This window comes from Schistocerca gregaria, chromosome 5 (assembly GCF_023897955.1).
Source record: "Schistocerca gregaria isolate iqSchGreg1 chromosome 5, iqSchGreg1.2, whole genome shotgun sequence".
NCBI lineage: Eukaryota > Metazoa > Arthropoda > Insecta > Orthoptera > Acrididae > Schistocerca > Schistocerca gregaria.
In genome coordinates this window covers 380232189-380304277 of record NC_064924.1, presented here as the reverse complement: position 1 = coordinate 380304277, position 72089 = coordinate 380232189, and positions in this window count along the sequence as shown.

Here is a 72089-nt window from a genome sequence, read left to right as displayed (position 1 = left end):
GGCCCACATCAAACATAGATACACAAACACACTGAGCCTCGACTTTGTGTCTGGGATGAAACAAATTTTTTAACATTTCTGGGTACCAGGTTCCAGCAAAGGTTTCTGTAAGATTTTCTTTTCGTAATGCATAGGCTGGAGCTGGGAATCAATTCGTAAATATTCCAAGTTCGATGGGATCTAGCTGAAAAGATTGAGCTTTATAACGGTTTGTAACTCAAACAGACTGGCTTGGCCGTTAGAGTAAGAAACGAAAAAAATAATAATAATAAAAAAAAACAACACCCTCCAGCCAATGAATCCTTACTATGTAATCGGAAGAAATCCTTGAAAGTTCGAGTTTGTATCTAAATGTGACGTATCTTGAACAACGAGAAAATTTTGTACAGTACCTCTACATGCGTAGGTAACTGAAATAGTACAATGTTCTTCACGATATGCCAAGCTCTAGGTTTCAATATGCCTGCGATACACTTTTATCATTTATCAGGAAGATTCATTTCGGCTTATATTCTGCTGTAGATTAAAACTAGATGGTGATTAGATACACGTACCATATGTACTTGAGAAAACAGATGCAGAACTGCAAAGCTTTAGTGTAAATGAAAATGTACCTTCGGCGTACAACTTAGTCTTATTGCTTAGGAATTTACACATTGTTGCGGGCACATTGAAAAAACCAAGTTACTTAAAACTAGCAGTTCTTTACAGCTACAAGTAACAGGAATGTAATATGGGCGAACGATGCTAGAACTAAACACGTTACTGCAGTGCCTGTTTTGTTAAGACGTACTGTGCAGCATTCCTTCGGACATGAATGCATGCCCGAAGAAACAGGCGCTGCGACGAGTACACCCATCATGAAATGTATCCGCAGTTGCGAACTATCAGCTGTATAATAAAATGAGCACAATGAAACTTTGGGGACTGGAACTCGCAGCCGGATTTCCCACATTACGCAAGCGATCGCCTTAACGGCTTTGGCTGTCTCTGCACTGCTCATCGCCGGACCCAAGCTTCCAGACGATGTCCTTCAAGGGTCACAACATGCACCCGTACACTTTATGTAATTCTCGTACATGTGGAGCACATTTCAAATGACAGTTGCTGCATGTCCGAAGGAACATAGCAAGCACAAGCTGTGCAATATCATGTTTCTCAATAGTGCCTCGCGAAAAGAAAGTCGTCTTCCCTCCAGGTATTTCCGTTTCAGTTCGCGAAGCATCTCCGTAACACTTACGTGCTGGCTGCATCCCTTTGAATTGCTTCGATGTCTTCCGTTAATTTGACCCGGTGGGAATAGCACAAGCTCGAGCAGTACTCAAGAATAGGTCGCATTAGCGTTCCGCATGCTGTCTCCTTCCAGTGGTTGTCTGTATTCGCACTGCGAATACATTTCATGTATTTCATGACGGCTGTAGTCGCCACAGTGTTTTTTCCTCCGGACATGCATGTATATCCGTTATAATATTGCATAGGACTTCTTAAGAGCACAGATAATGCAACATCGCATTTATCCGCCGGTATCTGGCAGCGACTTTCGATAAGATTATCCTCCCACTGAAAGGGGCTACACAATATCTACACTACTGGCCATGAAAATTGCTGCACCAAGAAGGAATGCAGATGATAAACGGGTATTCATTGGTCAAATATATTATAATAGAACTGACATGTGATTACATTTTCACGCGATTTGGGTGCATAGACCCTGAGAAATCAGTACCCAGAACAACCACCTCTGGCCGTAATAACGGCCTTGATACGCCTGGGCATTGAGTCACACAAAGTTTGGACGGCGTGTACAGGTGCAGCTGCCCATGCAGCTTCAACACGATACTACAGTTCACAAGAGTAGTGACTGTCGTAATCCAGTTGCTCGGCTACCATTGACCAGCCGTTTTCAATTGGTGAGAGATCTGGAGAATGTGCTGGCCAGGGCAGCAGTCGAACATTTTCCGCATCCAGAAAGGCCTGTACAGGACCTGCAACAAGCGGTCGCGCATTATCCGGCTGAAATGTAGAGTTTCGCAGGGATCGAATGAAGGGTAGAGCCACGGGTAGTAACACATCTGAAATATAACGTCCACTGTTCAAAGTGCCGTCGATCCGAACATGGCCGAGAGGTGTAACCAATGGCACCCCATACCATCACGCCGGGTGATACGCCAGTATGGCGATGACGAATACACGCTTCCAATGTGCGTTCACCGCCATGTCGCCAAACACGGATGCTACCATCACGATGCTGTAAACAGAACCTGGATTCATCCGAAAAAATGACATTTTGCCATTCGTCCACCCAGGCTCGTCGTTGAGTACACCATCGCAGGCGCTCCTGTCTGTGATGAAGCGTCAAGGGTAACCGCAGCCATAGTCCATGCTGCTGCAAACGTCGTCGAACTGTTCGTTCAGATGGTTGTTGTCTTGCAAACGTCCCCATCTGTTGACTAAGGGATCGAGACGTGGCTGCACGATCCGTTACAGCCATGCGGATAAGATGCCTGTCATCTTGACTGCTAGTGATACGAGGCCGTTGGGATCCAGCACGGCGGTCCGTGTTACCCTCCTGAACCCACAGATTCCATATTCCGCTAACGGTCATTCGATCTCGACCAACGCGAGCAGCAGTGTCGCGATACGATAAACCGCAATCGCGATAGGCTACAATCCGACCCTTATCAAAGTCGGATACGTGATGATACCCATTTCTCCTCCTTACACGAGGCATCACAACAACGTTTCACCAGGCAATGCCGTTGAACTGCAGTTTGTGTATGAGAAATCGGTTGGAAACTTTCCTTATGTCAGCACGCTGTAGGTGTTGCCACCGGTGCCAACCTTGTGTGAATGCTCTGAATAGCTAATCATTTGCTTATCACAGAATCTTCTTCCTGTCGGTTAAATTTCGCGTCTGTAGGACGCCACCTTCGTGGTGTAGCAATGTTAATGGCCAGTAGTGCACGAGTGCAGGTTGTGAGGCACGAAGAACGATAAATGGAAAGTTGAGTCTGACCTTGAGTCATGGAGCGAAAGGTGTTAAAGCGACAACTTGCGTAAAGCGCAGATCCGGGTGCGACTCCCGATCTGGCACACATTTTCACTGTCGTCATTCCATTATACAGCTGATTGTTGTCCGTATTAGCAGCTATGAATACATTTCATATAGATGAATACATTTCATGTACAGAATGAGATAGTTACAGATAGAAACTAATTCGAAGGTGCTAAAGGAAATCCATCAGGACAGTACCTCCAGAAGAAAATATGAAGAAGGTAGAAGTAAAACTAAAATGAGGCACAAAAAAACAAAAAAAGGTGAAATGGACACATGTAGTTGTTTAAAGCAATTCTTGGAAAACCTGAAAAAGCTCTGGAATTGAAAAACTGCGATATGAAAATCGTACAGTGTACAAAAAAAGTTTTATCAGCAACACAGCTAAACTTGTCGAGTATGTTGATGATTAGATGTAATAGTGTTGTTAATTGAACTACTTTCAATTCATATTCCTGGGATTGTATAAAGTGAGGGTTAAATTCTGATGGTGTTTCAATAAAAAATTACGCAGTCTTTTCTAAACTGAAATGTGATGTTTCTTTCATTTGTATGGATTCACAGATTCAGTTGTTCACTTTGCACCCGAATGTGCACTGGTACAAAACTTCCTGGAAAATTAGACAAGTGCGCCAGATCGAGACTCGAACTTGGAATTTGTGCCTCTCCTTTGTGTGGATGCTGTTTTATACATCTGTATATGAAATTTATTTGAATAAAATAAAGAGCAAGTTTTCAGAAGAAAGTATCGGTGGTTTTTAAAGACGTCTAAGAAAGAATAGAAAAAAATTTCTATCACAACTGTATGAACTTGTATGCCTCTCAGCAGATTAACGCATGTTGTTTCATGAGATGAAGTACTCAGTGATTTAAACGATATCTTTATTTGCAGTCTCACACTTAACAGAAGATATCTTAAAAACCTGAAATATACAAGTACAGTGTATGTCGTTATATTGCTTCCAACGGACTTAAGAAATGTCACCTCACAGGTCACACACTTTACCATCAAGAAAATAATTTATTTCATTATTCTCTGAAAATTATCTAAATGTTTGTCACTGTTGTATATTGGACGCACTACTCTGAGTCCCTTCACAGATTTAAATCAGAACATTGTCAACTCATAATTTATGTACCTTTAACATTGGCCTAAAGGCAACCAGTCGGACATACGTTGGCCAAGATAAAATAACTGTCACCAATGGATTTCGGATCCGAGTTCTCTCATACGCATGAATGTGGATTTAATATTGGTATCTTTTGGCTGGAGATTTTCTATGGCAGCAGCTGTACGACTGAATTTTCATCTGTTTGTCAGCTTAGGCCTCTGGATGGCTTCATAGGAAATAACGCTCTCCACTTGCACTGGAAGAAAAGGGTCTGTGAGCCATGGCGGCTCTAATCTTGACGGCAACGTATTCCGTTGGCGCCACTAACTACTTGGGTTGTCGATATCGATTTGATTGTATGTCGCAAGCTAAGGTCTTTGGTTAAAAGTGTGTGACTGGGTTGATGGAGGGGCGAGGGGGGGGGGGGGGGGGGAGCTGGAGATTCAGTGGGCTGGAGGGTACATTGCAGACAGGTTGTTGCTTTGGGAGACTCCGGCTGTCAGAGAAGTCGCAAATGGGGGTTATATCGGTCGGGAGCAATCCCTGCCGCCTCCCTTAAGGATTGGCAGCGGCGGTGAGACCTACGGACGTCAGGTGTAACCTAGTCGCAAGTTCTTCAAGCTTATATTTTACGGCACGTCGATGACCGCCTGTACAGATTAGAGGCAACAACACCCTAACTGGAATCCTGCAAGTCACTGCTTCTTCCTCCACACCTGAGATAAGTGTTGTTTTATTATTTCTGAGAGCTTCATACTGTAAGGGCATGTTGTGTTATGTGCAGTTCGACTTGTTATATTAACACGCCTAGGAGTGCTTGAGTGTATGATCATCGGTCAGTGTTACTGATCGCAATTTGTGTTCCAGGCCATATGTTGTGGCATTCGGGAGGACGACGGTTCAATCCCATCTCCGGCCATCCTGATTTAGGTTTTCCGTGATTTCCCTAAATCGTTTCAAGCAAATGCCGGGATGGTTCCTTTGAAAGGGCATGGCCGACTTCCTTCCCAATCCTTCCCTAACCCGAGCTTGCGCTCTGTCTCTAATGACCTCGTTGTCGACGGGACGTTAAACACTACCCACCACCATATGTTGTGCAAGTGTAGGAGCATTCCCTGTTATAAGTTCCGTGGAGGGAATTAAACAGTAAGGTAATCTGTGTGTGAGGCAAAGGACCTTTGCAGATGAGTATCAGCAGGCGCTGATATTTTCTCTTCAGAATACTATTAACTTTAAAGAGTGTTAAACCTGTAACTTATATCGGTAGTCGTTTGTGCGATTAGTTCAGATTTTCTACCCCGTAGGCATTCTTGTGTGCAACCTTATTTGCTCAAATTAAGCGAGAACAAGTAATCTTCACTATTTGGTGAATTTAATAAGCTCAAGGGGTTTAAGGCATCTTTGGGAAGCCCAAATTTTCTCCTCACTGTACCTCTTTAACTGCTCGTTTAAACCTCTCGTACTTATTCCTACACCTCAGTGCGTTAAGTTTAAGGCCTGTTACTTATCAATAAAAGCTGTTGAACCTTACCTCGATTCACAGTCATTAGCTAACTCCACTCATTGTGAAACTTGGCTGCTTGTTCCTTGTTGGCAGTGATAGTCGTTTGCTGGAGATCTCAGCTTACCTTGAATTTTGGACAATTGCATATTTATTAAAGGTTATTGTCAAAGTTTCTGCTGGTCTGTAGCAGTTAGGGTGCACATTTAAACTGCATGTCCTCCTAGCTTGTCTTAAATTGTGCTGGTCTGTACCAGTTGAGAGTTACATTTAAATTCTATGTGCTCACATCTTACCTTGTATTTTGAGCCACAGTATTTTTATTTAAGGATCATTTTCAGTGTTTTATTGGGGTGTACCGTTGGGGATTTATATTTACATTTTATAAATTTCCAGTTTGTATGTCATGAGAGATTGTGTATTTCATTGCATAAGACATTTTAATTAAGGCTTCTATATTGTTAAGCAGCCTTCCAACAGCCACAGTCAGTGGCGTGACTTGTGATCATTTCTCTATTTGGAGGGGTGTTATCCAGTTGTGTAATAGTTACCTAAGCTTGGAAACTGTTAGTACATTTAATGGCTGACATTGTAATTTATTTTGTTGATAAAATTTTTTGTTGAACCTTCTCGCAGCCACGCTCTGTTGGTGTGATCTGTTCTTTGGGAACTGTATACACTACTGGCCATTAAAATTGCAACACCAAGAAAAAATGCAGATGATAAACGGGTATTCATTGGACAAATATATTGTCCAAGAACTGACACGTGATTATATTTTCACGAAATTTAGGTGCATAGATCCTGAATAAATCAGTACTCAGAACAACCACCTTTGGCCGTAATAACAGCCTTGATACAACTGGCCATTCATTCAAACACAGCTTGGATGGCGTGTGCAGTGTAATGATACATTCCGACGCAGAGACATACAATACCTTAAAGGCTTCGCAAAAGATTAAATTGAGAGGCATGTAGATTATAATCTTTGTAATGTTCACATTGGATTCTCTTTTGTCTCATACCTCAAGAAGGAGCTAAGGGACACTTTCGATTGTTGCCTAGTGGAGGATGGACGTAATTTTTGGAGTGTGCGGAAAGGCAGCCATATAGTTAGTAATTATGGTTTGTGCGACGAGCACAGCAAGTCTTATTGTGTTGTGAATAAAATATAGTGAGAACTACCATAAGTTTTACGAGAATTATTTAAAGTGATTTAGCATTGTATTTCCTTGGTTTCCACCGTCTTCGTGAAGTGAACCGATGCTGACTCAGGAAGATACACACGGTCAACAAAGAGAAGAACACCGATGGCGACTAATGAATTAATACTGTGGCAGAAGGACTAATTCTACGTCTAAGATGAGAACTCTGATTAAATCAACAATGACGTAGATTAATTAATCGGAATGGTAAATTATATTACAGGCATATTTCACGCAGCACTGAATTTGTCCGCATTCAAGCCGGTCAATACAGTCCCCCCCCCCCCCACACACACACACACAAAAAAGCCATTCAAAAATTCTAAAGTTACAGTTCCATGTCCATAATTTTTCCTCTGCACAAAAATCCAATAAATTTAATTTTTTTTATTTATTTCGCCACAACAGGTACAGCTGCCCATGCAGCTTCAACATGATACTACAGTTCATCAAGAGTAGCGATTGGCGTATTGTGACGAGCCAGTTGCTCGGCACCATTGACCAGACGTTCTCAACTGGTGAGAGGTCTGGAGATTATGCTGGCCAGGGCGGAAGTCGTACATTTTCTGTACCCATAAGGGCCCGTACAGCACCCGCAACATGCGGTCGTTCATTATCCTGCTGAAATGTAGGGTTTCGCAGGGATCGAATAAAGGGTGGAGCCACGGGTCATAACACATCTGAAATGTAACGTCCACTGTTCCACGTCCCATCAGTGCGAACAGGAGGCGACCGAGACGTGTAACCAAAGGCACCCCATACCATCACGCTGGGTGATACGCCAGTATAGCGAAGACGAATACACGCTTCCAATGTGCGTTCACCGCGATGTCGCCAAACACGGATGCGACCATCATGATGCTGTAAACAGAACCTGGATTCATCCGAAAAAATGACGTTTTGCCATTAGTGCACCCAGGTTCGTCGTTGAGTTCACTATCGCAGGCTCTCCTGTCTGTGATGCAGCGTCAAGGTTAACCGCAGCCATGGTCTCCGAACCGATAGTCCATGCTGCCGCAAACGTCGTAGAACTGTTCGTGCAGATGGTTATTGTCTTGCTAACGTCCCCATCTGTTGACTCAGGGATCGAGACGTGGCTGCACGATCCGTCACAGTCATGCGGATAAGATGCCTGTCATCTCGACTGCTAGTGATACGAGGCCGTTGGAATCAAGCACGGCGGTCCGTATTACCCTCCTGAACCCACCGATTCCATATTCTGCTAACAGTCATTCGATCTCGACCAACGCGAGCAGCAATGTCGCGATACGATAAACCGCAATCGCGATAGGCTATAATATGAACTTCATCAAAATCGGAAACGTGTTGGTACGCATTTCTCCTCCGTATACGAGGCATCACAACAACATTTCACGAGGCAACGCCGGTCAACTGATGTTTGTGTATGAGAAATCGGTTGGAAACTTTCTTCATGTCAGCACGCTGTAGGTGTCACACCGGCGCCAACCTTGTGTGAATGCACTGAAAAGCTAATCATTTGCATATCACAGCATCTTCTTCCTGTCGGTTAAACTTCTCGTCTGTAGCACGTCATCTTCGTGGTGTAGCAATTTTAATGGCCAGTAGTGTACTTCCGGTTTCAAGCCCTGCTCTTAATGCAACAAATTGTTAAAAGTTGTTTCTTTAATTGAGCCCGTTCAAGTTTCTAACCGCGTGACAGTTGTGATTCTTTTGACTAGTTTTTTAAAGTGTAATAATCACATTGTTGTTAAGTAATAAATCGTATTCCAGGAAACAACACATGACAAGAGATGTAGGACCACCTTCCATGTGATTTCCTTAAAGCTACCCCAAACATAGTTGTGAGGTATCAATCGGAAAATATAATTTTGAACTGGAAAAATAATGTTCAAATGTGTGTGAAATCTTATGGGACTTAAACTGCTAAGGTCATCAGTCCCTAAGCTTACACACAACTTAACCTAAATTATCCTAAGGACAAACACACACACCCACGCCCGAGGGAGGACTCGAACCTCCGCCGTGACCAGCCGCACAGTCCATGACTGCAGCGCCTGAGACCGCTCGGCTAATCCCGCGCGGCAATAATGCAAATATAAATGAAACCCTTATTAAGTTTTGTAGACGACATGGTTCTCTCCCCTAAAAGGGATGGAAGACAGAAGAACTGTTGAAACGGCACTGACAGACTACTCCACACAGAATTTGGGTTATGTTTAGACAAACCAACCACAAAAGAGTTGACTTGCAGTAGATAGAGAAGGTATTTGATGGCACGGAACGTGTGATTCGGTATGTAAATAAAGATGAAAATCTAATAATCATACGTTATTGGAGCACTACAGTTTGGGGAGGAAAAGAGACAGAGTTATCGGAGAATATGATAAGAGGAAATGCTTCATTCAGTTGACAAGAACCCATCGACGAGTACTCGTACCACTGCACGTGACTTGTATGTGTGTCACTCGTTTGTCTGGAGTGTTCTGCATGGACAGTCACTCCACCCATATCACCGTCAGAAGGTTAACGCCATGGTCCCGGAAGATTTTGTTCCAAGTGGCAGTTTCACCGTTGTGTGGACTTTCCTCACTTTCCAAAGCGAATTTTGTTCATCGACATAGCTCAAGCCAACACGAAAGACGTTCTGATCGCTCGAAATAGCCGCATTTGGGAACAAGAAAACCCGAGTCGCTTGTACACGAAGATTTTAGCACACCTTCGTTATCAGTGTCTGGGTAGAAAAGACCGATGGTTGTGTGATTGGACTGTACATCCGTCATCCCCACTGCGTGATGCCAGGTATTTGATATTCATTCAGCAAGTGCTGGCCGATTTCTTGGAAGATCGGCATTAGCATTCGGGACGAATGGTGGTTCCAACATGCAGCGACAGTACATTTTCCAGTTCTCGTTTGAAATCATTTTAACGTAGTCTACGGGGACAGGTGTATCAGTCGACGTTTATTACACGTCTAGATTTAACCCCTTTGGCCTTTTTTTTGTGGGGCCACATGAAGAGTCTTGTTCACGAGATTCCTGTCCAGTCACAGGAAGATCTGGTTACGCGAATCACGGCTGCGGCAGAAGTGATTAACGATACACCACGCATGTTGGACAAGTTCCTGCGAACCTACTGAGCAGGTACACTGTGTGCAACAAACCTGGTGGTCGGCGTATCGAACAGCTGTCGTACTATCGCAGTAAAGAGGAGTGAAATCAGTACATACTGTTTTCCTTGCCACATGGAAACGAACAGTTTCCAGGCATGGGTTCCTATGTAAAACTTGATCTAGTAAATCCCCTCTACAACCGCTATAAGCGCGTAACAAACTTTGAAACACAGTACACATAATTCCTCTTGTGTGACCTATACATGTGAGCGTTTGACTGTACATATACATCGCTGGGACTCATTCGTTGGTGACCTGACTGATTATGGTAGTACCATCTGTAAGTGTCAGTCTGAGATATAATGTTTTCAGCATTTTCACTTAGATAAGTAAATAAATGGCCTTGTAACGCTCTCTGGAGAATAGGTCTTACTTCAGTTAATTAATCTGTGAAGAATTCAGGTGAACATAAAACTCCATTATAAGGTGGATTCAGGCATCTTCTGTGACTTTTTGGAGCACGATATTAGAATAGAACAGCAAAATCATATTGCTGAGCATTAACTGAATGTTAAATATTTTTCAAAACACTTTAAAATAGTAGAACAGATTATACGTCCAATTGCATATGTAAAGCTAAGGGATGCAGTCAGCGTTGCCATGGATGTAAGTATAAATCCTAGAGTGTGTTGTTCAGTGACATGCGATAACGAAATCTGTGGGTACTGACAACGTGGACTTCAGTGATACTGGATGTGGATCATGAGTTTTAATGTGGTTGAAACAAAACTTTTGGTTGTTAACGTACTTAAGTCAGATTTCGACTACTGATCGAAATCTGAGCTCAGTTTCGTGAACAAAAGTGTTTAATATCAGTTATGTAACTTAAAAATCCTCACCTCTCGGCTCATGTTTTTGCACGTAGAGCACTCGAGACAAGCTCAACAAGCCAGTGTTTACAGCAGACCCGTGGGAACGAAAGACGAAGTTATAGGAAGCGTACTAAAGGTCTTATTGTTCGATCAGTGAAATACAGCCCTGTATTGAAGCAGACGCAGATCATACAGAAATTTGTTGAAAATAATATTCAGTCAAAACAAGGTATGTGGAGCCGGATGTCAACCAGTTTGACTTCGGTTCAGGCACTGCAATACTGAGCTCATCATTACCGGCACGCAGTTCTTCCTTTCCCCCTACGCAGTATGCAGTCTACGGCGCAGTAAGTCAAAGATAAGGTGAGGTACTGATTGGCGTCGTACATAGGTTGCCAGTACAATTCCAGCGCTGGCAAGCACGATAACAAGAATCAGAAGACGCTTCCATCTGCCAAGCCTCAGTAGTATAATTATCGATGACACACAGGGTGGTTAAAAAAAATGTAATCTATTTCGCATGTACATGAATGAAGATAGATACATGGACTAGGTAAGGAAGCTAAAACTTAAGTGGTGTGATACGAGGGACAATAGGTTTCAGAGGGTACAGGAAATCCCTACATGAAAGACACATAACGTGTACCCATAGGACCTGTCATTGAAAAAGTATCATGACGATCTCTCTACTGGCAAAAAATTTGAGATTACACCTCAATTTTGATCTCCTGTAGAGTACTACCAAGGAGGAGATCGCAATAAAAAGAATATTGAATAACCAACGAAAGAGTGACATTCGCCGTGTTCTCTCTAAGCAGAGAAATGCAAATACACAGTCTCGGTGTAATGGTGGTCAGTGAAGTGAAATGAAAAAAGATTATTTCTCGCCAGGTTAACATAGAATAATGTATAACGGGCGTAGGATTCGTTACAAATACGGAGATATTGCAGACACTGAGCAACTATCAACAGGTCTGTGACATGGCTGTTCTCATCAGACTCAATAGAAAACCAATGCTAACGGTACTTCAGACATACACTGCAGAGCCAAAGAAACTGGTACACCTGCCTCATATCGTGTAGGGCCCCCAAGAGCACGCAGAAGTGCTGCAACACGACATAGCATGAACTCGACTAATGACTGAAGTATGTGAAGATGGTATCTGTTCTTTCGGGCATTGGTGATCTTGCAGCTCTCGGAGAATGAAATCACAATGAAATCCAGACCTTTAGTTGCTTCCAGGGATTGATAAATATCAACAGGGACAGATGAAAATGTGTGCCCCGACCGGGACTCGAAACCAGGATCTTCTGCTCACATGGCAGACTCTCTATCTGACTGAGCCATCGAGGGCACAGGGGAGAATGCGACTGTAGGGAATTATCTCTGGCACGCTCCCCATGAGACCCACACTTCCAACTTACTCGATACACTACATTTGTAGTGCCCCTACGCACCTTGCTCATTACTCGCGGCAGTCAATCTCCAGATTCCCGTAAGAGTTCGGGCAATGTGAGTGCATCCGCACTGGAGAAGTTCATTGGCCTGCAAGCCTTATCTATATGAAGATGGTATCTGGTCTTTCGGACATGTCCGGGGGCTGTCTCCAGACATGATTAGCTAGTTGCAGTTCAGTGGTGTATTGCTGCTGCGTCCCCAGTTGCTCATACTTTCCTGTGACATCTTCTGTCGGTAGTCAAGAAGCTCTCCGTCCACCGCCAAGAACCAGACTGACTCCCTCTGGTACCGCTCGCCAGCAGCAAAACTTTGGAAAACGACGTGCGCCCCTTTGTGTGAGTGACGGCTGAAGGTTCATAGTCATAGAGATTACACATGTGGTCTATCGAGATGAGCCGTGAAGGCTCACTAGCTATGTGCCGAACGTATTTGCAGCACATTGTTAGTAGTATTCCATATAACAGTCACGATCTCCAACCATGTTTTATTTGGTAAAATGGATTGATATATCATGATGCACAGTTAGTTAGAATAAATAACTTGGCGCCTTGCAGTATCGATACTCCCTAGTGAAAATCAGTTAGAATAATTAACTGCTCCAAGCCAAACGTTTTTAAGAATAGTTTACAGGAGGTGACACTGGAAGTAGATGATGATGAATAAGATCCTAACATAAAATTTAATCTACTCCATGATAAATTCAATCTCATCGTTTCAAAATAGCTTTCCATATAAACCATTAAAAAAACATGGATCGCTTTAGGGATTACGTATCTTATGAAAGGAAAAAGGGAGGCTAGCGTGTCTCAGCGATACAGATAGCCAAATTGTAGGTGCAACCACAACGGATGGGTATCTGTTAAGAAGCCAGACAAACATGTGGTTCCGGAAGAGGGGCAGCAGCCTTTTCAGAAGTTGCAGGGGCAACAGTCTGGATGACTGACTAATTTGTAATATTAACCAAAATGGCCTTGCTGTGCTGGTACTGCGAACAGCTCAAAGCAAGGGGAAAAATGCAGCCATAATTTTTCCCGAGAGGATACAGCTGTTCTGCATGGTTAACAGAATATGGCGTCCTCTTGGGTAAAATATTCTGGGGGTAAAATAGCCCCCATTCGGATCTCTGGGCGGTGACTACCCTGGAGGACGTCGGTATCAGGAGAAACTAAACTGGAATTCTACGGATTGGAGCGTGGCTGTCAGATCTCTTAATCGGGCAGGTAGGTTAGAAAATTTAAAAAGAGAAATGGATAGATTAAATTTAGATATAGTGGGAATTAGCGAAGTTCGGTGCCAAGAGGAAGAAGACTTCTGGTCAGCTGAATACAAGGGTATAAATACAAAATCAAATAGGGGTAATGAATGAGTAGGTTTAATAATGAATAAAAAATAGGAGCACAGGTGAGCTACTACGAACAACATAGTGAACATATTACTCTAAGGTAGACATGAAGTTCAGACCTACCACAATAGTACAAGTTTATAACCCCACTAGCTCCGCAGATGACGAAGAGATTGAAGAAATGTATGATGAGATAACAGAAGTTATTCAGACAGTGAGGGGAAACGAAAACTTAATAGTCATGGGGGAATGGAATTCGATAGTAGCAAAAGGAAGAGAAGGAAAAGTAGTAGGTGAATATGTAATGGGGCTAAGGAATGACAGAGGAAGCCACCTGGCAAAACTTTCACAGAGAATAACTTAATCACAGCTAATACGTGGTTTAGGAATTGTGAAAGAAGGTTGTATATGCGGAAGAGGCCTCCAAACACTGGAAGGTTTCAGACAGATTATATGATGGTAAGGCAGAGATTTAGGAACAAGATTTTAAATTTTAAGACACTTCCAGGGGCACATGTAGATTCTGACCACAATCAACTGTAGATTAAAACGGAAGAAACTGCAAGATTTGAAGTTTAAGGAGATGGGTCCCGGATAAACTGAAAGAATCAGAGGTTTCAGAGAGTTTCAGAGAGAGCATTAGAGAATGATTCGCAAGAACAGGGGAAAGAAATACACTAGAAGAAGAATGGGTAGCTTTGCGAGATGAAATAGTAAAGGCAGCATAGGATCAAGTAGATAAAAAGATGAGGGCTAGTAGAAATCCTTGGGTAACAGAAGAGATATTTAAGTTAAGTGATGAAAGGATAACACATATAAATGCAGTAAAGGTAGGAGGCAGGATGAGGATGTAGGTGAAGATGAAATGGGAAATATATTACCGCGTGAAGAATTTGACAGAAGACTAGAAGACGTAAATCGAAACAAGGCTCTGGGAATAGACCACATTCCATTAGAACTACTGATAGCCTTGGGAGAGACAGCCCTGAAAAAACTCTACCATATGGTAAGCAATATGTATGAGACAGGCGAAATACCCTCAGACTTCAAGAAGAATATAATAGTTCCAATCCCAAAGAAAACAGGCGTTGACAGATGTGAATAAAACCGAATTATCAGTTTAATAAGTCACAGCTGCAAAATACTGACACCAATTTTCTACAGACGAATGGAAATACTTGTAAATGCCGACCTTGGGGAAGGTCACTTTGGAATCTGTAGAAATGTTGGAACACGTGAGGCAACACTGACCCTACGACTTATCTAAGATGATAGATTTTGGAAAGGCAACCCTGCGTTTCTAGCCTTTATAGACTTAGAGAATGATTTTGACAATGTTGACTGGAATACTCTCTTTCAAATTCTGAAGGTGGCAGGGGTCAAATGCAGGAAGCGAAAGACTAATTACAATTTGTACAGAAACCAGATGGCAGTTATAAGAGTCAAGGGGCATGAAAGGGAAACAGTGGTTGGGTAGAGTGTGAGACAGGGTTGTAACCTCTCCCCTATGTTATTCAATCTGTACATTGACCAAGCAGTGAAGGAAACAAAAGAAAAATTCGGCGTAGGTATTAAAATCCATGGAGAAGAAATAAAAATGTTGAGGTTTGCCAGTGACATTGTAATTCTGTCAGAGACAGATAAGGACTTGGAAGAGCATTTGAACGGAATGGACAGTTTCTTGAAAGGAGGATATAAGATGAACATCGACAAAAGCAAAATGAGGATAATAGAATGTAGTCGAATCAAGTCGGGTGATGCTGAGGGAATTACACTCCTGGAAATGGAAAAAAGAACACATTGACACCGGTGTGTCAGACCCACCATACTTGCTCTGGACACTGCGAGAGGGCTCTACAAGCAATGATCACACGCATGGCACAGCGGACACACCAGGAACCGCGGTGTTGGCCGTCGAATGGGGCTAGCTGCGCAGCATTTGTGCACCGCCGCCGTCAGTGTCAGCCAGTTTGCCGTGGCATACGGAGCTCCACCGCAGTCTTTAACACTGGTAGCATGCCGCTACAGCATGGACGTGAACCGTATGTGCAGTTGACGGACTTTAAGCGAGGGCATATAGTGGGCATGTGGGAGGCCAGGTGGACGTACCGCCGAATTGCTTAACACGTGGGGCGTGAGGTCTCCACAGTACATCGATGTTGTCGCCAGTGGTCGGCGGAAGGTGCACGTGCCCGTCGACCTGGGACCGGACCGCAGCGACACACGGATGCACGCCAAGACCGTAGGATCCTACGCAGTGCCGTAGGGGACCGCACCGCCACTTCCCAGCAAATTAGGGACACTGTTGCTCCTGGGGTATCGGCGAGGACCATTCCCAACCGTCTCTATGAAGCTGGGCTACAGTCTCGCACACCGTTAGGCTGTCTTCCGCTCACGCCCCAACATTGTGCAGCCCGCCTCCAGTGGTGTCGCGACAGGCGTGAATGGAGGGACGAATGGAGACGTGTCGTCTTCAGCGATGAGAGTCCCTTCTGCCTTGGTGCCAATGATGGTCGTATGCGTGTTTGGCGCCGTGCAGGTGAGCGCCACAATCAGGACTGCATACGACCGAGGCACACACGGCCAACACCCGGCATCATGGTGTGGGGAGCGATCTCCTACACTGGCCATACACCTCTGGTGATCGTCGAGGGGACACTGAATAGTGCACAGTACATCCAAACCGTCATCGAACCCATCGTTCTACCACTCCTAGACCGGCAAGGGAACTTGCTGTTCCAGCAGGACAAAGCACGTCCGCATGTATCCTGTGCCACCCAACGTGCTCTAGAAGGTGTAAGTCAACTACCCTGGCCAGCAAGATCTCCGGATCTGTCCCCCATTGAGCATGTTTGGGACTGGATGAAGCGTCGTCTCACGCGGTCTGCACGTCCAGCACGAACGCTGAACCAACTGAGGAGTCAGGTGGAAATGGCATGGCAAGCCGTTCTACAGGACTACATCCAGCATCTCTACAATCGTCTCCATGGGAGAATAGCAGCCTGCATTGCTGCGAAAGGTGGATATACACTGTACTAGTGCCGACATTGTGCATGCTCTGTTGCCTGTGTCTATGTGCCTGTTGTTCTGTCAGTGTGATCATGTGATGTATCTGACCCCAGGAATGTATCAATAAAGTTTCCCCTTCCTGGGACAATGAATTCACGGTGTTCTTATTTCAATTTCCAGGAGTGTAGATTAGGAAATGAGACACTTAAAGCAGTAAAGGAGTTTTGCTATTTGGGGAGCAAAACAACTGATGATGATCGAGATTAATATGCTAAGTAGATTCAGAAGGATGTAGGATGCAGGAGCTGTTAGAAACGTAGGCTTGCCTTTTCTTAACCTATCGTCTAAGATACGTCGTAGGGTCAGAATAGCCTCTCGAGTTCCAACATTTTTAAGGAATTCAAACTGACCTTCCCTGCGTCGGCTTCTACCAGCTTTTCCATTGGTCTGTAAGGAATCCGTGTTAGCATTTTGCAACAGTGAGTTATACAACTGATAGTTCGTTAATTTTCACACCTGTCAACACCTGCTTTCCTTGGGATTGGAATTATTATTCTTGAGATCTAAGGTTATTTTGCTTGTCTCATGCATCTTGCCCACCAGATGGAATAGTTTTGTCGTGGCTTTCCCTCCCAAGGCTATCAATAGTTCTAACGGAATGTTGTCTACTCCTGGGGCCTTATTTCAACTTAGGTCTTTCACTTCTCTATCAAATTCTACATGCAGTATCACATCTCCCATTTCATCTTCTTCTATGTCCTCTCCCATTTCCATAATATTGCCCTTAAGTACATGTCCCTTGTATAGACCCTCTGTATTCTCCTCCCACCTTTCTGCTCTCCCTTCTTTGCTTAGGACAGGTATTCCATCTGAGCACTTGATATTCACACAGGTGGTTCTCTTTTCTCCAAAGGTCTCTTTAATTTTCCTGTAAGCAGTATCTTACACCTACTGAGCTATGCCTCTACATCTGAAAATTTGTCCTCTTGCCATGCCTGCTTAGCCATTTTGCACTTCCTGTCGATCTCATTTTTGAGCCGTTTGTCTTCATTTTGCCTGCTTCCTTTACTGCATTTTTATATTTTCTCCTTTCCTCAATTAAATTCAATCTCTTTTGTTACACAAGGATTTCTATTAGCCCTCGTCGTTTTACCTACATGATTCTCTGCTGCCTTCACACTTCCATCTCTCAAAGGTAACCATTCATCTTCTGCTGTATTTCTTTCTCTTCTTCTGGTCAATTGTTCCATAATACTCGATCTGAAATTCTCTATAATCTCTGATTCTTTCAGTTTATGTGCCCCATCTTCTTAAAATCCAATTCTTTTGCAGTTTCTTCTGGTTTAACTACAGTTCATAATCAATAAATTGTGGTTGGAGTCCACATCTCCCTTAGGAAATGTCTTAAAACTTAAGGCCTGATTCCTAAATCTGTGTTTTACCACTATATAACATATCTGAAACCTTCCAGTGTCTGCGGGTGTCTTTCATGTATACAGCCTTCCTTTATGATTTTTAAACCAAGTGTTAGCTATGATTAAGTTATGTTCTGTGCAAAAAGTTATGTTCTGTGCAAAATTCTATCAGGGAACTTCCTCTTTCATTCCTTACCCTCATTCCATATTCACCTACTACTTTTCCTTCTCCACCTTTTCCTACAATTGCTTTCTGGTCCCCCAGCACTAATAAATTTTCGTCGCCCTTAACTATATGAATACTTTCTTTTATTACTTCATACATTTCTTTAATTGCTTCATCATCTGTGGAGCTAATTACCACATGAACTTGAACTACTGTGGTAGGGATGGGCTTATTGGCCACAATAATGCGTTCACTATGCTGTTCGTAGTAGCTTATCCATGTTCCTACTTTTTTATTCGTCATTAAACCTACTACTGCATTACCGATATTTGATTTCATATTTATAACCCTGACCAGAGGTCTTGTTCCTCTAACCATCTAACTTCACTGATTCCTACTATATATAACTTTAACCTATCCATTTTTCTTTTTAAATTTCCAAACCTATCTGCTGGATAAAGGGATCTGACATTCCACACTCCGATCCATAGAACACCAGTTTTGTTTCTCCTGATGACGACGTCCTCTTGAGTGGTTCCTGCTTGAAGATCCGAATGGGGGACTATTTCACCTCCGGAATATTTCACCAAACAGGACGATATCATCATTTAACCATCTAGTAAAGCTGCATGCCCTCAAGAAAAATGAGAGCTGTAGTTTCCCATTGCTTTCAGCCATTTGCAGTACCAGCACAGCAAGCACATTTTGGTTGATGTTACTAGGCCAGATAAGTAAATCATGCAGACTGTTGCCCCAGCGACCACTGAAAAGGCTACTGCCACTCTTCAGGAACCATACATTTGCCTGGCAACAGATACTGGTCCTTTGTGGTTGCACCTATGGTACAGCTATCTGTATCGCTGAGTCACGCAAGCCTCCCCACCAAGGGAAGGTCCATGGCTCATGGGGGTGGGAAAAGGAACAAATGCATTTCTGGAGAACAAATTTACATTCACAGAAGTCGTATCGTGATTGGTACAGGTTAATGAAAAGACATGGTGTCATTCTCCGATGGGACTTTTTGAAAGTTTCTCAGGCAATTATACAGTAGATTGTGGTCGCTCGAAGATTATACTAGACGAGATGAGATGAGATATGCGGACAGGATGACGCGAATCCCAGTGTATGGAGACTATGTGAGCTGGATGAAGTGATCATCCCTGCAGTCACCGCTAGTAAGGTAACTGTCAGTTGTCATGCCATGCGTCAACCCATGGATCTTGTAGTGAAATGTAAGAGAAGCATAACATTGAAGAATAACTTGGTCATCACAGCCTCTGTTGTCTCATTTACGAACGGATTCAGTGAATTGTGGATAGTTAACTGTCATCGAGAACCGCACATTCTTCCACGACGCTTGTGCATAGCAAACGCTGAGCCGTTATTGAGGAACAGCTGAGCGTCATAGAAACCTCCCAGCCGAGTCTGTCGACGAAATTAGCGCTACCACTACAAGACAAGATCTTCTAGCTCGACTATCACCAGATCTCACTAAGGAACAACAGAAGAAGCTACTTGCCATTCTTCAAGAGTTCTCTGAATGCTTCAGTCCACAGGTGAAGAGCGAATTGTACAAATCGACTGTGAAGCACCGGATTAGCACTGGAGACTATCAACCACTAAGCCAGAGAGCATACAGTGTGTCAACAACGGAACGTCGAATAATTCACGACTAGGTAGAGAAAATGATGAATGACATCATTCAGCCTTCGCAGAGCCCATGGTCGTCACCAGTGGTCCTCGTCAGGAAGAAGGATGGTAGTTGGAGCTTTTGTGTTGATTACAGGAAGCTTAACAACTAAAAAGGACGTTTACCCTCTTACACGAATTGACGATACACTAGATTGTCTGAAGGGGCTAAGTTTTTCTCAACCATGGACATGTACTAGGGATACTGGCAAATCGAAGTAGATGAGCCTAATCGTGAGAAAACTTCATTCATCACTCTTGAGGGCCTGTATGAGTTTAAGGTAGTGCCGTTTGGTTTGTGTAATGCACCAGCAACTTTAGAAAGGATGATCGATAATCTTCTACGTCACCTGAAGTGGACGATGTGTCTTTGTTATTTAGATGACATTATACTGTTCTCAGAGACATTTGATGGTCATATAAAAAGATTGAGGGCCGTGCTTAAGTGTCTCCAACAAGGCAGACTGAAACTTAATCCAAGATAGTGTCTGTTTGGAGCAAAAGAAATCAAAATACTTGGACACCTTGTGTCAAACGAAGGTGTGCAGCCAGCCAGACCCAGAAAAGGTGAGATCTATAACGGAATTTCCTATTCTTAAAAGTATTAGAGATGTGAGAAGCTTCCGCGGATTATGTTCTTATTACAGTCGTTTTATGAACGACTTTTGTATCAAAGCCAGGCCGTTCCAAGAGTTGTTCAAAGCTGATGGTAAAGTTATTTGGAGTGGTGCTCAAAAAGATTCTTTCGATGTGCCGCGAAAAGCTCTGAAGACTGACCCTGTACTTGGTCTGTATGATGAGAGAGCACCTACAGAAGTACACATAGATGCCAGCGGGTATGGGATCGGTGCTGTTCTGGTGCAAATTTCGGATGTAAAAGAGAAGGTTACAGCCTATGCTTCTAGGACACTTACAAAAGCCGAGGGAAACTGCTCATCTACAGAAAGAGAATGTCTTGCTGCGATCTGGGCCATATACAAATTTCGGCGCACTCACTACCTATCCAACAGATGAAAGCGTCGTTGCAGTAAATTTGAACTTTTATGTTCTCGACATTGTAGGATACGTAATCTTCCCCATCCCAATGTGGTTCACATTGAAACTTAACGAACGAGAAAATCACGAAGCAATCATCACATTAGCAACGCCAAGCACTTTGTAGAGTAACTTTTGCTTTGGTTTATATCACGTAGATAGATAGAATTTTGATGATTATGTACCACAATTATTTATTTTTTCGCCTTTAGGTTTGCAAAAATCTTTTTTCCTATTTTCCAAGAACTATGCTGACTGCCAAATTTTTTACAGATGTGCGTATTTATATTGCCAGCTTTCATATATGTTTATTCTGATTTACATAAGCATGTACATAATATGACAAAACACAGATCTTTTTGCCTGATGCATTTTCCATGCTTATACAAGTTCTATTGGTACCTTGTTTTCACGATTACTTCAAATGGTTCAAATGGCTCTGAGCACTATGGGACTCGACTTCTGAGGCCGTAAGTCCCCTAGAACTTAAACCTAACTAACTTAAGGACATCACACACATCCATGCCCGAGGTAGGATTCGAACCTGCGACTGTAGCGGTCGCGCGGTTCCAGACTGTAGCGCCTAGAACCGGTCGGCCACTCCAGCCGGCCACGATTCCTTAAGTATTCAGCATTTTATTGGGTGGCGACGTGCCCGTTAGGGAGAATCTTGCAGGTCGCTTCCTTTACCGTAAGTTTAGGCCTTCCACATTTTTCTGTTTTCATACGCATGTACATGAAAACAACAACAGAAAGAGACAACATTTATTTTGACTTATGTCCAGCGAATAACATCCCTTTGGTGGCAGGACCGCTGTAAACGGCAACTCAGATATTTTTCATATATAATAAAAATTTGTGTCATTTTTGTATATAGCCTCTATATACGAGGTAAGACAATTATTATCCGCAAAGTAGTTACAAAATTTTATTATAATCAAATAGGAAACGTCAAAGAACATCATTTTTCGACATAGTCTCCTTGTGTTTCAACGCACTCGGTCCATCGTTGTAGAGGCTCCCTGATGTCCACATAAAAGAAGATCCTTGGTTGAGCTGCGAGCCAGGACTGCACCGCGTTTTCACTGCTTCGTCCGAGGCAAATCGACGGCCCCTTAAATGCCTGTTTGAGTGGACCAAACAAGTGATAGTCAGAAGGGGCAAGATCAGGACTATATGGAGGATGATCTAGTACTTCAAATTTGAGTTTCTCGAGCGTTTCCGCAGTGTGGGCAGCAGTATGCAGATGCGCATTGCCGTGCAACAACACAACACCTTTTGACAGCTATCCTCGGTATTTGTTTCGAATTGCAGGCATTTGCCTGGCAGTAAGCATCTCACTATAACGTATACTGCTTATTGTTGTGCTCCTTTCCCCATAATGTTCCAGTACTGCACCTCGTGAGTCCCAAAATACCGTAAGCATCAGTTTACCTGCGGACGGTTGTGTCTTGAACTTTTTCTTGAACAGTGAATTTGGGTGTTTCCATTCCATATTCTACCGTTTACTCTCAGGCTCGTAATGATGAATCCATGTGTCGTCACCATTAATGATCATGTCTGTGAAGTTGTCTCCTTCGTTACCATAGTGATCCAGATGTTTTTCGCAGATGTCCAAACGCGTTTGTTTATGCAACTGTGTGTGTTGTCTTGGGACCCATCTTGCACAAAATTTATGATACCCAAGTCTATTGTGCATTATTTCGTAGGCAGAACAGTGATTAATTTGCAGACGATGTGCCACTTTCGTCAACAGTAAATCGTCTGTCTAAGAGAATCATTTCAGGTGAACGCTCAATGGTTTCTTCATTTGTGGCGGTAAACGGTAGTCCTGCACCTTGTGCGATCATTTCTGTTGTGGCAAAACACTGTTCCCGTACTGTACCGAAAGTCTTCGATGAATTTCGGCCTATGATACGCCTTCCGACCACAAAAAGCGGATCACTGAACGTCGCTCTTCTTTGGTGCGAATAGACAGCGGAGCAGTCATGATTAACAGCACGGCCGCGATAATGAAACTAACCTAGCTGCTTGAAAATTGCAAAGATATAACAACAAATAAACAAAACATACGTGATCAACGTAAAACGACAGTACTACCAAAATAAACAAAAATATAACTAAATTGCGGATAATAATTAACTTACCTCGTATCTTATCTATTTTGTCTTTACTGATACCATGTAATGTGCTATTTTTTATGGTACTACGCTGAAATTTACGGTATTGTCTAATGAATTATCACTACATTTGTTAGGTTACTTACTCTTTGCACTTTATAATGTTGCCATGTTACATTTATGCCCAGTCTTGTGCAATATTCTGCATCTCTTGAAGTTGATGATGTCACTAGTTTACATGCTTTCACCAATGTAGATTTAAGAAACCAATGTACTTTGTAACACAAGTCCATTACACGTTCTCATCCATTTTGTATATTTTGCAGAACCAGTGTACCAAAGTCTCATGGTATCCAAACGAGACATATGCTCATAAATAGAAACTCAAGAAAGTGGAGGAAATGCAGTACATAGGAAACACGACATAAACAACTTATATGGAATTCTAAACATCGTTGACACTTCTCACATTGTTTCCTGGCACGTCTTTTATAAACATATTTTTCTTGGTCTACAAGGTAAACGAGGCAGATTGCCTATAAAGGTTTAGGATTAAGGATATTCTTTTTCATTCTGTGTTAGGTGGAGGAGTATTGTTCGCTGAGTGTTCATGGTCTGAGCTACTTAAATTTTATGAAATAATGATGGAATATGGATGTTTAACAAGTGCTCATGCCATAGCCAACAATGAGGATTATATTGACATATTCCTTTCTAGGAAAAGCTGTCTTGCCTTGTCCCACATGATTGGAGGTGTTTGTGGGAGACTATTACAGAAGCTTTACACCTAAAAACTTTTTTTTCACCATTCCTTATGAGATTGGTTATGATACTGCCTTCTTACGTTAGCGTGCATGACTGCCTTTTTTTATTTCCTGGTTAATAACTAAATTTACAGGTTCCACTATTTCGGCAGTTCACCCTCATCTTTGCATATTTATCTCTTTATTTACTGTGATATGTTAAATGTACCTAGTAACTAAGGTATATGGGTCTTAGTACTCCTCGCTTTCTGCTTGCATTTACTATAATCAAATTTTTTCTTTGCAATTCTTGACTCAAGGCGAATGACGATTGACTTTTAATCAATTTCTTTACAGATGAAGTGCACTGACGTTATCAATCATTCCCATATCCTTCCTGCATCTACATCTACATCCATACTCCGCACGCCACCTGACGGTGTGTGGCGGAGGGTACCTTGAGTACCTCTATTGGTTCTCCCTTCTATTCCAGTATCGTATTGTTCGTGGAAAGAGAAATTGTCGGTATGCTTCTGTGTGGGCTCTAATCTCTGATTTTATCCTCATGGTCTCTTCGCGAGACATACGTAGGAGGTAGCAATATACTGCTCGACACTTCAGTGAAGGTATGTTCTCGAAACTTCAACAAAAGCCCGTATCGAGCTACTGAGCTTCTCTCCTGCAGAGTCTACCTCTGGAGTATATCTATCATCTCAGTAACGCTTTCGCGATTACTAAATGATCCTGTAACGAAGCGCGCTGCTCTCTGTTGGATCTTCTCTATCTCTTCTATCAACCCTGTCTGGTACGGATCCCACACTGCTGAGCAGTATTCAAGCAGTGGGCAAACAAGCGTACTGTAACCTACTTCCTTTTGTTTTCGGATTGCATTTCCTTAGGATTCTTCCAATGAATCTCAGTCTGACATCTGCTTTACCGACGATCAACTTTATATGATCCTTCCATTTTAAATCACTCCTGATGCGTACTATCAGATAAATTACGGAATTAACTGCTTCCAGTTGCTGACCTGCTATTTTGTAGCTAAATGATAAGGGATCTATCTTTCTATGTATTCGCAGCACATTACACTTGTCTACATTGAGATTCAATTGCCTTTCCCTGCACCATGCGTCAATTCGCTGCAGGTCCTCCTGCATTTCAGTACAATTTTCCATTGTTACAATCTCTCGGAATACCACAGCATCATCCGCAAAAAGACTCAGTAAACTTCCTATGTTATTCACAAGGTGATTTATGTATATTGTGAATAGCAACGCTCCTATAACACTCCCCTGCGGCACAACTGAAATCACTCTTACTTTGGAAGACTTCTCTCCATTGAAAATGACATGCTGCGTTCTGTTATCTAGGATCTCTTCAATCCAATCACACAGTTGGTTTGATAGTCCATACGCTCTTACTCTGTTCATTAAACGACTGTAGGGAACTGTATCGAACGCCTTGCGGAAGTCGAGAAACACGGCATCCACCTGGGAACCCGTGTCTAAGGCCCTCTGAGTCTCGTGGACGAATAGCGCGAACTGGGTTTCATACAACCGTCTTTTTCGAAATCCATGCTGATTCCTACAGAGTAGATTTCTAGTCTCCTGAAAAGTCATTATACTCGAACATAATACGTGTTCCAAAATTCTGCAACTTATCGACGTTAGAGATATAGGTCTACAGTTATGCACATCTGTTCGACGTCCCTTCTTGAAAACGGGGATGACCTGTGCCCTTTTCCAATCCTTTGGAAAGCTACGCTCTTCTAGACATCTACGGTACTCCCCTGCAAGAAGGGGGGAAAGTTCCTTCGCGTACTCTGTGTAAAATCGAACTAGTATCCCATCAGGTCCAGCGGCCTTTCCTCTTTTGAGCGATTTTAATTGTTTCTCTATCCCTCTGTCGTCTATTTCCCTGTAGATATGCGCATTTTTAGAGATATAGGTCATTTAATAGACAGTTTTATGAACCCTTAGGGTACTACACAACCTATACCTATTGTGTCTTTATGAGTCTATTTGTATAATATGTACTCGTACAGGCCATACAGAGCCATACTTTTAAGTAATATTGCTATTTGTGTACTTTGTTCTTGTAGAAAGGCATGTCGAGTTAGGTTTCATGTTTATGCTACCTAAAACTTGGCCACCTTGAGCCAGAATGATGTTTTGTGTCTCATTAGCAATTAAGATCAGCATTTGTTTCATGTAAAGCCAGGCCACTGTGAGCTTCAATGAACATTTTGGTCTCCTTTCCGTTATCAAAGTCACTAATTATTTATTTGTAAAACTTGGCCACTTTGAGACACAAATATGATGTCTGTAACTTTCATATAGCTACTAAGATCAACATTTATGTAAGTAGAAAAGCAACTTGGCACCTCTGGGGAATATTTTCTATTCAACTATTTTAGGTATTAAGATCTGCGTACATTTCGTGTACTAGGCCACTTGGAGTCGCAATCATTTTAAAGCTTTTAAGACCAGCATTTATGTGTGTAGAAAGGCTACTTAGAGTCTCTGGTGATATTTTCTCTACAGTTGTTTTACTTAATAAGACGTGCATATATAATCCAAGTAGAAAGCCAACTCGATCCATTCTGTCCTTGTTTTTAGTGTTAGGTTTACTTAAGTAATTACGTCACAGTATTGCATAAGCAATATTCTAATTTTCATGACATTTTATGAGGAGTCTGTGTAAGCATTTATGTCAAATGGCCATTGGGAGCCAGGAACTTTAAATTTAGGCTACAATTTTAGGTAACTATGTACTCATGCATAACGTATAACAGCCACTTCTAGCCAACCTGCGACCTTGCAATAATATGTATGCTTTATATAATGGCCACATGCAGCCATACCATGAGTATTACTTTCTTAAATATTTTGTCAGGATGTTACCTATGTAAAATGAGCTTGTAGCCATCTCACTATTTTTCTTATATGTCTAACCACTGCTATATGCCTTGTGATAGGTATATAGAGCACTATAGGTCATTATGAAGGATTATCCATTACCAATAATATTGTCTTGCCTTGTTTGCTTAAATCTTTATGTTTTGTTTATTTAGTATGTATGCTAGTACTGATGTAATCAGAGACAGACTGATGCCACATTTCTTGAGAATTATTATACTTACAGGCAGACTGTTGCCACACTTCTCATTATACTATACAGAACTGACATCTCATAATGAGCAGCACTATGGCCTAGTCCAGTTCATGGTTTTATTAGGATATTGCATCTTTACTGTTCACTGTTCTCACATTTATTAGAAGTTGTCATGTTGCAACACTTAGTATAGACGGATTTAGAACCTATGTAGGCACTGTGCTACATTTATTACGATATGTTAGACTACCTTACCTGTTTTACAGTTTCCCACCTTCCATCATCCACTTCCCTACATCAACTCACGTCATTGGAGCTTTTGCATATCAGCTTTCATACTTTAGTGTCGCTATGCACAATATGGATCGTTGAAGAATCTTCGATTTCAAATGTAGTGACGATGATGCTCATCACAATATTGATGTACTAAGAACAAGCAACATCGGGTGTTGGTAAATATGGTGGCAGGTACCAATTTTACCTTTGTACTGGAATGAGACTAAGTTGACTTGTTTAGCTGTTCTTGGACGCTGGACCAACCTACTACAGCTAATTCACAGATGTAAGACGGCAAAGAATTGGACTTTATAAAGCAGCCATGTCTACATTGTTATAAGCTTTAGCCAAACACCAACCTTTCCTCATCCATTTACCCAGGATTTTCTTGGCAACTAGGGATATGCTTTACTCTTAGTTTGCATCAGCAACGAGACATACCAGTGTTGAGTTTGTGTCTGTTCTGAGATGCCATAATCGACCTCATTTAAACTCTTCTGTTGGGAGAGTTAATTGGGAGTTGGAACGGCTTCTTGGGTCATGTGTGGGATCACATATTGGTTTGGTTCCTGTTCATTCTCTTGGTAGGTAGGATTATACTAGATATGGCCTACACCTTAACAGGAAAGGGAAGGGTAAACTGGCTGGGCTAATAGCAGGAAATGTAACAGGGAGGGGGGGAGGCACTGCCATGTGATCATAGGTGTTGGAGCAGCACCTTTTTTAGGATAGGTAGGACAGAACGAAGTCAGTTTCTGAGCAAAGTAAAGATTGAAACAAACCTTCAGTTTGATAAAGAAATCAAACAGCATAATAATGTCACATTGGATAAGTGAACACAGCTGTTGGTTAAAAATTAATAGCAATCAGCAGAAATTTTATTTCCACCAAATTTCGTCTTGGTAAATATGAAATGCCAACTATCTTTAGTGCATCAAAATATTCGAGGGCTTAGAACTAAAATTAATGAAATATTTATGTGCATTGATGAGTTACAGTCATTGAACCCAGTTGATATAACCTGCCTCTCTGAACATCACATGACCACTGGTATAGATAAGTTAAACCTTACAGAATTTAAGTTAGCCTCCTACTTCTGTAGACAAAAGACGGAGAAAGGAGGATTTGCCACATTTGTTAAAAACAGTTTAAAATTTAAGAATATTTACATTAATAAATTTTGCTTAGAGCAGCACTTAGAAGCATGTGCAATAGATATAGAATTTTATAATAGGTCCTTTATAATAGTAGCCATATACAGACTTCCTTCAGGAAATTTCAACCTGTTTACAAACGGTCTTGAGGATTTACTATCTCATCTAAAATTAAAAAACAATGAACTAGTGGTTGCTCGTGATTTTAATATATATGTCCTGTAAAACACTGTCAGTGAACAGTTACTGAAATCAGTTAGATTGTCATTCAATTTAAATTCTACTGTAAATTTCCCCACTAGAGCATACAAATCTTTTAAGACTGCCACTGATAATATATTTATAGACAACTCTAGAAACTAAGCCACATTACAAAACCAGTAGTAAATGGGCTATCTGACCATGACATCCAACACCTAACATTAATGTTTGAAAATTGTCAGGGTAAAACATCTATCAGAACTGAGTACAGAAGGCCAATAAAACAGTCAAAAACTGAGAAATTTAGGAGATTGCTACAACAAATATTGGTTGGATGTTTACAGCATCCAAGACACAAACGGAAAATACAAAACATTCATTAATAAAGTTAGCCCTTATTTGAATATTGTTTTCCCCTGAAGGTAACTCAAATTAAGCAGAAGTCTAATAAGAAACCATGGAACACACAAGGGATAAAGTTATCATGTGAGACAAACAGGAAACTTTGTCATACATAGGGACATCTTGAATACTAGCATTATAGCTCATTACAAAAATTACTGCAAAATATTGAAGACAGTTACCCAGAAATCTAAACATCTGCATTATGAGAAGAAGATAAATACATCCAGCAATAAAATAAAAGCAATATGGGATATAGTCAAGTCAGAGACAGGTAGGGCTAGAAATGAGAAAGAACAAATAGCTCTAAAAATAAATGAAACTCTGGTAACCAACACATGTTATGTTGCAAACCATTTAAACAAGTATTTTGTCTCTTTTACTGGTAGCATTGGGTAGTCATGTTCAGTAAACAGTGCAATGGAATGTCTGAGACCATTGTACACAAGCAATCACAGTAAAATGGAATTCACACTTACTTCATCCAAAGAAATACAATCCATCATAAAGTCATTGAAATCAAAGCATTCTAGTGGTTATGATAACACATCAACAAAGTTAATAAAAGAGTGTTTATGTGAGCTTAGTCATATCTTAAATTATTTGTGTAATCAACCACTTGTCACAAGAACATTTCGGGACTGGCTTAAATATGCTGAAGTTGTATCTCTCCACAAGAAAGAGGACAAAGAAATGCCATCAAATTACCGACCAATCTCACTTTTGCCAGCTTTTTCAATAATCTTTGAAGAGGTTATGTTCAATCGTCTACTGAAGCACCTTAGTGAAAATAACATACTGTCAAAGTCACAGTTTGGGTTTCTTAAGGGTTCTGATATTTAGAAAGCTATTTACACTTACAGCGAAAATGTCCTTAATTCATTGGACAACAAATTAGAGGCAAATGGCATATTCTGTGACCTGTCAAAGGTGTGTGACCATGTGAATCACAGTATTCTTTTAAGTAAATTAAAATATTATGGCATCACTGGTAGTTCTTTAAAGTGGTTTCAGTCATATCTTACTAATAGAAAACAAAGGGTATCATTACATAACACTTCAGCAGCAGGCGATCAGACATCATCTGACTGGGAAGAAATTGCATGTGGTGTTCACCAAGGTTCCATACTAGGTCCACTGCTATTTCTTGTGTATACTAATGACCTATCATCTGTTACATCACCAGATGCCAAGTCTGTCTGATATGCAGATGATACAAACATTGCAATAAATAGTAAATGAAATATAAATTTAGAAAGGGCAGCTAATCAAATTATTACTGACATTAATAAGTGGTTCATAGTCAATTCATTGTCATTAAACTTTGGAAAGACTCACTATATGCATTTCAGATTTCCTTCTGGTGTGTGTATAAAATATGACATGGAAAAAGGAGAAGTTTAGAGTGTAAAATTCTTGGGATTACAACTTGATAATAAATTCAGTTGGGAGAAACACGCTAACGAACTGCTAAAGCACCTAAACAAGTCTGTGTTTGCAATGCAAATGATGCCAGACATAAGATATATAAACATAAAAAACTGGAATATTTTGCTTTTTTTACTCCATAATGTCATATGGTAACGTATTTTGGGGTAACTCCACAAACAGAGAAAAATTTTTTAGAGTATAGAAGCGAGTAACAAGAGTAATAACTAGTGTAAATCCAAGAACGTCATTTCGAAACCTATTCAAAGAATTTGGTATATTAACCACAGCTTCTCAGTATATTCATTCCTTAATGAAATGTGTTGTAAATAATACATCTCTTTTTCCAACTAACTGCTTAGTACACAGTATCAATACTAGGAATATGAACAGTAAACATAAAGATTTAAAATCACTTACTCTTGCCGAGAAAGGAATCCTGTATTCAGCAATGCATATTTTCAATAAGATACCAGCAAACATTAAGAGTTTAGCTTCAGACAAGGCTCAATTTAAACATAATTTAAAAGAATTTTTGATGGCCAACTCCTTGTATTCCACCCATGAGTTTCTCAATAAGTGCAGTAGAACATTTTAATGAAAATTTATTATACTTTAATTTTTGACAATACTTGGTTGTAACAGCCAAGTAACTACCTACTGTGTGAATGATGGATGGCCGGCAAGCAGATGTAAGTCTTAAGTCTGTAAATAGTGGAAGTTCAATTTTAAATTTTGTACATAATCTGACTTTTTAACTGAGGATCACTGAAATGAATAATTCACTTTAATTTTCGAAAATACTTGGTTGTAATAGCCAAGAAAGTAGCAAATGTTTGAATGATGTATTTAATGAAAGTGATGTAAGAATTAAACCTGTAAATATAAGAAGTTAAAATTTAATTCACGTACATAATTTTACTGTTTGTAAAGTCTGTGAAGGAGAAACTTTATTTTGAATACAATTTTCGAAATGAAGAGTACGGTCTTAACATATCCTGTTTTCAGTACCTCATCTTCTACCATGTCTTGTGACATTCTTTGTATGAAGGTATTTTATGACCAGCATTGCACTTCGCTCAGCCGAGATCGAATTTTTGTATGCCTACTGTGGAGAGAAACCAGATGGCAGTTATAAGAGTCGAGAGGCATGAAAGGGAAGCAGTGGTTGGGAAGGGAGTGAGACAGGGTTGTAGCCTCTCCCCGATGTTATTCAATCTGTATATTGAGCACGCAGTAAAGTAAACAAAAGAAAAATTCGGAGTAGGTATTAAAATCCACGGAGAAGAAATAAAAAATTTAAGGTTCGCCGATGACATTGTAATTCTGTCAGAGACAGCAAAGGACTTGGAAGAGCAGTTGAACAGAATGGACAGTGTCTTGAAGGGAGGATATAAGTTGAACATGAACAAAAGCAAAACGAGAATAATGGAATGTAGTCGAATTAAGTTGGGCGATGCTGAGGGAATTAGATTAGGAAATGACACTTAAAGTAGTAAATGAGTTTTGCTATTTGGGGAGCAAAGTAACTGATGATGGTCGAAGTAGAGAGGATATAAAATGTAGACTGGCCATGGCAAGGAAAGCGTTTCTGAAGAAGAGAAATTTGTTAACATCGAGTATACACTCCTGGAAATGGAAAAAAGAACACATTGACACCGGTGTGTCAGACCCACCATACTTGCTCCGGACACTGCGAGAGGGCTGTACAAGCAATGATCACATACACGGCACAGTGGACACACCAGGAACTGCGGTGTTGGCCGTCGAATGGCGCTAGCTGCGCAGCATTTGTGCACCGCCGCCGTCAGTGTCAGGCAGTTTGCCGTGGCATACGGAGCTCCATCGAAGTCTTTAACACTGGTAGCATGCGTCGACAGCGTGGACGTGAACCCTATGTGCAGTTGACGGACTTTGAGCGAGGGCGTATAGTGGGCATGCGGGAGGCCAGGTGGACGTACCGCCGAATTGCTCAATATGTGGGGCGTGAGGTCTCCACAGTACATCGATGTTGTCGCCAGTGGTCGGCGGAAGGTGCACGTGCCCGTCGACCGGGGACCGGACAGCAGCGACGCACGGATGCACGCCAAGACCGTAGGATCCTACGCAGTGCCGTAGGGGACCGCACCGCCACTTCCCAGCAAATTAGGGACACTGTTGCTCCTGGGGTATCGGCGAGGACCATTCGCAACCGTCTCCATGAAGCTGGGCTACGGTCCCGCACACCGTTAGGCCGTCTTCCGCTCACGCCCCAACATCGTGCAGCCCGCCTCCAGGAGCGTCGCGACAGGCGTGAATGGAGGGACGAATGGAGACGTGTCGTCTTCAGCGATGAGAGTCGCTTCTGCCTTGGTGCCAATGATGGTCGTATGCGTGTTTGGCGCCGTGCAGGTGAGCGCCACAATCAGGACTGCATATGACCGAGGCACACAGGGCCAACACCCGGCATCATGGTGTGGGGAGCAATCTCCTATATTGGCCGTACACTTCTGGTGATCGTCGAGAGGACACTGAATAGTGCACGGTACATCCAAACCATCGTTCTACCACTCCTAGACCGGCAAGGGAATTTGCTGTTCCAACAGGACAATGCACGTCCGCATGTATCCCGTGCCACCCAACGTGCTCTAGAAGGTGTAAGTCAACTACCCTGGCCAGCAAGATCTCCGGATCTGTCCCCCAACTGAGCATGTTTGGGACTGGATGAAGTGTCGTCTCACGCGGTCTGCACGTCCAGCACGAACGCTGGTCCAACTGAGGCGCCAGGTGGAAATGGCATGGCAAGCCGTTCCACAGGACTACATCCAGCATCTCTACGATCGTCTCCATGGGAGAATAGCAGCCTGCATTGCTGCGAAAGGTGGATATACACTGTACTAGTGCCGACATTGTGCATGCTCTGTTGCCTGTGTCTATGTGCCTGTGGTTCTGTCAGTGTGATCATGTGATGTCTCTGACCCCAGGAATGTGTCAATAAAGTTTCCCCTTCCTGGGACAATGGATTCACGGTGTTCTTATTTCAATTTCAAGGAGTGTAGATTTAAGTGTCAGGAAGTCGTTTCTGGAAGTATTTGTGTGGAGTGTACCTATGTATGGAAGTGAAACATGGACGATAAATAGTTTGGACAAGAAGAGAATAGAAGGTTTCGAAATGTGGTGCCACAGAAGAATGCTGATAATTATTTGGGTAGATCACATAACTAATGAGGAGGCATTGAATAGAATTGGGGAGAAGAGGTGTTTGTGGCACAACTTGACTAGAAGAAGGGATCAGTTTGTAGGACATGTTCTGAGTCATCAAGGGATCACCAATTTGGGACTGGAGGGTAGTGTGGAGGCTAAAAATCGAAGAGGGAGGCCAAGAGATGAATACATTAAACAGATTCAGAAGGACGTAGGTGGCAGTAAGTACTTGGAGTTGAAGAAGCTTGCACAGGATAGAGTAGCATGGAGACCTGCATCAAACCAGTCTCAGGACTGAAGACCACAACAACAACAATTGACCGAAAACGACTCAGCGAGGCATTAAAGATCAGCTAATCAAATGTTCAAATGGCTCTGAGCAATATGGGACTTAACATCTATGGTCATCAGTCCCCTAGAAATTAGGAATACTGGAACCTAACTAACCTACGAACATCACACAACACCCAGTCAGCTAATCAGTTTAAGCAATTTTGAACACTCCAGTTTTCCAACTGTCACCCAGTTTTTTGAATATATGGTTCAACCAACCCAGTACCTGTCCCAACCGTATAGCCAATCTGCACTCATACAATTATGCATCTCAAAACTTCCGCACTCATTACGAATTTCCCTTCTCAGCGGACAGCAAAAGGAAAGCATTTCAGCTTTCAGGAACGTATTACAATTATTAGAAATTCAGCAATAGGACTATTCATTTGTCAATAAAAACTTTAATAAGAGCAATCAAGGTAACAACTCATACAGTGACAACGTGCAATCGCGCCCATTCCATAGCTAGAGAAATAAAAGATTTGGTTCCGATAACGATATTCATGAAAATTTCAATAGGAGACAACATTTTGACAATCAGTAAATTCAGCAGCAGCAACTATATCAGAATTTCGACGCCAACAATCACAGTTTCCAGCCGCTATTCTTGCCGCAGCCGCCTCGAAATATCCAACAACAATACGATTGACAAACCTAACGGAAGGTCATTGTGCGACCGCCCAACTTTGCCAGTACAGCCCAGTCCAGTAATTTTACGCAACCGCAAGGGGATAACTTCTCCCACAAAAATCAATGGTCACAGTCACGTCGAAACGATCAACAGCAAAGAAATTTTCACTACAAGCACGAAGGGAATAATCAACAATTTAAACGTAATTTTGGCAACAGCACCTTTTATCACAATCAGCCACAGCAATCTCAGTTCATTCTTAATGAACCTAATGATCGTTTCCATCCACCACGGCTTTCTGCAGACCAAAACAACCGTATGGTACATGTAATTGAACTATTACAGCAATCTTCTGCCACCAATCAGCCCGCTAGTAATGCAAGACTAGAAACTACCGACGCTGTTCAATCGAAAAACATGCAATGCACTTCTACTCATAATACCGTTCAGCAAAACGTCGTAACCTTCGACGGCGTTAAGGACACATAGTTACAAGAGAGACACCAAACTCAAAACGATATTTCTCATCCAGTTGTTGAAATTGAAATTGGTTTGTACTTATTTTCTGCAGTCATCGACACTGGTTCACCAATAAAATAACAGTGATCAATGAAACAGCATTCCAAAAATGTAAGGCTGACAATACCTGTGCTACTTTTCCACTTAGTAAGACGGAAGTTCGAGGCGCAATCTCTAAGAAGGAATGAGAAGTGAAACTGCAAACCCATCAATAATCTCTAAGAAGGAATGAGAAGTGAAACTGCAAACCCATCAATCTTTTATACTTGCTGATCACACATCTCATGTTAATTTCTGGATCGTTTCTCTCTTGAATTGGATTTCCTTGTCGAATATGACGCTGTTATTAACTTTAAGAAGTCATTGCTTATACTGAAATACATTTTTTTCGCCGTTCTATACACCATTTGCACTAGCTACCGCAAGCTTGTGTCACCTTACTGGTAAAAATATTCTCCTTTCGGTGGACGACAAAGCACAGACGAGTTTATCAATTTAAAAAAACGCATTACTTAACGCTCCCCTTCTATTACATCCTGACCCGACAAAGAATTTTTCGATTGCTACAGACAGTTCCAAGACTGCTCTGGGTGGTCATGTATTTCAGGAAATAGAGGAAAATGGTATAAATGTTAAGAAGAACATCGCTTTTGCTAGTCGCATCCTCACATCGGCTGAAAGAAATTATTCTATCACCGAAATCAAAACATTATCTGTTGTTTGGGCTTTCACTATACGGTGTCACTTTCTGTATGGCAGACACACAACAGTGCACACAGATCAAAGGGCAATTCAGTTTCTTTTATCAGATAAATTCACCCTTGACAGACTCAGTCGTAGGAAACAGTAATTTGATTTTACGATTGTTCACATGGCAGGAACCCAGAATACTGCAGCAGATGCGCTTTCTCTCTCACTGTGCAGTAACCAGCAAGAAATCGGCGTTAAATTTTGTCAAACAAATTTCACTCTTCTCCATATTAAACAAGTAGATTTTGAAAACTTTGTTTCAGAATCGTTAAAAGACATCGCCAGAGAGCAGAGCAAAGACGACGTCTAAAAGAGGTCAAACGCCTGTGGCGTGACATGAGCCAGATAACAATCATAAATTACTACACGGTGCACAAGAATATTCTCTTTTTCCGTGCTTGCCCTGACAGCGATAATTGGACTCTCTGCATACCTGAAGAACTTGTCACTAAGTTAACCTGGTATACACTCTTGAGTTACGCCGATTATGCTGCTCGCAAATGCTTTTTGATGCTGTGACAGAATTGTTATTTCACGAACATGGAAAAGCGTATTCGACGAGTCTTGGTGACTTGCAAAATTTGTCAAAAGGCTAAATATTCCACAATATCTCACATTGCCCCTCTGTACACCATTGTACCCATGAAATTAAAACATATGGAAGTTGTTGATCTATTTGGACCCATTCCAAGAACTACTAGAAGTTTGTGTTACATATTGCTTGCTGTAAAACTAACTTCGAAATTTGTATCTTTTACTCCATTACGAAAAGCCACTACTACAACTGTTTCTAATGCTTTTACTAAACAATTTTGACTCATGCTGGACATGTTCGGAAAGTAATAGCCGAAATGGATCGCTATTTCGATCAGTAATATGGAAACGCACACTGCAAGCTAGAAATATTACACCCATTTTTGTCTCCAGATACCATAGTTCTTCCAATCCCAACCCATCAAAGCACATCATGGAACACATTGAAAAACTTTGTCGTATCTACTGTCACAAAAAACATATTGATTGGGACAAGCACATTTCAGATTTTAAGGACGTCATCAATTCAATACCAAATGACTCCACCATGCATTCGCCGCATCTTGTGTTGAAAAATATTGTCGCAGAAGAAGCTGAGCAGCTTCGTAGTGTAGTGGTTATGATACTAAACTAGTCTGCTTTCGGCCGGTGAGCGGCGAGGACGTCTTTTTTACGCCCCATCCGACGAGTCTCGCGCGCGTAGTTTGTTTACTTCCTCGCCGCAGCTAATACTCGCGTCCGTTGACATTGAGTCGCCATGGCTCATTCGTACAGAAAAGCTACCATCAAGATCAGCTTCCAGCCCGACTACGCACGACCTCGAGCCTTTGAAGTCGAACGATTCATCCGTGAAGAAGTTCAAATACCAACACAGCACATCATCGGTATCCACCTACCCATCAAAAGTAGCGTCGTTTACGTCAAAATGGTCGATGACGAGTTATGTCACTCAGTTGTGAACAGATGCGTGAACACTCTTAAGTTCAAACAATCCGATGGTCACATCGGAGAGGTTACTGTTGACCATGCTGGACTAGGATTACTCACACTAAGAGTCTTCGAACTCCGTTTCGAAGTGCCTCCGGACGTAGCTACCTCAGCTTTCCGCCCTTATGGGACGGTAATTAGCCACGTGGCCGAAAAATGGAACACCTACGAGACGTACATGGTCCTCAACAGCGTACGACAAGTGAAAATTGAATTAAAGAAACATGTGCCATCCTACTTAGTCATAGGTGGCTGTCGAGCAATAGTAATGTACGACGGACAACCTCGTACTTGTTCTGGTTGCGGCCAGGAGGGTGATGTGCGCTCGGCGTGGATTCAACGTCGGGTTACACAAATTCCATTACTTGGCACAGCACCACCTCCTGCGCTCACGGGCCTCCCCCTCAATTACGCAGGGGTGAAATAATCGACCGTCATGACAGACGACAAACCACTTGGAAGACAGGAAGCGTTGGAATGCACACCTGTAGCCAGTCCTGGATTGACCAACAACATTACGGTGTCCGTAGAGATTGAAGAACGCCGCCCATCGACTCCACATGAAGATTCGGACGAGAGAATGGAACTCGACACTTAGGTTGTACCGACCTCTGCCGTTCTCCCTGAGGGGGATGCGATACGGGAACCACAAACTCTTTCGGACACAGAAACCTACGTCCGCAAACAAAGGTCACGGAGGAAACATAAAAAGCGACGTCGCACACCCTCAGACGATTGCTTCCAGCGGAAGTCTTCTCCAGCTGACGACCGGACGGCCGATGAAACGACGAGGAAAATGGATGACACAGGATCGCCCTCACCTGTCACTTTCTCTGATTTTGACAAACCCGAATCTGCTCTCTCGGGTAAACAGATGGCAAGCACAGCGCCCGCCGTTGGTAGACAACCAGAAACAACTGTGGATTCACCCTCAGCCCACAAGTGTTCTACCGCAGCCAATGTTAACTCACGGACCTTGGGCGGAAGACATTGAAGACGATTCTACGCCCACTGCGGCGGATGTGGAGAGGGGTCTCTCCTCCCACACCTCGGCCTCTCCCGAGTAGCAACAGATGACGGCCCGTACGGGGCCAGCAGATCACAGGCCCCACCTTTTACAGCGACACTGGCGGCGGCCCCCACCGCAGGAGACGATTTACAGACCTATCGTTTAACGACCATCAACATTAACACCACGTACGAAGTTGTCGCTGCTCCAAGACATGCTCAATGCAGCACACGTTGACATTGTCTTTCTCCAAGAAGTCCTCGTCGCCAACATTCCGGGTATGTATAGTTATACGGCTCATGTGTCCCACGCCTCGCCAACTAACAGTAGAGTCGCAGTTCACCTCAGAGAGGGCCTCGAGGCGGTCGAAATCCGATATCTCCCGGACGCTAGGGGAATGGCCGTAACGGTGCAAGGCGTCTGGTTTATCAATGTGTACGCCCCTTCCGGAACGAATAGCCGTCGTGACCGATTGCTCTTCTTCGCAGAAGGAATAGCGCACCTTTTTAAGGGCAGCCACGATGTCTTGATATTGGGGGCGATTTCAATTGCACCCAACCACCTAAAGATTAGCTGCTACGCCACTCACCATGCCCCGAACTCGTGACACTCATCGGCGATCTCCAGCTGGTAGATACATGGGAACATGTCCGAGGAAATCGACCAGGATACACCCATTGCAAGAGTCACTCGTCTAGTCGCATCGATAGGATTTACGTCCCCCATTCACTCGAGGCAACGGTGAGTGACACGGAGGTGTGGCCAGTAGCCTTCTCTGATCAGGAGGCCGATATATGTGCCGTCACCCTTCGTCGCCAACGGGTGCGGCGCAGCCGACATCCCTGGAAATTAAACATTGGTCATCTCGCTTCTCCCGATTGTAGACGCGCCGTCGAAGACACGTGGAGTTTGTGCGTCCGCCGCCTCCCGACGTATCCTACGTCGATTAGTTGGTGGTTAAACTGCGCCAACCCGGCCCTACGGATAACCTTTATTACGTATGGTCGTTAGACTGCTGCTTGGAGGCGGCAGAACCTCGATTATTATTTCACCGTCCTTTGCGCATGCGCCTCCTTGCCACCCACACCGGAACGACAGTTGACAGTTTACCGTGCGAAGGTACAGATCGTAGCCCATATGCGCAGACACCTCGAAGGGACGATCGTCCGAGCGCGAACACAAGACCCACCATGTACCACGTCATCCGAGAACGTACACTCCGAAGACGGGCGCTGATACATGCCATCACCACTGAGGACAGCCGTCATCACACCACACAACGCGATATTGCTGCAGCCTTCTTCGACCATTATGTACGACTTTATTCTGCTCAATGTATAAAGGCACATTTGCATGCCGTGCGTGAGTTTCCTCAGAAACGCGAAATCTTAGTTAAATAATAATCTCTGACAAATAAATAAAGCCTATGGCACAGAACTGCAGCGCTATGCTGCAGATAAAACAAAATACAATTACGACACTCTTATGTTTCTTTAAGAAGAAGGGGTCGAGCAGAAGAACTGGTGCGGGAAGCACTTATATTTTATTAACTAGCACACCGCCATATTTGATGTTATATAAGAACACTGCGAGTTGCAATCTTACTAGGCTCTATATTCTGTAAAGAAACTATATATTTATTAAAGTAAGTTGAATTATGTAACTGTAGGCTTATTCGCTGAATATATCTGATTTAACTAACTGTGTAAACTTTTTTATGTTCACGACGTATTGACATGGCTGGCAAATTATTCTAATATTGAGATTTAGATTTTGAGTCCGCACCTACAGCACCAGTCTTTGGAAACGATTTAAATGCAATGTCCGATTATTTGAGTCTTATATCACGGTCAACTACGAATAACATTGCATTTACGAAAAAGCCATTGTCAAGCGTCTGATGCCAAATAATTAAACGTCCACGTTCCAGATAAGCAAATATTAATTACAACCAATCACTATAATACATAAGTAATAATTAATATTTTATTTTATTTATTTTTTATTGGTAACTGCGTGTCGGACTTGTTATTTTGTCATTTGTTACATTGTTCTCTTTGTTTCATGTGAAAAATCAACTTTCTGGATCTGGACTTGATTATATGAGAAATAACAAGAATCTGAAGATATTTTCCAATTCTAAAATCTTGAGGGGAAGACGCAATGAAGCTTCCAACAAAATAAGGTAAGACACAACATCTTTGCATTGTCAGGCTTGACCAGACGCATAATTCAGTGCATTAGCTTTTCAGTAGATTCTGTAGTATTCCTTTCAGTAATAAATTTCATTCTCAGTGCTTTTCCTTAAACAATAACTTCTGCAACAATACCATGTACAATATGGCCGACTTCTGTACGATACGTTGTAACATGGCCAGCAGCCATTAACAATAATCCCATGTTCAGTTTACATTTTTAAATTAATAAACAGCCATTGTTGCTACGAGCGATTCATGTTCAACTGCATTTTATTTAAAAACCAGTGTCAAACTTTATTTTCTTGAAACATATATTACGTGTGGCATGGTTATAACTAGAACACAATACGCAAAGATGGAACAGCAAAGACATACTATTCAGACGCAATCCGACTCGGACGCGAGACAAATGTTTGAAAATGACTTTACGACAGCAACCGGCAGCGACGATGCATCAAATATTGACGCAAGTGTTAACGGAAATTTTGACAATAGGCCGTCCGCCACAAAAATTTCAAAGTCTCAGTCAGAGCCCATGTCAATACATAACGTCACGTCTAATGGCGCGGCGGGGGTAGAGACCTTGCAAACAGAAAACATTGCCACCATGTTGCAAATGCTAATAAAACAAAACGCAGAAAATATGGCAACCTTAAAGACACAAAATGACGAAATTAAATCTTATCTCATAGCAATCAAGACATGTAATGACACATTATGTAAACGTGTGGAACTTATAGACGCCACACTGAGCAAACAGATGACTGAACTCAGTGCGAAATTTTCCAAGCTTAATACGATACAAGAAAATACTACAAATGACGTAGCACTTTTACAGACACAAGTAAAAAACCTTAATGTCACCTGTGAACCTCTTACCGGACAAATTCAAACACATCCTGCAGTACATGACTACCTTGAAAAACGAATTACTGAGGTGCAGAATAAATCTGACGATGTTAAACAACACCTGACTGACAGATTACAATCTGATGCCACAGCTCATTTTTAAAACATTAATAAAGAATTTCATGATTGGGTAGAGAACAAAGACAAACATTTTGATAGATGCATACGCGAAAATTTATCAACAATTGTGCACGACTCCGTAGCGGAATACATCACTAATAACAAACAGCTGATTAGTGACGCAGTACAGTCTGTCACTGCACCAATGACACAATTCACCGATCAACCACAGTCTGAATGTAACGAAAATATCAGTCAAAATGTACAGTTCAGAAACCAATATAAATACGAGTATGACGCACACATACCGCACACAACAAACACACAAGAACAAAACACACCACGACAACAACACATACCACGTCGTGCAAACACAAACACAAGCTATTATCATGGTAAACCACAGCAACATTATTGTAATTACTCGCCATCTGAACATTACAGTAATTACAGTGGAACAAATCCATACCATAATGTAAAGGAAGCAGAAAGCTTAATAAAACACAGGCAATTTCAGACTTTTATCCCAGAAAAACGAACCATTGATCCGGTGATTTTTCTTAAATCTTTTAGTAATGCATTTCCACGCACTTGGAGTGAGCACAAAAAGATTTCATATATTGTCGGTTACATCCACGGCGATGCAGCTGTCTTGGCATACAGTCAAGCTGACGTATGTACCACGTACAGTGAGTCTGAGCGTGCCTTTCTGAACAAATTCTGGTCGCAATCCGTCCAGGAGCGACTCAGAAGACAAATTTTAGAACCTGAAACTTTTAACAGTAAAAATGGTAACTTACGCAGATATTTTGAAAAAAACTTGAACATGGGACATTTTTTGGACGAACCAGTCGTAACACGTGATATACTCCGTGAGTTGAAGGCCAAATTGCCTTTCAACATTAAAGAAAAACTCTTACATATTCCGGATGACGATCCAGATTATTTTTTAACAGCTTTAGATTCGGTTTACATGTTACTAGAAGATCAGCGCTTCGCGCGGCAAAACAGCAGCCACAATGTTTATACTAGTGGTATGCAAAACAACTCAATTCTGGCGCGCCGACAGTTGGATACGCGGTACAGCAAAAACAGCAAACTCACATGCCGTCTCAATACGGAAATCAAAATCAACACGCATATCCCAATACAAACAACAATTACAACAGTAATAACACTTCATGCGGCAATCCATACAAAAGGCACCGCGGTAATAACAACAACAACGGTAAAAACGGATATAACTATAACAACAAAAACAGAAACAGAAACAATAACTACGAGCCAAGACAGCATCAAGGCTGGACTCGTAGCGATCACTACTTTCATTCAAACACTGCTATACCACAGCAGCCACCAGGACAAAATTGCAGCATACCTTACGACCGACAGGTAAGTCATAATTCGCAACTGCAACAACAACCGCAAAAGTTTGGAGATCACAACAGGCAATATCCGAATGTGAATATAATAGAAGTGAAACCGGATACACAACCTCAATCTGTGTCAATACCCAATACAAATGCTAATCCAACAAACTAGAAATAGTCACTTCTATGCCCCAGGTCGTGGCTGAAGAATTCTTGGGGGGCGACTTCAATGTTAATCAGTTATTTGACACCGCCATTGAACAACAAAATATTCATATGCCTAATAATTGTAAACAAAAACTACCTGTTTTATTTATAAGATACAACCACAATGAGAATATATCAGATGAACTTTTGCAAGACAGTACACAGTGTCGTTCAAACACAAATGAAATTGTTTTAGCGTCTACTACTGGTGTAGTAGGTGGGATTCCAACTACTATTATCTTAGATACAGGTGCAGCTGTGAGCGTTTTGTCTTTTAATTTCTATAAAAAGATGTGTGAATTGGAGCCTGTGCCTGAGTTTCCTGCCCAAAACTGTAAAGTAACTATTGCTCTAGGTAATAAGTCATGTAGGCTTAAGAACCAAGTTTTTGTAAACATTAAAATAGGTAATGGAACCGTACAATGGCCATTCCTAGTTATACAAAACCTTGTGACAAATTGCATATTAGGATTAGATATTATGAGCGAGAAGGACTGCATTATAGACTTCTCCAAAGGTAAATGTATTTTAAATGATAAAGGCAGTGTAATCATTATTGATTTGGACAGGTTCTCTAAAGCATGACAAACACTGTACAGGGTACAAGGTTCAGTTAGTACTTGACAATGACATTCAAGACACGCACACACACTCATCTGACACAGAGCTAATGGACTTCAAAACATTGATTGATCATAAGATAAATGAAGCTACAGCTCTCAGTGTACATGAACGTATGAAACTACAGGAAGTGCTCTCCAAATATTTACAAGTTTTTACCAAACAATTAGGTGTCATCAACACGTATGTCTACAAAATTGAAGTTAAGCCTCACAAGATCTTCTACCACAAGACATATAACGTACCGTTATCTCAACGACCTGCTGTGTGGCAAGAACTAAAACAAATGTTAGACTGGAAAGTCATGGAACGATCCACCTCACCTTACTGTAGTCCTCTACTAGTTGTCAAAAAACCAAACGGTAACATTAGGCTAGTGTTAGACGCACGAGCAGTAAATGAAATAATTTTACACAAAACCCGAGAATTTAGAAGAGCAGTTACAGAAATTTCTAGATGCAAAATATTTTTCCACAATAGATCTAGCTAATTCATTTTGGCAAGTAGGTATCACTCCTTATTCTCGGAAATATACTGCATTTATGTTCGGGGGGGGGGGGGGGGGGGCGAACCTATCAGTTTTGCGTTCTACCCTTCGGATTGAATGTCAGATCTGGATTATTCATTACAGCCCTGGATACCGTGCTTGGCGATGATTTAGTTGAGACAGTCACACACTATGTAGATGATATACTGATAGCTACACAGTCTTGGAATGAACACATGACACACTTCAAAGAATTTTAGAAAAATTTGCACAAGCTGGAGTCACAGCCAATCTTAGAAAATCAAAATTTGGTTGCAGTGAAATAAAATATTTAGGACATATCATTAATTCACAGGGCATACGTCCTGATCCCAGTAAATTAGATGCTATCAGAAACTTTCCTAGCCCTCGAACAAAAAAGCAGTTAAAATCATTTCTTCGGCTATGTTCATTTTTCAGACGTTTTTTACCACAACCACTTTTGAACAGTAAACATCTGTTAAATCTACTCAGAAAGAATCAAGTTTGGATCTGGTCGGAACATTGCCAGAATAACTTTAATACAATTAAACATGCGTTAGTGAATGCAAACATATTGAGCCATCCAGATTTCAATTTAGATTTTTGTATGACTTGTGACGCTTCATGTTCTGGCTTGGGCTGTTGCTTATTTCAAGTTGTAAAGAATAAAGAAAAGGAACAGATACGAATTATTGGTTTTTCAAGTCGTACTCTAAGTGAATGTGAGCGTACATACTCCACTACTTAGTTAGAAACACTTTCCATAGTCTGAGCATTCAAGTAATTCAATTATTATTTATTTGGCAAAGATACAGTAATTTATACCGATCACCAGGCCCTGACATTTTTGTTAACTTGTAAACTTCTACATTCTAAGACTATCACGATGGGCAGTTACTCTTCAGAACAACTCTTTTGAAATTAAGTATATAAAAGATAAGGACAACACCATTGCCGACGCTTTGTCTAGACTTCCACAAAATATGAATGAAACCAACAGTGGCTTAGAAAATATAAATGGCTACAGGATTCTCTTAATGCAAGACAAGCAGTATCACCAATATTATATTGATATGTGCAGAAACATGGCTAAATTACAAAAATCTGATCCTCACTGGTATAAGATAATAACATTACTGGTAGAAGAACACAATCATCCTTTGACTAATTATTACAGGTAACACGATGATGTATTATTTTACTGGTGTGTATGCATTCCCAAAGAGTCTGAACGTAATTTGATTTGGCACACACACTTAGTTTGGGGTCATTATGGGATGAAAAAGTGTTTGGCAAAGCTCAGCACATACTGTTATTTTAGCAATATGAGAAGAAAAATTTACAGGGAACTGAAAACATGTGTCATATGTCAAAAATCAAAACCTCAGAATTTATCCACAAAAACAGATTTACATTCTATTTTACCGAGTAAACCCCTGGAAATTCTGTGTACTGACGTCAGTGGACCGCATCCAGCAAGCTCTGGAGGCGTCAAATATATCTTAGCTTTTTATGATATATTTTCTAAACATGTAAAACCTTATGCTTTAATATCCGCCACTGCAAATGCTATAATACGAAGATTCTCAAGTGGTTACCTGACGCACGTGCGAAAACCTAAAGCAATTCTGTCAGATAATGCAGCATACTACTCTGGGTACAGATGGAGAAATTTCTTGATGGACAATAACATTAAAAGTACATTTATTTCAAGGTTTAGTGCACAATGTAACGCGACAGAGAGACTTTTCTGAAAACTAAACCGATTCATGAGGACCTATATTTCATCAAAACATACTAATTGGGTGTCCTACCTAAGTCTTTTCGAAGACGTACACAATAACTTAAATATTTACAATACAAATTACACACCTAACGAGATCATGTTCAATTGCAAACAGAACGATCAATGGATAGAACCATTACCTAAGTTGTCAGACAAGGAAATCACACCTGAACAGAAAATAAAAGAAGTATTGACTACACTGACACATCACGCACACATACGAAACAAACATCACACAAACATAATAAAAAGAAAACAAACATTCAAGGCAGGAATGCTTGTACTACTTCGTACTCATCATAAATCTGTAGCACTCTAACGACGCAATGCTAAGTGGCGTCTGCTATATGAAGGACCTTATATTATTGTTAACATACCGCATCCTGGTGCGTATCTGTTACAACATCCTAGAACGAACAAAATTTTTGAGCTATACGCACACCGAGATCTTAGAGCATTTCATGCTAAATAATGTCAAGGTCATGTCCATGAAAACATTGCTAAGCAATTCGCAAAACTCTGTTTGCTACAACATAGATAATATGTAGTATAGAAATTTTCATTTCAGCTGTACCAGTGACGCAGTTGAAGACAGAAGAACTTTTCTTTCAATGCCGCGGCATTACCGAGAATACTGAATATTAAGGTAAAATTTATGGTTACGTAGCAGTGAATGATATATTAGTTTTTCACGGAACATTTGTGACTGTAGGTACCACTGACTTGGTATGACACCTGACGAACCGACAGAGGTCATCTGTGAAAGGATCTTATACTTCGAGAAATAGATTAGACGCACATCTCTCAGCAAGAAAAGCATCTACCAGTAGCCAAGGCCACACAGACACTATACACACACGCACAAAACGCTAGGAATCTGACAGTTTTCCGTCTCTTATTATTTTGAATATTTATTGAGTAGTGAAAACGCCTGGTCTTGCCTACTGATGTAATGAATGTTGTGTCTAACCAATCTTAATTTCAGATGACATCACAAAAAACATCGATAAAATCCCAGCAAAACCGTTAAAGGGAACGTAAGTATCTGCAATTCATGTAAGCAAATGTGCCATAATGTAATAATTTATAGCTATGTAATGATGATGCAAACATTTTTCTGTGTAACTCTATTATGTTTATGCTAAGAAAATATGTGACGTGTATATGTATGATTACTTATGTTTTTAAAAAAAAATGATGTATAATGTAACTGTTAGTATGTGAAAATTTGAACGATAACGAGTGCCAAAATGTGAAAAACTTTTTAAAAAATTGCATAGTGAACCACTGTTCACGGACATTAACGTACATTACTAAGTCTGCGACTACGCAGAAACCTATGTGAAAGAAACTGTTAATGACATTCATCATGCATCGTACCTTTGTAAACGCGATGAACGATTTCTTTGATAAGTAACTATAAACATTTAGGTGAGCTATATTTAGCAAAAAACTGAAAATGTGAAGTGCATAATTGGTGCATCGTCTAGTGACATTACTTCAGTACCTAACTTCAAGATGTTAACTGGATTAAATGGACACAACGTGCCTGTCCAGAAAACAACACAGCAAGTGGAAGAATTTTGGTTGGAACTTCTGGGAATGGCATGTTCTCGAAATGTGACAGACAAACTTACCTGAACGACGCCAGCTATGTGCTGTCCGAGGTTCTGCAACCAAGCTTCCACGGAATACTGAAAACGAACTGCATACGGACCAATTACTCGACGGCTCACGTCCGATCTGTAATAAACAATGCTTTTTGTCACAACGACTACAATGGAAATAGGAAATGGACATGCTTATGTATCCAATACGTTGTTATACAGCGATGTTACTGTGATCAAAAAACTTTACTACGGCGACACTAACCTGTGAAACATTACTGACCAGCAGATGAATAGAAACTGTGATAACTACACGATGTATATAGGTCAACTCACCTGAAACAAAAAGACATTTTTCTTTGAAGCATTTCAATGCAACACTATGTAACTAAGAACATTCAACAATCTAACGTTGTATTGTGTTATAATAAATATTGTAATTTTAAAATTAAGTTACCTGTCATAGAATGTACTCTTCATATGTCATCTTGGTGGAATATTTTCTTTATGCAGCGACTAAGAAACGCGCGCGCACACGAACAATATGAACTGCAATACTGTGCCACGTGACCTAAATTTACGACATAACGGCAGTGCCGGAGTCACATAGACGCTTCTGCGCATGCGCGCACTATATTTTGCCAACATAAGAACTTTTACGGCATACGCGCGTCATTCAAATTTTGCATATAATATACTCTGTAATGTATGAAATGTAAATAGTTGTAGATAACTTAGATTTTCTTGTGCCTTTAGGTGAATTGCTCGCCTGCAGGTGTGTCCTTTCGCCTCGCAATTCAGGGGGCAATATAAAGTCACATTTGCATGCCGTGCGTGAGTTTCCTCGGAAACGTGAAATCTTAGTTAAATAATTAATCTCTGAAAAATAAATAAAGCCTATGGCACAGAACTGCAGCGCTATGCTGCAGATAAAACAAAATACAATTACGACACTCTTATGTTTCTTTAAGAAGAAGGGGTCGAGCAGAAGAACTGGTGCGGGAAGCACTTATATTTTATTAACTGGCACACCGCCATATTTGATGTTATATAAGAACACTGCGAGTTGCAATCTTACTAGGTACTATATTCTGTAAAGAAACTATATACACTCCCGGAAATGGAAAAAAGAACACATTGACACCGGTGTGTCAGACCCACCATACTTGCTCCGGACACTGCGAGAGGGCTGTACAAGCAATGATCACACGCACGGCACAGCGGACACACCAGAAACCGCGGTGTTGGCCGTCGAATGGCGCTAGCTGCGCAGCATTTGTGCACCGCCGCCGTCAGTGTCAGCCAGTTTGGCGTGGCATACGGAGCTCCATCGCAGTCTTTAATACTGGTAACATGCCGCGACAGCGTGGACGTGAACCGTATGTGCAGTTGACGGACTTTGAGCGAGGGCGTCTAGTTGGCATGCGGGAGGCCGGGTGGACGTACCGCCGAATTGCTCAACACGTGGGGCGTGAGGTCTCCACAGTACATCGATGTTGTCGCCAGTGGTCGGCGGAAGGTGCACGTGCCCGTCGACCTGGGACCGGACCGCAGCGACGCACGGATGCACGCCAAGACCGTAGGATCCTACGCAGTGCCGTAGGGGACCGCACCGCCACTTCCCAGCAAATTAGGGACACTGTTGCTCCTGGGGTATCGGCGAGGACCATTCGGAACCGTCTCCATGAAGCTGGGCTACGGTCCCGCACACCGTTAGGCCGTCTTCTGCTCACGCCCCAACATCGTGCAGCCCGCCTCCAGTGGTGTCGCGACAGGCGTGAATCGAGGGACGAATGGAGACGTGTCGTCTTCAGCGATGAGAGTCGCTTCTGCCTTGGTGCCAATGATGGTCGTATGCGTGTTTGGCGCCGTGCAGGTGAGCGCCACAATCAGGACTGCATACGACCGAGGCACACAGGGCCAACACCAGGCATCATGGTGTGGGGAGCGATCTCCTACACTGGCCGTACACCTCTGGTGATCGTCGAGGGGCAACTGAATAGTGCACGGTACATCCAAACCGTCATCGAACCCATCGTTCTACCATTCCTAGACCGGCAAGGGAACTTGCTGTTCCAACAGGACAATGCACGTCCGCATGTATCCCGTGCCACCCAACGTGCTCTAGAAGGTGTAAGTCAACTACCCTGGCCAGCAAGATCTCCGGATCTGTCCCCCATTGAGCATGTTTGGGACTGGATGAAGCGTCGTGTCACGCGGTCTGCACGTCCAGCACGAACGCTGGCCCAACTGAGGCGCCAGGTGGAAATGGCATGGCAAGCCGTTCCACAGGACTACATCCAGCATCTCTACGATCGTCTCCATGGGAGAATAGCAGCCTGCATTGCTGCGAAAGGTGGATATACACTGTACTAGTGCCGACATTGTGCATGCTCTGTTGCCTGTGTCTATGTGCCTGTGGTTCTGTCAGTGTGATCATGTGATGTATCTGACCCCAGGAATGTGTCAATAAAGTTTCCCCTTCCTGGGACAATGAATTCACGGTGTTCTTATTTCAATTTCCAGGAGTGTATTTATTAAAGTAAGTTGAATTATGTAACTGTAGGCTTATTCGCTGAATATATCTGATTTAACTAACTGTGTAACCTTTTTTATGTTCACGACGTATTGACATGGCTGGCAAATTATTCTAATATTGAGATTTAGATTTTGAGTCCGCACCTACCGCACCAGTCTTTGGAAACGATTTAAATGCAATGTCCGATTATTTGAGTCTTATATCACGGTCAACTACGAATAACATTGCATTTACGAAAAAGCCATTGTCAAGCGTCTGATGCCAAATAATTAAACGTCCACGTTCCAGATAAGCAAATATTAATTACAACCAATCACTAGAATACATAAGTAATAATTAATATTTTATTTTATTTATTTAATTAATTTATTTATTTTATAAATGCTCCGACCCGACGACGGTGACAGAAGTATCACAACTGGTTTACGGCATTGTCCCACAGGATTTACAAACTGAATTGTTGAACGACATTACGGACGACGAAGTCATCGACGCCATAGGTAAAGGAGCGGCGAATAAGTCTCCTGGCCCCGACGGGCTCCCTGTGGAGTTTTCTAGAACTTTCCAGTATTTACTGGCTCCAAGTTGACACAGACGTCCGATCCACATGGTACATCACAGTCAATGGTAAACAGATCACCCGATCACGCCGCCGCAAGATAAACATGGCGGAATCGCCTCTATGTGTAGACTGCGGGATGCCAGACACGGACGAACACCGAACACCGTCTCACATCTGGCTCGGAAAAAGACGTATGGCGCTTGGTGCGACATATTTTGTCGTATTTTCTACGACTGACTCCGGAACACATTACACCTCAGTTTCTACTATTTCCGGATCAACAGTATTTCCCGCGCACCCAGACCAACGCTGTAACGTCGATCCGTGCGCATGCGGTATCCTACTTATTTCACGATGGTCTAAATATGTATCCGACTTTTGAAACTACCTACAAGAACGTCATTGCAAGATCGTACGGAACCCAAAATACAGACAGTATTTTTCTAATTACTTAGGGGGTGCCTTACGCGACCCTCTACGCAAGTAGGTCATCAACACGTAGGAGAAGACATCCACTGAGTGAGCTAACAATACTAAGTTCGATTCTCGGTGGAATAACATACGACATACGTGAAGACGTACCTGGATGATGAAGCGTAAGGAGAGTAGCGACACACACTTCTGCATCATGTACGCAGCACTTTTTTTTTTTTCGTTTTCCCCATATACATTACCTCTGGCCGGCCGGGGTGACCGAGCGGTTCTAGGAGCTACAGTCTGGAACCGCGCTGCTGCTACGGTCGCAGGTTCGAATCCTGCCTCGGACGTGAATGTGTGATGTCCTTAGGTTAGTTAGGTTTAAGTAGTTCTAAGTTCTAGGCCACTGATGACCTCAGGAGAGAAGTCGCATAGTGCTCAGAGCCATTACCTCGGTGTAGGAACGTGCCGAGATATTGTTTTCTTTACTCAGTGCACGAAGTGGTGTTAGGTACATTTATTTTTGTTGTGGTTTAAAGTCAAACCAATTTAAGAATATATTCAAAACAGTAAATAAAAATTCCCACAAAAGATTTCCCCTTACCATCCCTGATTCCTTGATTCCTTGACGGGCGAAGGGAACACTGTGACCAGGCCTCGGGTTACGACCCCTGATCACTCTGCCCTCCCCGACCTCCTTAAAATAAAATAAAATAGAAAAAAAACTATTGCCTGCAGGGTCGTGAATTCAAAACTCACTTCGTCTGTACAATTTTAATTTCTATATTCAGTTCGAGTGCATTCTCGAAGTATCCACAAATGTCAAGAATCATAGAGCCGGAATGTTCTTTAGCTGTGTATATACTGTATGTGTTCTCGCCGGAGGCAGTTCGATCCGCGCTCTTGTATGTGCTAGTGCTGAATAAACCTTCGTTAAGTGAAGTTAGTGTTCGTCATTCGTCTAATTACACCTTCTTCTACATGACATTATTCTGGTGGAGACGCTGGGTATTGGACTTGTGATAGTGCACATACATTATCGACGACACAGTGGCTCCCATCAGACTACGACAGAGCCGCTGTTTACGTGGCGAGAAACCGGAGTTCAAGCCATATTCAACAGATCGCCATATATCGGAGACAGAAGAAGACGAGGACGCTACGATGACAGCAACTGGATGCCACCACATGAGGCATCCTTCTGAGTTCTCTGGTGACGATGGCTAAGATCCAAACAACTGGCTGGAGGTATATGAGCGCATAGCCAAATTTAACAAATGGGATGACACAGTCTGTTTGGCTAACGTATTTTTTTACTAGGAGGGCACTCACAGGCAATAGTATGAGAACAACGAGAAGAAATTCACAAACTGGGAAGTATTCCAGGCGGAAATGCGCAAGTATTTCAGCGACACACAACGACAGAAGTGCAAGGCTGAAGATAAATTAAAGTGCAGGGTACAGCGTCCTGGAGAAACTACAGCATCTTACATTCAAGACATCTTGTTGCTGTGTAAAATAGTGGATCCTAGAATGAAGGAGGAAAATAAGGTTGCAAATCTCATAAAGAGTGTTACTAAGGACATGTATCAAGCCCTATTCCTGAAGGAAGTTTCGACGGCAGACGACTTCACAGGATGGTGCCAGTATATCGAGACAATGCATCAAAAAAAAAAAAAAAATTACACGCAAGAAGTTGGAACAACTTCCAAACATCGTATAGATGTCTGTGATAGTGGAAGCAACTGATTTCACATGTGTTCTTCGTCAGATAGTGAGAGAGGAAGTTCAGAAGGCACTTGGATTGCACGGAGAAACTGAGACCGTTCGAGATGTCATAAGGGAGGAAGTGGAACACACATTGAACCCAATCTCTCGGCCCTCATTTCCCTTTAAAACGGTGAAAAAGTCGAGACCCATGCGGAGTTACGTTCCTACAATGCCGCATGAGGAACCGGAAGATCCAGTACAATCAACCAGTATGTTTCCACTGTGGACGACCGGAGCATGTGGTGGGCTATTGTCGAAAAAGGCGGCGAATATTTGATGACGCCCGCGCCAGAAGCCAGCAGACCGATCTTAGCCGGCGTCAACTCCGGGACGACGAAGATGAACAAGAAGATGGCGCAGGACGACATAAGTCACCGCAAGATAGCCGCTGGAGAGGACGCTCCCCAACACGCCGATCAAGGTCGCCATCGCCGTTTAGTAGCTCCAGCCTATCACTTAGCCGCCGCAACCTGGAAAAGTAAAGGGTGCGACATTCCTTGTAGGTGAGGCCGCCGTCTATCACTACAAAAATTATAGGAAACTACGTCGACACCCTCATGGATGGTCGACCAGCCAAAGCTCCTGTGGAATCTGGAGCATCATATTCAGTCATTTCGGAGAAGTACCGTCGCCAGTTGTAGAAAACCGTATTCGTCGACAGCAAAACGTCTCTGCTGAAGGTGGCTAATGGGAGATATGTAAAACATACAGGAAGATGTACCATTCGTATGGGTTTAAATGGCCCTACGCAGCCCTTCGAATTCATCATCTTACAAAGGCAACATCTTTGGTTTAGTGGTGACAAAGATACAATATCTTCTACTATGATACGCATTACATATCATTTTTCATGAAATATATTAAAAAATCGAGCTCCACTTACAAGTGGAACCCTCACAAGATAGTAAATGCTGCAGAAGTATATGCAGACTCATCTATTGCCGGAGTTGAAAGCATGTGGAACCTCTTAACTTCAAACAAGCCTTCAGAATGAAGACTGAAACTACTGAATATCATTTAAACTGATTCGAAGTTCCCTACAGATCGCCTCGCTGTCGTGGCTGGATCTCACGATACTCATAAACTGCAGATGGCAGCTGAAATTGCTGCAGAATCAGTCACTGCCTCACCACCAACAACTTCCTTTCAAGAACGGCTCAGCAGGATGAAAGCCTCTCGTCCACAACAAGCTTGCAAAAATTCTTTAGAAGTGATCCCGCTCATCAAATGAAAAAAATTGTGATTAACCGCCCAGTACGACCTAATGGCTACCGTCCTTATTAGGATTTCAGATGGTTAACAAATTACAAAATTCGTTTGACTTGGCGTTCCAAAGTGTGTCCTGATCATCCCCTCTCTCTGTCCACATTCATGTGCTGGCCAATAAGGCTGGAACTCTGCAACCACAACTTCACTCCTTCGTACAATTTAAAAATTATTTATGTGAACCAGTGGCAACCGTTTTCACATTTCCTTCAATATTCGGTTTTGGCAGGTTCTGGGCGCGGTGTTCGTCTTTTGTGATCTTCAACGAAAAAAAAAAAAAAACGCTTTCTGTTCCCACTCCACTTTCTAACACGTTATCTTAACGGCCCGGGTTTTCGGCATATTCAGACTGCCTGCAGTTCTTTCCACAATACCAGTTGGTCTGAGACTCTGCCAGAAAAACGGTTCGCATCCCCGACCACACAAAGCTCACTAGAAACAGTCTCTGTTGCCCCTGCACATCTTGGGGATATAACCCTCATTGTGACGGATTGGCTGGCGGCAAGGCAGCTTTCCTTCAAAATACTATCCGGTTTCATTGTCTGCCGCGGTCCTTCGCAGGTGTGTGGGCGGACCTTCCGCGAATATCACTGGGCATTGTTCCCATGGCGGTTTTATTGCCCTTTGCACCTGTGGTCTAGTGGTAGCGTCTTTGACTACTAATCAAACCGTTCTCGGTCCCGAGTTAGAAACCCGCCTAGCTTGAATTTTGATTAGTAATCATCATTAATGTTGTAGTCCTCTGACACAAGAAGTCACCCCCATTCTGCCAAGGGCCTTGTCAAAGAGGCCGGAGGAGCGGACAGCGGTTCAGGTGGAAGAATCAGCAATGATCAACGGTATTGGGAGACAGAAGACAGTGGAAAACATTGCATTAAAGAAACATAACATTTATCCACAGGACAGGTGGTCTCTAAGTGGAAAAGTGTCATGACGATCTTTCCATTGACAAAAGACTCCAGACGACTCCTCCATTCTACATCTACATCTACATTTATACACCGCAAGCCACCCAACGGTGTGTGGGGGACGGCACTTAACGTGCCACTGTCATTACCTCCCTTTCATGTTCCAGTCGCGTATGGTCCGCGGGAAGAACGACTGCCGGAAAGCCACCGTGCGCCCTCGAATCTCTCTAATTTTACGTTCGTGATCTCCTCGGGACGTATAAATAGGGGGAAGCAATATATTCGATACCTCATCCAGAAACGCACCCTCTCGAAACCTGGACTGCAAGCTACACCACGATACAGAGTGCCTCTCCTGCACAGTATGCCACTTGAGTTTGCTAAATATCTCCGTAACGCAATCACGCTTACCAAATAACTCTGTGACGAAACGCGCCGCTCTTCTTTGGATCTTCTCTATCTCCTCCGTCAATCCGATCTGGTACGGATCCCACACTGATGAACAATACTCAAGTATAGGTCGAACGAGTGTTTTGTAAGCCACCTCCTTTGTTGATAGACTACATTTTCTAAGGACCCTCCCAATGAATCTCAACCTGGTATCCGCCTTACCAACAATTAATTTTACATGATCATTCCACTTCAAATCGTAACTGCTACCAGTGTTTGTTCCGCTATCATATAATCATACAATAAAGGATTCTTCTTTCTATGTATTCGCAATACATTACATTTGTCTATGTTAAGGGTAAGTTGCCACTCCCTGCACCAAGTGCCTATCCGCTGCAGATCTTTCTGCATTTCGCCACAGTTTTCTAATGCTGCAACTTCTCTGTATACTACAGCATCATCGGCAAAAAGCCGCGTGGAACTTCCGGAAACTATCTATTAAGTCATTTATATATATTGTGAAAAGCAATGGTCTCATAGCACACCCCTGGGGCACGCAAAAGGTGACTTTAACGTCTGTAAACGTCTCTCCATTGAGAACAACATGCTGTGTTCTGTTTGCTAAAAACTCTTCAATCCAGCCACACAGCTGGTCTGATATTCCATAGGCTCTTACTTTTTTTATCAGGCGACAGTGCGGAACTGTATCGAACAACTTCCGGAAGTCAAGGAAAATAGCATCTACCTGGGAGCCTGTATCTGATATTTTTGGGTCTCATGAGCAAATAAAGCGAGTTGGGTCTCACACGATCCCTGTTTCCGAAATCCATGTTGATTCCTACAGAGTACATTCTGGGTTTCCAGAAACGACATGATACGCGAGCAAAAACATGTTCTAAAATTCTACAACAGGTCGACGTCAGAGATATAGGTCCCTCTGTTGAATGATTCCAGTTGATTTTCTATTCCTTGGACACTTATTTCGATGTCAGCCATTTTTTCAATTGTGCGAGGATTTAGAGGAGGAACTGCAGTGCGGTCTTCCTCTGTGAAACAGCTTTGGAAAAAGGTGTTTAGTATTTCAGCTTTACGCGTGTCATCCTCTGTTTCAATGCCATCATCATCCCGGAGTGTCTGGATATGCTGTTTCGAGCCACTTGCTGATTTAACGTAAGACCAGAACTCCCTAGGATTTTCTGTCAAGTCGGAGGGGTCTGCCAAGGGGGAGGTGACCATGGAAAAAGACTGACTAACCAACGAACGGATAACGTTTAACGAGTCGGGGCATGGAATGTCACAAGTTTGCATGTGGTATGGAATCTAGAAAATATGAAAAGGGAAATGCAAAGTTTCAATGTAGATATAGCTGGGGTCAGTGAAATAAAGTGAAAAAAAGGCAAGGATTTCTGGTCAGATAAGTATAGGATAATATCGACAGCAGCAGAAAATGGACTAAAAGGAGAAGGATTCGTTATGAATAGTAAGGTAGGGCAAAGATGTGTTACCCTGAATACGTCAGCGATAGGGTTCTTCTTATCAGAATCAACAGCAAACCAACATTGATAACGATAGTTTAGGTATACACCGACATCGCAAGCTGAAGATGAAGAGGTAGAGAAAGTATATGAGAATGCTGAAAGTGTAATACATCACATACAGGAAGACGAAAATCTAATAGTCATAGGGGACTCGAATGCAGTTGTAGGGGGGGGGGGGGGGGAAGGGGGTAGTAGAAGAAAACGTTATAGGAAAATGTGGGCTTGGGACAAGGAATGAGAGAGGAGAAAGACTAATTGCGTTCTGTAATAAGTTTTTGCTAGCAATGGCGAATATTCTTTTCAAACATCACGAAAGCAGTGGACATACTTGGAAAATGCCGGATGATACGGGAAGATTACACTTAGATTAGATCACGGTCAGACAGAGATTTCGAAATGAGATACTGGACTTTAAGGCGCACCCAGGTGCAGATATAGACTCAGATCATAATGTAGCAGTGATGAAGAGTAGGTTGAAATTTAATCCTTTCGTGGTTTTACTCATTTTTTAGAATTTATTAAGTTACCGGTACCTCTGCTGTTACAGTCTGATTTGGGTCAGGAAAACAAATACGTTACTCAAAAATTTTCAACACATATCATTTTTCCATAACAAAGCGTTGGATGCATATGTCTCATATTTCTCATTGAGCATTTCTGGGACCGATTTTCCTCAGAATTAAATCACTGTAACTTAATGCAGCACTTACGAGTGCCTTACTTGCACCAATATTTAACTTTGTTCAATGGAGTAATAAATGGGTCATTTTTGCCGTTACATATACGGTACATGTTGAATCCTTCCTTATTTGCAATTAAAATACATTTTTCAATTTAGTAAACAGTAGTTCCTTTACATGAAAGTTGTGAAACCAAGGCTAAATACAGAGTGGCTCATTACAGGTACAAGTTAGTGCACATTATATACTTTACATGAAACTTGTGAAAACAAAGTGAAATACAGAGTGGTAGGTTACAGGAAGAACAAAATATTTCTTCCGTTTCTCAGTTTATTTTATACTTCAAAACCTAAACCGCCTCCTGATCTTTAGTTCTTTTGGAATATGACTCCCGACATTCACAAGCCTTTGGCACAGTAGTGACACGACTTTCACTGGAACAGAAAGCAGAAGATGGGCCCTTCATGGCTCTAGATGAAAATCCTTTCGTCAGCTCTCTTGCTAATCTCATTCGAAATGACAGCTGGTTTGTTTTTCGTCGTGAGAGTTTAAATAATATACACCAAAGCGTCAAAGAAACTGGTATAGTCATGCGTATCCAAATACAGAGATATGTAAACAGACAGAATACTGTGCAGCAGGTTATCAAGATTTAAGTGGGTCTGAAAGTGGTGTTATAGTCGGCGCACGATCTATGGGACACAGAGTCTCCCAGATAAAGATGAAATGGAGATTTTCCAGTACGACCATTTCACGAGTGCACCGTGAATATCAGGAATCCGGCAAAACGTCAAATCTCTTACATCGCTGCACTGGAAAAAAATTCAGCAAGAATGGAACCAAAGACAACTGAAGAGATCGTTCAACGTGACGGAAGTGCAACATTTCTGTAAATTGCTGCAGATTTCAGAACTGGGCCATCAACAAGTGTCAGAGTGCGAAACATTCAACAAAAAATCATCGATATGGGCATTCGGAGCCGAAGGCCTACTCGTGTACACTTGATGATTGCACGACACAAAGCTTTACGCCTCGCCTGGTCCCAACATAGGACTGTCAATGGCTGGATACATGTTGCCTGGTCGAACGAGTCTCGTTAAAAATTGTATCGAGTGGATGGACGTGTACAGGTAAGGAGACAATCTCATGAATCCGTGGGCTCGGCATGTCAGCAGGGGACTGTTCAGGCTGGTGGAGGCTCTATAATGGTGTGGGGCGTGTACAGTTGAAGTGATATTGGACTCCTGATATGTCTAGATACGGCTTTGACCGGCGACACGTACATAAGCATCCTGTCTGATCACCTGCAACCAATCGTGTCCATTGTGCATTCCGAAGGACTTGTGCAGTTCCAGCAGGGCTATTCGAAACCCCATACGTCCAGTTTTGCTACAGAGTGTCTCCAGGAACACTCTTCTGACTTTAAACACCTCCGCTGGCCACTAAACATCCCAGACATGAATATCTGGGATGTCTTGTAACGTGCTGTTCAGAAGAGATCCCCACCGCCTCGTACTCTTAGTGATTTATGGAGAACCCTGCAGGATTCATGGTGTCAATTCCCTCCATCACTACTGCAGACATTAGTCGAGTCCACTGCAAGCTCGCGTGGCCCTTACACGTTATTAGACATATGTACCGGTCTCTTTGGCTCTTTGAAGTATAAAAGTTGACAATGGCTAAGTCAACCAAAAAATCTACATCTCTACATCTACATCCATACTCCGCAGGCCACCTGACGGTGTGTGGCGGAGGGTACCCCGAGTACCTCTATCGGTTCTCCCTTCTATTCCAGTCTCGTATTGTACGTGGAAAGAAGGATTGTCGGTATGCTTCTGTGTGGGCTCTAATCTCTCTGATTTTATCCTCATGGTCTCTTCGCGAGATATACGTAGGAGGGAGCTATATGCTGCTTGACTCTTCGGCGAAGGTATGTTCTCGAAACTTTAACAAAAGCCCGTATCGAGCTACTGAGCGTCTCTCCTGCAGAGTCTTCCCCTAGAGTTTATCTATCATCTCCGTAACGCTTTCGCAATTACTAAATGATCCTGTAACGAAGCGCGCTGCTCTCCGTTGGATCTTCTCTATCTCTTCTATCAACCCTACCTGGTGCGGATCCCACACTGCTGAGCAGTATTCAAGCATTGGGCGAACAAGCGTACTGTAACCTACTTCCTTTGTTGTCAGATTGCATTTCCTTAGGATTCTTCCAATGAATCTCAGTCTGACATCTGCTTTACCGACGATCAACTTTATATGATCATTCCATTTTAAATCACTCCTAATGAGTACTCCCAGATAATTTATGGAATTAACTGCTTCCAGTTGCTGACCTGCTATTTTGTAGCTAAATGACCTATCTTTCTATGTATTCGCATCACATTACACTTGTCTACATTGAGATTCAATTGCCATTCCGTGCACCATGCGTCAATTCGCTGCAGATCCTCCTGCATTTCAGTACAATTTTCCATTGTTGCAACCTCTCGATACACCACAGCATCATCTGCAAAAAGCCTCAGTGAACTTCCGATGTCATCCACCAGGTCATTTATGTATATTGTGAATAGCAACGGTCCTATGACACTCCCCTGCGGCACACCTGAAATCACTCTTACTTCGGAAGACTTCTCTCCATTGAGAATGACATGCTGCGTTCTGTTATCTAGGAACTCCTCAATCCAATCACACAATTGATCTGATAGTCCGTATGCTCTTACTTTGTTCATTAAACGACTGTGGGGAACTGTGTCAAACGCCTTGCGGAAGTCAAGAAACACGGCATCTACCTGTGAACCCGTGTCTAAGGCCCTCTGAGTCTCGTGGACGAATAGCGTTAGCTGGGTTTCACACGACCGTCTTTTTCGAAACCCATGCTGATTCCTACAGAGTAGATTTCTAGTCTCCAGAAAAGACATTATACTCGAACATAATACGTGTTCCACAATTCTACAACTGATCGACGTTAGAGATATAGGTCTATAGTTCTGCACATCTGTTCGACGTCCTTTCTTGAAAACGGGGATGACTTGTGCCCTTTTCCACTCCTTTGGAACGCTTCGCTCTTCTAGAGACCTACGGTACGCCGCTGCAAGAAGGGGGACAAGTTCCTTCGCGTACTCTGTGTAAAATCGAACTGGTATTCCATCAGGACCAGCGGCCTTTCCTCTTTTGAGCGATTTTAATTGTTTCTCTATCCCTCTGTCGTCTACTTCGATATCTACCATTTTGTCAACTGTGCGACAATCTAGAGAAGGAAGCACAGTGCAGTCTTCCTCTGTGAAACAGCTTTGGAAGAAGACATTTAGTAATTCGGCCTTTAGTCTGTACCATTTTGGTCACAGAGTGTCTGGACATTTTGTTTTGATCCACCTACCGCTTTGACATAGGACCAAAATTTCTTAGGATTTTCTGCCAAGTCAGTACATAGAACTTTACTTTCGAATTCATTGAAAGCCTCTCACATAGCCCTCCTCACACTGCATTTCGCTTCGCGTAATTTTTGTTTGTCTGCAAGGCTTTGGCTATGTTTATGTTTGCTGTGAAGTTCCCTTTGCTTCCGCAGCAGTTTTCTAACTCGGTTGTTGTACCACGGTGGCTCTTTCCCATCTCTTACGATCTTGCTTGGCACATACTCATCTAACGCATATTGTACCATGGTTTTGAACTTGGTCCACTGATCGTCAACACTGTCTGTACTTGAGACAAAACTTTTGTGTTGAGCCACCAAGTACTCTGAAATCTGCTTTTTGTCACTTTTGCTAAACAGAAAAATCTTCCTACCTTTTTTAATATTTCTATTTACGGCTGAAATCATCGATGCAGTAACCGCTTTATGATCGCTGATTCCCTGTTCTGCAATAACTGATTCAAATAGTTCGTCGCTGCCACCATTTCAGTGATCACCTGCCAATCATGTATCTTAGCTGGTCAAAACTATCACTTTACCCATAGTAATATTATAAACATGTTCTACCCCAGGATATGAAATGCTAATTGTTGATTAATCATTTAGTTTTTTTCTGATCAATGCAACATCTTTCGGTTCATGTGCAGTGAAAGGAGGTAGACTGGTTGCTATCGTTCCACTTAACATCAGATACACCAGATTTGACAGCAAATGTGAATTCTGCTTGGGTTAAACAAGGTAATTTACTCGACAAAATTTTGGGTAGTCATTTCCTGTTTCCTCTGTCAGTGCCACATCTATAAAGCCCTTTTTTCTCTGTATTTTCATTCGTCTAAGAGTTGTAAAGAAATTGTCAAAAACAACAATTCTATTGGAACTGAAAAAAGGTTTAAATCCAATACAGCTCTTTCGCACTTTAGGCGGTCTTTGAATTCCCCTCCACTGGCATCAGATTTACCAGTGTTAACTTCGAAATTTCTAATGAAATCTGTGTCTGAATCAGCTAGGCACCAAATTTTGTTACCTCTTTTGATGGGTATGTACTGTTTAAGACTTCTTCTACCTTTGAATGCTACCATTGACTCATCAACAGCTAGTGAAGATCTGTGTCTGAATCAGCTAGGCACAAAATTTTGTAACCTCTTTTGATGGGTATGTACTGTTTAAGACTTCTTCTACCTTTGAATGCTACCATTGACTCATCAACAGCTAGTGAAGTAGAAGGGCAATAAACTTACAAGCAGATATTGTTTAGTGCCGATATAATTGGTCTGATTTTATACAACTTGTCATAAATCGAATCATTTTTTGCTGGCTGAAACAAATTATCATTGCAGTAAAGGTTCTCTATTATTTTCTCATAGCGAGTAAGTGGCATAACATTGGATATCGAGATTACATTTAGATATGGTTCTGTGCTCCTGTAACTGCCTGCTTCCGGTAACCAATGAATGCCCATTAATATTATCGTGTCCTAAGAGATTTTAGTTCCTTAGCTCTTTTCACTGTGCAATATTGGCATACAGATTTGTTTGGAATCAGATCTGCAGCGTTACAGAATCGTCAAATAACTTGTCGAAATACACAAATTTATTGTCTGTCAAAGTGAAATTTGTTGTTGGGTTTGGTTCAAGCAAAGGTAAAAATGCGTGACGTCATCATGCCAGTCAGAGTCTATAGATTCAGCAGCTTCATCATTTTGTTTATAATTCGCTTCAGTTTCACTCCCAACACTAATATTTTCATCTGTCAACAAATCAGGATGTAATATATCGTTGGTACCAATCTGTTATATAAAACTGTTTGTCCGTTTTCTAGTGAGTTGCTTGGAGTAGACAAATGATCACAAAATTACATGTATTCGTAAACATCATCTTCACCAGCATCAATTTCTGGGTCATCTGGAAGTTAAAATAAAACGTCCAGGACATCGGTGTCTCGCAGCTTCTGTAATGAAAATTATAGGTAATTGTTGTAAAGCACATGGGGTGCTTTTATTAGCACAAAAATTTACAGAATAACTGTATTTCTTTGAAGTATGTATAGGGATACCCAGTGGCCACTGGGACACACGTCCCCCACTGATTGTAAATGTGCAGAAAAATGTTTTAGAAGTAATATGAGTTTTAGAAAGGGTAGTTATTGTTTGTAACTATTTAAGAGGCATAAAATAGCAAAAATAATCGCTTCGGAAATTTTCAGCAGCAAGAAAACGACGAAAGCCTTTTAGAGACACCAGAAACAATGGTTAAGGTGCGAAAACTCACGCAGCAGCCCATTTACACAGTCACAGCCTTCTATACAATGAGAAACCCAGTGCCTCGATTTTTTTCCAAGTACAGAAGGCTGGCAAAAGATGTCAGCAGCTGTGCAGAAGTGTGCAACTCGCCTCCCAGTGTTTTAAATGATGTCCGATGTCAGTGGGACGTATGTGTCGCAACAACCACGAACGGCTTGAGAGATTAGTCAGGAACAAACAATAAGCAAAAAAGTGGGATACAGAAGTACTAAGCAATGATGATATATGCTTGAAGTTCTCTAAGGCTACAGATACAGCAATAAGGAATAGCTTAAGAGGCAGTACTGTTGAAAAGGAGTGGACATCTCTAAAAATGGCAGTCACAGAAGTTGGAAACAAAAACATAGGTACACAGAAGGTAACTGTGAAGAAACCATATGTAACAGAAGAAATACTTCAGTTGATTGATCAAAGAAGGAAGTACAGAAACGCTCAGTGAAATTTGGGAATACAGGAATACAAGTCGCTGATGAATGAAATAAATAGGAAGTGCAGGGAAGCTGAGATGAAATGGCTGCATGAAAAATGTGAAGAAATCGAAAAAGAAATGATTGCCAGGACTGACTCAACATATAAGAAACTCAAAATAATTTTTGGCGGAATTCAAAGCAAAGATGGTAATGTTAACAGTGTAATGGGAATTCCACTGTTAAATGCAGAAGAGAGACAGGATAGGTGGAAAGAGTACACTGAAGGCCTCTATGAGGGGAAAGATTTGACTGTTGTGGTAGAAGATGAAACAGGAATCGATTTAGAAGAGATCGGTATTAGAATCTGAATTTAGGAGTCATCTGGAGGACTTAAGATCAATTAAGACAGAAGGGACAGATAACACTCCATCAGAATTTCTAAAATCATTAGGGAAAGTGGCAACAAAACGACTATTCACGTTGGTGGGTAGAATGTATGAGTCTGGCGGCATACCATCCGACTTTCGGCAAAATATCATCCGCATAATTCGGAAGACTCCAAGAGCTAACAAATGAGAGAATTATCGCACACTTAGCTTAACAACTCTTGCATCTAAGTTGCTGACAAGAATAACATACAGAAGAACGGAAAGAAAACTGAGGATGAGTTAGGTAACGGTCAGTTTGGATTTAGGAAAGGCAAAGGCACGAGAGAGGCAATTCTTATGTTGTGGCTGGTAATGGAAGCACAACTTACGAAAAATCAACACACATTCATAGGATTCATCGACCTGGAAAAAGGGTTTGACAATGTAAAATGGTGGAAGATGTTCGAAATTTTGAGAAACCAGGGTTAAGCTATAGGGAGAGACAGGTAATAAACAACATGTACGAAAGCCAAGAGGAAATAATAAGAGTGGACGACCAAGAACGAAGTGCTCAGTTAAAAAGTGTGAAAGATAGGGATGCACTTTTTTCCAGTAGTGGTAGTACAGGGAGCTTCGCAAGAGAACTTCTGTGAAGTTTGGAATGTAGAAGACGAGGTGCTGGCGGAACTAAGATTGTGAGTGCACACTCCGCTGCAGAGTGAAAATCTCATTCAATAAGTTAGCTACTTTTGAAACCAAACACGATCTTCGACGGCCATGTTTGTTCATGCAATTGATATTGCATATGTAAATGCATGGACTGAGTGCAACAAAAACGCATCAGAATTAGGAATTCCTAAAAATAAGACACTTCATTTGCTTCACTTTAGCGCAAGTGTGGTCAAAGTACTGAAAAAATAGATCAGCCAACTGCCAGGAAAAAGTGGTGTCCCACTAGTGTGAGTCCAATGCCATCTCCAAATACTTCAAAACGAGTCAATGTAGAAGTGCTCCCCGAAGAGGACGTTCGTTTGGACAACGCTGATCATCTTCCTATGGTCAGTGACAAAACATCGCTTGACAGGTGCAAGAAACCGGGTTGCAAGGGAAAAACCAAATTTTATTGAGTAAAATGTGACATTCACTTATGTCTGAATAGAAAAAAAAAAATGTTTCCTTGATTATCATTCTTCACAAGGGTAAAACCATAGTTTATGTATATAATCATTAAGTGAGTTTTGTGTAATTTATATATTTTGGTGAAATGAAAATCAAATAAAATGCTTTGAGTTTTCGACTTATACTGCACCCACAAGGACAAAATGTCCTCATTTGGGGACGTGCTGTATCCCCCCTAGGGAGGCACCTCAGGATATTTTATACATCTGAAAAATCATAATTTAATTCGAAGGACTGGATGGCAAACCCATGACTTTTTCGGGAGAAAATAGTTCTTGACCAAAAGGGTTATTCTTGGGACTAAGCTAATACTGATAACAAGAATTGACAGTAAGGATTATACATATTGAGAGGTCAATGTCAAAATACCCAGACTCGTGAACAGGGGTAGACAAAAGGTTCGTGAACTTACGCCAATTATTTCTCGAAACGCCCGTTTTTGAACCAAAAACAGCCTTTTAGAATGGAAAGAGTTATCCCAAAACATAATACCCTATGACAAATGCGAATGAAAAAAGCAAATTAGACTAATTTTCGAACAATCATTCACTTCAGATACTGTTCGAATAGTAAAAATGGCAACATTAAGTCTTTGAACAAGATCTTGAACATGGACTTTACATGACAGTTTACTATCTATCTGAATACCTAGAAATTTGAACTGTTCAGTTTCACTAATCATATGCCCATTCTATGAAATTAAAATGTCATGTTTTGTTAAATTGTGTGTTAGAAACTGTAAAAGCTGAGTCTTGCCATGATTTAGCGTTAGTTTATTTTCTACAAGCCATAAGCTTAGGTCATGTACTGCAGTATTTGAAACTGAACCAATGTTACACATAACATTTACTTCCAATCTGGTGTCATCAGCAAACAGAAATATTTTAGAATTACCTATAATACTAGAGATCATATCATTTATATAAGTAAGGAACTGGAGTGGCCCAAACACCGAAACCTGGGGCACCTCCCACTTGACTGTAAACCACTCAGACCCCACACCACAGCCAATCTCAACACTGTGAATGACCTTTTGCTGTCTGTTGCTAAAGTAAGAAATGAACTCCCTGTATTCTGTAATGGTCCAATTTCTGGAGCAATATTTTGTGATCAACACAATCAAATGCCTTAGTTAAATCAAAACATTTCCCTACGTTCGAAATCTTTTGCATTTTGTTTAACCCATCCAGTACCTCACAGGAAAACGAGAATATAGAATTTTCAGTTGTTAAACGACTTCTAAAGCCGAACTGTACACTTGATAGCAAATCGTGTGATGCCAAATGATCAATTATCCTTACATACACAGCCTTTTCAATAACTTTATCAAACACTGATGGCATAGAAATATGTCTAAAATTGTCTGCATTATCCCTTCCTCCCTTTTTATAAAGTGGCTTTACTACTGAGTACTTCAATCGTTCAGGAAACTGACCATTCATAAAGAAAAATTACAAATATGGGAAAATACAGGACTAACATGTCCAGCACAGAATTTTAACACTTTGCTAGGCATTCCATCATATCTATGAGAGTCCTTAGTCTTCAGAGATTTAATAATTAACTCAATCTCGCCCTTGTCTGTATCACAGAGGAGTATTTCAGATATTAATTTCGGAAAGGCATTTGCCAAGAGAGTTACATAATTCCCTGTAGAAACTATATTTTTATTTAATTCACCAGCAGTGCTGAGAAAATGATTGTTAAATACTATATGTATATCTTATTTATCAGTAACAGAAATATTTTTACTATGAACTGACTTTATACTGTCGACCTTGTGCTGCTGACCAGACACTTCCTTCACAACTGACTAAATGGTTTTAACTTTATCTTGTGAATTAGCTATTCTATTTACATACTACATACTCTTTGCCTTCCTAATAACATTTTTAAACACCTTACAGTTCTGTTTGTAATGGGCTACTGCAGCTAGATTGTGACTACTTCTAACATTTTTATATAATTCTCGCTTTGTTCTACATGATATCCTTAGCTCACTAGTCAGCCTAGTGAGCTGCCTTTTGCTGCTAGTACCCCGTTTAGAATGTTCTAATGGCAATCAACTTTCAAAGAGCATGAGAAATGTGTTAAGGAAAGCATTGTGTTTATCATCTATGTTATCAGCACTATAAACATCCTACCACTCTTGTTCCTTGACTAGGTTTAAAAAAACTCTCTATTGCTGTTGGATTAACTTTCCTACACAGTTTGTAATAGTATGTGACATTTCTTTGAGTACAAAAGGCTTTTAGTGTTAAAATTTGTGCATCATTGTCTGAAATTACCATTCAACCTTTTACTAACAGAATGACCACCTAGCAATGAAGAATGAATAAAAAAATTGTCTATGGCTGTGCTACTGTTCCCCTGCACCCTAGATCGAAAAAACACAGTATGCATCAGGTCATATGAATTTAGGAGATCTATCAGCATCCTTTTTCTTGCACCATCATACACAAAATTTATTTTGAAGTCACCACAGATAACCAATTTGTTGTACTTCCCATAAAATAAATTGAGAACTCTCTCTAGCTTGAGCAGAAATGTTCCAAAGTCAGAGTTAGGGGACCTATAAACAATAACAATTAGAAGTTTTGTTTCACTAAATTCAAATGTCCCTGCACGACATTCAAATATCTGCTCAGTGCAGAGCTGTCATACGTCTATGGACTCAAATGGAATACTGTTTTTTATGTACGTAGCCACTCCCCCCTACTGCACAAAGTACTCCTTGAAAAACAGCCAACTAAATCTATATTGTGGTAAAGGAAGCCCCTGAATTGTCAAATTATTTAAGTGCTGCTCTGATACAGCAATAACTTGAGTCAACATCTATAAGCAGTTCACTATCTTTATCTCTAATACCTCCTATATTTTGATGAAATATGCTAATTCCTTCTCTACTTGGAAACATTAAGTCTTCTAATGCTGAACCCTTAATTAGAGGGACATACTTTAAACAGGTATACCTATCAGTAGACATCAACCTAAACAAGGTGCAGCTCTAACACCAACTACTACAGGAATTTTTCCATAAGTAATTCCACCACCACCCACTACACTGTCACCCATAAGCTTTGCCAACCTCCCCTTAACATACCTATTAAGGTGCAGGCCATGCCTAGTGAAACCGATCTATTGATAGACTCAACTAGCACCACAGAAATGTGACCCATGCCCTCTGTCATCAGCGCCCTCTCCAGCCCCCATATTAATGCGCCCCGCCACATTAACATGGGGCCGATCATGATGCTGAAACAGTTGCACGAAATGCACGTTAGTGCCACCAGTTTGAGTAACTATCTTTACCTAGTCACCACCTACATCCTATTCCCCATCCCTATCAACACTGTGCCCTGCTCTACCCACTATCACTACCTGATCCACCTTTGTAAGATTCCTACATAACTCCCCTATACTTTCCGTCACCTGAATCACACCCTGCACTAGGCTTCACAATGCTGGTGACGTGGTACCCACTCCCCAACACTTCCTGTAACTGCTGGACCACAGCTCTACTGTGCAAACTACCTATCAGCAGAACCTTCTTCTTTGTGTTAGACTTTGGAACTGACCTAGGCCTCCTAACTGCTGAGGACTGCTGCATGTTCCCTGCATCTACAGCTACAAGAAGCTTTTCTCCACTCAACTCTGACAGTTGGTCAAATCTATTGCATATCGCAAAGTATAACTGTCTGAATATCTCCTCCCTAGCTGCCTTCTTGCCAACTGTCAGTTCCAATTCCCCACCACCCTTCACCCTCCTCAATCTATCTAGTTCCTCCTATGCGCGTTGTAACTGCACCTGAAAAGCAAAGATCCACGCTCCTGCTCCTCTAGCAACGTATTTCTAATACAGGTATTGCATTCCCAGGGGAGGATCTCGTTAAAATGTCCACTGGCCTCCACTGCATTCCTCCCTCTGAAAATACTTTGAACAAATGCCACACCATAACCCACTACACACAAACCTAGGTCAGAGCACAAACTTCCCACTCACGGTAAAATTTTACAGTTACTGAAAAAAACTATCCACGTTATATAAGTTCAGTTAAACCAGCATAACTATTTATAGAACTACCAATACCGGTCTCGAAACTCTCCGTCTACTAAGAAAGCAACTAGTTGTATTAATAGTGTCACGTAGAAGAAGAAGGTGTAATTAGATGAATGACACTAACTTCACTTAACGAAGGTTTATTCAGCACTTGCACATACAAGAGCGTGGAGACAACTGCCTCCGTCCAGAACACATACAGTATATATAAACAGCTACAGAACATTGCAGTACAATGATTTTTGATATTCGTGGATACTACTAGAATGCACTCTAACCGAATATAGAAATTAAAATTGCTCAGTCCAGGTGAGTATTGAACTCACGACCATACATGCAACAGTTTTGTATCATATCCACTACACCATGGTGCTACGCAGCTTCTGTTGCGACATTGCTCCCTTCTTAAGTCAACAGCGTCTCGGTGTTACGTCGTCCTAGTGTGAGAACGAGTCATCAGTCCTGCATACTCCGACTCCCAATGACTGATTCTCGCCCTGCCGGTGATTTTCTTAGAACTTCTTTTTCCGCTACGCTCTTCGACACCTTTCCGCTTGTTGCCTGTCGCTGGTGCTTCGAATTTACCCTGAGTTCCAAGATCCTTATAGGGCTCCATTCGAAGGACGTGGACCGTTTCTCTGATCTTTCGTCGTCTTGTGTACGGGTCGAAATCTTCAACTTCATAAGTAACATCAGACAACTGTCTTACAACCTTATAAGGTACAAAGTAGTGCCTGAGGAACTCTCAGAGAGACCAACCTTCCGAACAGGAGTGAAGATCCAGACGAGGACACCAGGCTGGTAGACAACAGGGCGGTGGCTCGCATCATACGTTTGGCGATCGTTTTCTTGACCCTGCAGCGTGTGGAGTCGAGCTAACTGCCGAGCTTCCTCAACTCTGGTTAACACCTGACCGATGTAGTCGTCGTCCACGTCATCAGCATGTAACGGAAACGCAGTTCAAATGGCTCTGAGCACTATGGGTCTTAACTTCTGAGGTCATCAGTCTTAGAACTACTTAAACCTAACTAACCTAAGGACATCACACACATCCATGCTCGAGGCAGGATTCGAACCTGCAACCGTAGCGGTAGCGCGGTTCCAGACTGTAGCGCCTGGAACCGCTCGGCCACTCTGGCCGGCGGAAACACAGTGTCCATGGTCGTAGTCACCTCACGCCCATGCACCAGGAAAAATGGCGTAAATCCTGTGGTGTCTTGTTCGGCGGTGGTGTAGGCAAACGCCACGAAAGGTAGCACCTCATCCCAGTTGCTCTACATAACATTGACGAACATTGATAGCATGTCGGCCAAGGTCTTATTAAGTCGTTCAGCCAGCCTGTTAGTTTGCGACTGGAAGGCAGTTGTCATGTGATGAATAAGCAATAATCCATCTATTGCCACTAGCAGACGGTCGAAATCGTCCGAGGAGGTCTATCCCAACACGCTGGAAAGGCGTTTCGGCTGGTGGAATTGGTATGAGTCTGTCAGGTGGTTTATGAGGCAGTGCCTTTCTCCTCTGACACTCTCGACAGTGCGACACATATTGACGGACACTCCTAAATAAACGTGGCCAAAAAAAATTTCTTGCTGATTCTATCGTAAGTCTTAATAAACCCTAAATGTCCGGCCTCAGGTATGTCATGGAATTTCTGTATAACATCTAAGCGCATGTGTTAGAAATCATTGGTAGCCACTTATTTCCAAACGCATCAAGGTTTTTCTTGCAAAGTAATCCATTAATTACCTTAGACTGTCCTTTCACAGATGGCCGGAGTGGCCGAGGGGTTCTAGGCGCTACAGTCCGGAACCACGCGACCGCTACGGTTGCAGGCTCGAATCCTGCCTTGGGCATGGATGTATGTGATGTCCTTAGGTTAGTTATGTTTAAGTAGTTCTAAGTTCTAGGTGACTGATGACGTCAGAAGTTAAATCCCATAGTACTCAGAGCCATTTGAACCATTTTTGTCCTTTCACATCCTCTGACCGATTTAAAGTAAGCAAAATTTGAGATGTATAGGAGTCAGCAGGGAGATCCTAGAGTGCAGCGAGACAGTCACTATCTTCATCAAAGTCTTGATTGTCTTGCACAGGGTTTCTTGAGAAGCAGTCGGCATCTTGGTATTTCTTTCCACTTTTGTACACTGTGGTAATGTCATACCTTGAAGATGCAATGCGTACCTGGCGAGTCGTCCTGTTGGGTCCTGAAGATCAGTCAACTAACAAAGTGAATGATGGTCTGTAAAAACTGTGAATGGCCTTCCATACGGATAATGTCGAAATATGCACATGGCCCAGATCACAGCAAGGCATTCTTTTTCTGTAGTTGAGCTTTTGTAAGTATCCTAGAAGAATAGGCTATAAACTTCTCTTTTCCATCCTAAATGGCTCTGAGCACTATGAGACTTAACATCTAAGGTCATCAATCCCCTATAACTTAGAAATACTTAAACCTCACTAACCTAAGGACATCACACAACACCCAGTCATCACGAGGCAAACAACATTCCACTACAAGATCCATGGGTTGATGGATGCCATGACACGTGACAGTTACCTTTCCAGCGCACACTTCATCTACATCTACATCTACATGATTACTCTGCAATTGACATTTAAGTGCTTGGCAGAGGGTTCATCGAACCACAACCATACTATCTCCCTATCATTCCACTCCCGAACAGCGCGCGG